The sequence below is a fragment of the Channa argus genome, chromosome 19 (assembly GCF_033026475.1).
Source record: "Channa argus isolate prfri chromosome 19, Channa argus male v1.0, whole genome shotgun sequence".
Lineage (NCBI taxonomy): Eukaryota > Metazoa > Chordata > Actinopteri > Anabantiformes > Channidae > Channa > Channa argus.
Window position 1 is genome coordinate 1,496,451 of NC_090215.1, and position 72,089 is coordinate 1,568,539.

The 72,089-nt window shown below is 40.4% G+C and overlaps 1 protein-coding gene across 15 annotated transcripts; it reads right to left on the reverse strand.

The window, feature by feature from the left end:
• Positions 1 to 18,408: 18,408 nt before the first annotated feature.
• On the reverse strand, positions 18,409 to 42,749 carry pfkpa (phosphofructokinase, platelet a). Of its 15 annotated transcripts, none has more exons than XM_067486239.1 (23): positions 42,481 to 42,749; positions 37,529 to 37,602; positions 35,087 to 35,164; positions 34,505 to 34,694; positions 33,859 to 34,024; positions 33,314 to 33,358; positions 33,112 to 33,220; positions 32,794 to 32,889; positions 32,309 to 32,404; positions 31,559 to 31,651; positions 29,714 to 29,839; positions 29,037 to 29,101; positions 28,682 to 28,751; positions 27,465 to 27,611; positions 26,618 to 26,688; positions 26,326 to 26,413; positions 25,556 to 25,708; positions 22,559 to 22,723; positions 22,283 to 22,344; positions 21,862 to 21,973; positions 20,811 to 20,910; positions 19,811 to 19,916; positions 18,409 to 19,219 (listed from the first exon to the last, which is right to left on the reverse strand). In XM_067486239.1, the coding sequence occupies exons 1-23, from the start codon at positions 42,572 to 42,574 to the stop codon at positions 19,063 to 19,065; spliced, it is 2,463 nt and encodes an 820-aa protein (XP_067342340.1). In that variant the 5' UTR covers positions 42,575 to 42,749; the 3' UTR covers positions 18,409 to 19,062. The 15 variants fall into 15 exon arrangements, 14 of the variants coding, with proteins under 14 accessions (XP_067342340.1, XP_067342338.1, XP_067342351.1 ...); XM_067486237.1 differs by having other exon boundaries at positions 20,805 to 20,910; XM_067486250.1 differs by lacking the exon at positions 32,794 to 32,889 and adding an exon at positions 24,249 to 24,401 and having other exon boundaries at positions 42,481 to 42,748.
• Positions 42,750 to 72,089: the final 29,340 nt, after the last annotated feature.

A 72,089-nucleotide genomic window follows, 5' to 3' on the forward strand; every position in this document is an offset into this window, starting at 1 on the left:
CATTACTGTTACCTGCCCCAGGGTTGAAAGTTGAAGCTGGAGACAAACAGCGAGCCGTGTGCAGGAAAATGCACCCAGGAGATTAGCGTGTCGAGGAAATCAGGGCGTGTAAGAGAGGGGTGAACTTGAGGTTGAGTCAACCTGAGGCCACAATGGGCTGTTGTGGTGGTGAGACAATTTCAAGACGAGCTTTTAGCGTGGAGGGCAGGGGACAGAAAGAAGGGGAGCTCAAGCCAAAGAGATGGAACACTTGGTGTAATAATTCAGAAAAACCGAAAAACGGATTATTAAAAAATAATGTTATATTAACCCCTGAGAACGGAAAAATTAATTATTAGTTAGGGTAATCACAGTTCTTCACATGAGGGGGTTTCCATCTAACACACACAAAATAAGAGTACAATCATCTCAACAGAGGAAAATATTTTAAACATTGCTCCCTGACTGCAAAAGCAATATCATGCATTTTATATCACAGGTCTATAAATTCCCTGCAGAACAAGAACATACCACATTTATTTATCCCAAACAGCCAATGTAAGAGAAGTGTGTGTGTGTGTGTGTGTGTGTGTGTTTATGTGAAACCTAAACTAGATCTTAAACAGCAGCAACAGAAGCAACAAGTCCAGTCATAACTGTTGTTACTTTCCACTTAGTCTTTTTTTATTTCGTCCTCAACATGTCTGCCGAGGTGTGACATCACCCACCGCTTTGCATCAGAGCTGAATTTTAAGCTCCAAGATGCATTTTATGACTGAAGCCAGTATGTTTCAGTGATAAAAGTATTCTCAGTGAAAAGCCTGAAATTATTAAATGGCATTTCACACACAAATTAGTGATGTTGTGTGTTTACATATCACATCATTTTAAAAAGTTAATAAGTGAAATAACACAGTTAGATTTAGCTTTCGCAACAATAGATTATTTAATATATCATTTATACAAAAATCCACATCGTGGCTGGTCGAATGTATTTTGAAGAAATCAGATTTTTGCCATTATTCGGATGTTTGTTACACTTTAGGCTTTATTTAAGTGACACAATGACTTTTGATGATGATTTAATATGAAAGCCCCAACAGTCAGGAACAGGTACTTTGGTGTGTTTGTCCTCCCCTGTTGTTGCTGAGTGTGATTCTCTTTTTGCACAACTGTCATAAATACCGGTGAAGGTTTGACTTCTCCAGTTGAACAGCAGTGCCAGTGTATTTCTTTACAAACTGAACATGTTAATGCACAACTTTCGCACCCATGTATCCGAACTATGCTTTCTGACGTTCAGCCCATTATGCGCAGTCCAGTCTGCGTCCTATAAGACTTTCCTGCCGTGTGATTATGAAAAGGCTAGTCTGCCTGTCTTGCGTGACTCAACTCACGCTACGTCTGTGTTGTGCCAGTTGCAATTTAGCAGGTGTTGGTGGGGACGGCTCACACTGATACTGTCACTCACCATGTTTTCCAATTACCATAGCCTGCACACCAACATGATTGCCTGATTGGCAGTGTTATTTCCGTGGCAATTATTATAATTCTGATTATGTCAATCATTTCACTTTCGGCTCCACGTGGCATCAAATAGCAGTAGCTTGAGCCTCTCGCTTTTTATTTTCCCTCGTGTGTCTGATGGCTGTTTGAGGTATATATTCTCTTTTTACAGTAGAAAAACTTTTAAAAAATTCATGCTCTGCTCGCCTCCAGCGCTATTACCTTTGAGCTCGGTAGCTCATTCTAAATTACTAACGGCCTGTATATGGTCCCCATAATGATCATTTTCGCTCTGTGTCAGTAATAATTGCGAGGTTAGTTCTATTTTAGTGCAAGCTCAGGGCTTCTGGCTTTATCTTGCTACTTCTTGTATTATTCATGTCATCCTCGTGTCTTTGACTTTTGCTACAGCGCCCTCCATTTAAACCACAATTACTACTATTACCTCTTCCACACTCCTCCGGTAAAATAAAGGATTAAAAAAAAGAAAAAGCAATTTTCTTCATTATCATCGTCATCTCCACCACCACCACCATCATCATCTATTTACTACATGATTTAATTAGTGAGCCATCAGATAAAAGGTCACAGCAGTAATCACTCCTTTGAGAACATGTTTTCTCTCTCTCTCTCTCTTACTTTGCACCTCTTTACCTGGCTTTACATCCAAGGCTGACTAATGACCTTGCTCTCCTATTTGTGACAACAATGCCTGCACTTACTGGCGTATCCACAGCAACAAATATGTTTGGCAGTGAAAACCTTTAAGTGATCAGTTCATATGTAATAAGTGGAAAAGCAGAGATGTGCGAGTCTTCGTTGAAACACTCTTCAGGTAAGAGGAAGCATGCTCCTTTTTTTTTACTGCTAAGTTGTTCTTCAGTCATGAAAGGTGGCGGTGGTTCAGTTGGTAGATTGGCCCTCTACCAACCATGGCGTTGGAAGTTTGCGCGCCACTCTTCCCGATAGCATGTCGAAGTGTCTCACTTAACCCCCAACAAGCCCATCCCCATCCCCAGCCATACAGTGCCCAAGCCTGGCAGAATTCGGGGAGGGTTGCATCAGAAAGTCCGTAAATACTGTGCCAAATCAACATGCAGACGAATGATCCGCTGTGGACACTAAACTCACAGGATAAGGACAAGAAAAAAAAAGTTGCTTCTCAGTCACACAGTACAGATATAGTAGACTGGATAAATGATGTGCAGTATTCAAGCTTATGCCAGCATTCCAGGCTCCAATCAGTGTGCTCAGCACTGGCAGTTTTATCTTGTGTACTCTATCTGCTGAATCACATTGCCCTTTAAACAGACTGAAACATCAACAATGCTACCTGTAGCTGTTTGCTGTGCTCAGGTTTGGTCACATTACATTAGCACTCAAATGTGGGCACACACGTCGCATTCATATAAGACAGCACACCTGCTGATGATCCGCCTGTCCCTGGCGAGGTTTAGTTGAACTGAAACCAGAACACGCATGACTAGCAAGAGGCGAACTGAATCAGAAAGACTCCTTTCAAAAGAAGACATGGCTTGCTATTACTTTTAACACTACTTTAATGTGACAGTCATTGTTTTAAGATGGCATTGACTGAGGTTACCAGTTCTTTAAATTAAGAAAGCGGCTATTTTGCTTGATATAGGATTTTAGCCACTGAACAGTTTGTGGCCTCCTTTGTCACATTATCTGCTTTATAGTTCTCCAAAATGTTTTCAGTGAGTGACAGGTCTGGACTGCAGGCAGACCAGTTTAGCACCCAGACTCTTTTCCTACAGAGCCATGTGATGTGATACAGGCTTTGTGTTTCTGAAAGACCTTCCCTAACAAAGATGTTGTCTGGATGGCAGCATATGTTGCCCCAAAACCTGTAGTTATCATCGATTGATAACGGAGCCCTCACAAATGTTCACGTTCCGCATGTCATGTAAATGAACGCACCTCACACCATTAAAGATGCTGGCTGTGCTCTGACAACACACAAATGCATACGTAGTCTTTCAAACAGTGATGAACTTAACTCTATTCTTATTTCTGAAAGACTCAACCTCTTTGGGATGTTCTTTTTTTTTTTTCATTACACAACTTATCAAGTCTTTCAAACAAAACAAAATCCAATAGCGAGATTCATTTTTTAAAAAAACTATATGATTTCTCTGTCTTAACATTTAATATGTTGTTTCTGCACTACTTACAATCAAAAAAAGGTCTTAAAGGATTTGGAAAACTTTTTATTTACATTTTACACAGTGGCCCAACTTTTGTAGAAATGGGATTTGTATCATATAATAGCAACAAATCTTTGTGCAAGTGACTGAAGCGTCCATCTCACTCCAAATTGGACATGTATTTAACAAAGGATTACACAAAAATTACATTGTAACATAAGATAATTATGTGTTCTTCTGGATTTAGGGAGGTCACATTATTTGCCAGTGAAATTCTATAAAGATTTACAAGGTTGTAGTGGCAGAGTTCTGTTCGTTAGCTATAGGCTTAACTGTTAACAAATCATTACTTTAATGTGATAGAATAGGGGTTTGACATGAATTTGAAATCAACCTTGTAAAATCGCAACAGAATATAACTTTTGCTAAAACACTTAAGTGACAGTTTAGCTGCATTTCCCTCACATCGATATCCTCACCTGTTTCATTCTGCTGGACCTGCTCTGACCTTCTCTCTCCCTCTCACAGAGAGAAGCATTTTCAAATCAGACACTACAGATACACACTGATTGAAAACCGTGACACGAATTGTGTGTAAAGCTATTTTCTTGGTTAATCCAACCCTCAGGCCTGTCAAGGCAGCCACTCCTTGATCACAGACATCTCAGTTAGTTCTGCAAGTCAAACTGGCAACTGATGAGGTAACATACAAAAAGTGCTTCAAATGAGCTATTAATATTTCCTACATCGGCTATAAGTGACAGAAGCTCCAAGGGTTTTATATTATTATGTCATTGGGTTGAATCTGACACACTCAGTAACATCTGAATGGAAGATGTAACCTCGGGCTGCTCCATCTCATACACCCGCATGAACACACACATTTGCAATCACCCTAAACACATCTTATCCTTCCTGCTTACATGCTGTACGCCTGCCTGATCAAAGACGAAAACAGCAACCTTCAGTCCATTTGACTGCCCATCGCAGCAGCTGCTTTGTCAGCATACAGCATACTCCCAGTCTGTGGGGGTGGGGGGCACACAGCATGGCTAAAGAACTCATCAACAAACACACACACACCCACCCACACACACACACACACATCATCATCATCGTCGCCACGGACCTAACTGTAAATATATTAACATGCTTACTGTCTGCATTCATCCAGCAAATACGCTTGTTGCCCATGAGGACAGCTACTTTTTAATGGGGGTTAAGATTCCGGAGTGCGGGAGCTTGTTATGAGAAAACTCCAATTTGATTTGTTATGAATGCAGAGCACACAGCTGAAAAAGCTCTGGGGGCATTTATTCTCTGGCTATAGGCTTAATGAGTTTGTGTGTGCATGCATTAATGTGTGTGATGCATGTGTGTGTGTCAGCCTCTGTGCACGTGTGCTTATATTGTACTTGTCAAAGAGGAGAGCTCTCCGATGAAGTGTAATGCGCTCGTGCAATGGCTAGTGGCCGAAAGCATTTGGTGTAATTCACTCTCAGAGGCTAATTCCATGCTAACAAGTCAGCGATGCCACATACTCGTCCTTGCCCACAGCCGAGTGGGCCAGTTTCAGAGCAAACCAATTAGCCAGGCTCACTCAGGGTCTGTCAACTTCCCCTGAAAAGGCATTTTAAACTTTTTTTTCTTCGCCTCCCTTGTAGGCGTTTGAATGAAGGACTGGACATTAATAAGTCTGTATTGCTGACACGAAAGACAGCAAGAAACATCAAATACACAAGGCTAAGCTGCTTCCCAATTAGGAAAAAACTGCTGTTTAGTGCCAAATCTGCTAACCCACAAACGAAGCCACGTCCAGTGTACAAGTGAGGAGATTAATGCCGTTTTAATATACGTTACAGAATCTTCATTGCTGTGAGTGTGAAGCAAGCAGCAAAACTGAAGGTGTCAGGCCTCACTAAGTGAACCGACTCGACACTGCAGTGTTGCAGCACTTCCACTGTGGGAGTAGCTAATTGGATGGTAATTAATCAAATGGAGGCCGATAAATACCTTTGTGAGCTGGCTTGTCAAGGACACGGAGGTGATGGGAGGAACTTTGAAAGCCAGAGAAAGACAGAAAGAGTGAGACGGAGAAAAAGCTCCGGGACAGACAGCTTTTCTTCATTGTGACAGCTAATCCTCATCCCTTCATCCCGCTCCTCAATTCCTAAATGAAAGTACCCCTCCCTCATCAGTCCTCCTTTTACACTCCTCTCTCTTCCTCCCTGTTATCAGGCCCCCTGCCTATACTCCCGTGCCCCAACTTCACTTGTTTCCATGGAAACACAGGATAAAAAGAGTTACTTCTAGATTAAATCAAAGATTTTGAAGTGCCGAAAATATTACAAGTTCTTTTGAATCGTGTTCCTCGAGTTCAGGATGATACTCTATTTTCTACTTCCAGATAGCGTGTGTGTTCTACTTCTTTACAGGGAAAAAAAAAAAAGAGCAGCACAGCCTGCTCACTTCAACTATAAGATCTGTCTCTATGGAAGCAATGAATGCTTCATGATTTGACAGATTTTATTTCTTTGTCTGTTTATTTTTTTCTTCTGTATTTCAAGGCTTTGTTAATTTCCCACAAATCTGCTTAACACGTCTGTCAACTGCCATCACGGTGGTCCAGAGGATCGTTTTGTGCATAATTGAATACTGAGGCTAGAAAAACAACAGTAAGCTGTGTTACAGTAAAGTCTGCTGTCTTTAGCTGCCGTCACTTTGTCTGTGTAGCAGGAAACAGTGGGTTTGTGCTTTGTAGCTGAGCTTACTAGCCAGCAGACAAATGACAAAAGTCACTTGTCACTAACTATGGATGGTTTAGTAAATTGCTCTTGGGCCCACCAGGCAAAGACAAGAACTTATGAATGTTGATAGCTCTTGGTTGAGTTGCTGAGAAAACACACACCATGGCCATAAAGGAATTCAACCTGATGTCAAAGACACAGAAAATAAACAGATGTCCCCCTGCTGCTAACACAGAGTGTTTCCTAGAAAGCAAATGACAAAGACAATAAGCATTACATAATCATACACTACATGCAAAGTATGTAGCCATAACAACATGCGCGTCTTTATATTTTGTGACTTTGTACTTTAAACCACTAGCAGCAACAGTATGGTGGTGGTCTTCACTATTAGCTACCAGTGTTATTAGTTATGGCACCTTTGTACCTGTTGAATGGCAGGAGGAAAAATAGTAAGCGTGATCGGCTCTTGGTTATTCGGCTACAGACTTATTCTCTTTTCACGCGTTTCACGCTGAAACCCCTGATCTTCACCGTGCTTTACCCAGTGTAAGACTGCTGTCACACTTCCAGAGTGCAGTGTAGTTGTTAGGGGGACCTAAAAACTTAGGTGGCAGTCGAGGTGGTAAAAGGCAGTTTATTAATAAGCACTGCAAAGGAGTATGCAAAGGAGAGAGGGAAGCACAGGACTGGGGAGCTGTCTGCGGGGGAAGACAGGTGAGCGGCCAGAGGAGCTTGGAGTCCTGGTGCAGGAGCAGTTGTGGAGCATCGAGTAGCCAGGCAATGGGTGGCTGAGGCCAGGGAGAAGTGAGTCGTGGGGGATGAAGAGCTGGAGAGTTGAGCGGAGTGGAGCAGGGCGGCCGGTGATTCTGCAAAGGAAGACAAACAGTGAGAAAAAAGGTTTGTTCCAGGAGCTCAGGTACAAGGGCACGAGTTCTCTGATACCATGAGGTTACTGAGACAATCTGACGACTTGTGGAGTGCAAGGGACCAGTATATGAGCAGCTGCCATTAAGGTGGGTGATTGAGTACAGGTGTGGACTGCGCTGGAGCTTCCAAGTGTGCTAAAACACACATGCTCCATCAGGTACACACATGCATGCACGCGTACACGGGAACACAAGGGAACGGGGGGAAAGGAGGGAGAAAGGAAGTTGGGGGTGCGGTTGCTGTGACAACTGCTGAGTTTATAGTTTTTTTTAGCAACCTTTAAGGTCATAACTTTTTTATGTAAAGTGCCTTTGTTAGATTATGTTGTGAATTGGCTCCGTGTAAATAAAGTTCAATGAAATTGAATTTATCGAATTGAATTCTTACAAACGTCGCAAACCTGCACTTCGAGTCACCTTCATCATACTACTGATGCATCAAGCCTTCTACAGACTATGTTCACAATATGCACAAGTTCCACCAACACCTAAAAGCTGCGTGAAAAATATCACAGCATTTCTTTCTGTATTATCTAAGGAATATTTTCTGTAGTTTACCGCCACAAGCAGTCAGTTTCTCCAACTTAGTGTTTGGCCAAATGAACAAACCCCAGCCATTTATACATATCCGTGCTAGTTCATGAGCATAGTGGCTAAACGTTTGGTGTTCTGTCATCGATTCAGCGCCACACTTTGAATTCTCATCTTTCTGGTACGGTAATGTATTATTCTGTGAGTCGTGGAAGGGTTGGATCCGATCCCAGCTGTCACTGGGTGAGGGAGGGAGTACATCCTGTACAGAATGCCTGGCTATCACATAGACACAGACAAACCATTTTATAATCTGCAGGTTTTCTGGCTGGCAGAGGAAGCCACAGTAGCTGGAGGATGCCCACATTGGCATCAGGACAACGTGCGAACTTTCACACAGAAATGCCCTGGCTAGCTTGACTGTACATTTGGGGCATATCATATCACAGAATTTGGCAGCATTGTTGCCATCTCTTACATATTAAAGACACAAAATAATGTCACAGGAAATTACCAATGAGACTACGAGTAATAATGTCAGTGTCATTGGAACTATAATACAATGAACCTGTCAATTTATCTGAACACAGTCTTTTCCCATTGGTCAGTTTAAACCAATGGGGATCACGGATGCAGGTGGTGATAACTCAGGACGCTCGGAATTTACATAAAGCAATGGTTTAGGTTCTGGCAAGAAAAGCACTTTGGCTGCAGTTAAAGAAAGTTCCGAATTTAGTTGATTTAAATTTTGATGAATTCTAACCCTGGAATTCTAATTTTAATTCAGTTGATTTAAAATTAAAGGTAACATTTTCTCTATGAATCCAGACAATGGTCTTTCTCTAACCTTAACCAACTGCTGGAAGCAGTAAACACAAGCATGAAATGGCAAGATCAGGTATTTTAATTCATAAAAATACATTGTCTGGGAAAGTTCAACATACAACAAATGTTAACATACTGTAATCTCGTGATGTTATTAGACAATGTTGTTCTATTACAGTTATATTTCTGACAAAACATGTTTGCGGTTGCAGTTTAGTTGTATCCAAAAGTAATTTTCAATTGAATAATGCTTTTACAGCAGAAAATAAAACCCTTCATTATTACAATCTTACCCAAATAACATCAGACACCAAGGACGTCCTGTCTATACTGATTTCATAGCGCAAATTTGAGTTGAGCTGCTGAATATGACTCAGAAAGTCTGAAGTCAGAAAGACCTCTGTTCTTTAAATTGCATAGATACAGCAGATCTGTACATTTAGATGATCAACTGTTAGCAGCCACTGCTACCCGTAGCTGAGTCCACCGTTGCTACAACGTCCCCAAGCTTTCAGTAAAAATGACTGTCAGTTGTCCACTTTGCTGACTGCAGGCGAGTGACAGTGGATCCATAGTGACACTGGTAAGCACGCAAGGCTTTTACCAGCAGCAGGCAGACTGTGTCCTTCCTTCACACATGGATCACTCTTGAAGGAGATGAAAGTGTGAGTTACCTGAGTGTAAGCATGTCTGAATGAATGAGACACACACACACACACACACACACACACACACACACACACACACACACTGTGGGAGAAAAAAGAAAATGCTTAATCCTGGGGGAGAAGTTGGAGTCTGGACATTCATCTATACAGAATATACGCTTCATCAGTCCAGAAAGAGACCATTTAAGTAGAAGCAGTCTACCTTACTCTCTGTCAAACTTGTCAGACTGCTCGGGTGAAATTTCTCCTGAACAATAAGTTTAATAAGACGACGTAAATTTTTTTTTTTCTTCTTCTTTAAGACTGTATACCCTCGGAGTGAAACCCACGTGAAAAATCTTCAATAAGGTTGTGATTAAATGCTGCAGGACGTCTACATCTTTTAACACATACTTTCTTATGCACGTTTACAGGGTTGTATAATGTGTTTCCTCCTTCTCTGTGTCGCTGTTGTACTCCAGTCTCAGAGCAATAGCATGCTCGAGGGAGGAAGGAGTTTGCAGATTGGGTTTCAGAACATTATTGTGCACAGCCCAACCCATACTGTACAGTGGTGCAGTGTTATCACCACAGCAGACGATGATTTATTAGGTCCACGCTCACCAAATTACACCTAATGAATTGTGTTGCTACAGACTGAGTTTACCACCCCCTCGACTTACTGGCTTCGTTAACCATGGGTTAACTACTCTGCGAGTCCCAGTCCAAATGCCGACATGGTTAATGAATGAACAGAATGTGAAGGAAGGATTTACTCGTAGGCTAAGTGGGATTTATAGTGTTAGCTACCACATTACATTCAGAAAGATTAAGTGGCTACTACATTTGTGGATCTCTAGGTCTATGTATGTTCAGCCACTTGCCCAGAAGGGTGGTGCATAAGCACATCTCACACATCTGACTGCATGTCTCACACCACCCTTTCCACTACTGATAAGCAGGAATAAATTGCAGTTTTAACACACCTACATCCAATGGCTCAAATAGCGACACTGGGTGTTGGCGTTGCATAAATATCCTTTTGCTCTTGTTAACGCGTCATGGCTTTTAAACATGTCGACAAACAGCCCACCTGGGAGTCGTGGGGGAGATTGAAAGGGACCAAAAAAAAAAAAATAAGGCAAACACGGCCTGTTTGCTCCCATCGTTATTTTTTACTAAAGTCTTTACGACTCAATGGGAAATAAAACAAGCAGGGCATCGGGAGCTCGAAGGGGGCCGAGATGAGTTAGAGTGGCTCCCTGAGCTGTCAAAGAGCTCAGCCAAGGCAGCGTGGGGGCTGGGGGATCACAGGGAGGAAAGTTTATTCAGATCAATGTCAGTCTTTAGCTTCGCTTCACATCCCAGCAACTTGACGACTGGACTGGTGAGCCGAGGAAATGGTGAAACGACTGGTCTCAGAGAAGCAGAGGCCTCACTTCTCTCGGTTCAGCTCATAAATTTACTGCATGTGTTGGCTTTTGCACCTAAATTCCTTTTTTTGCACACTTTTCATTTTACTCCAGAATAAAACAGGGCTCATAAAGAAAAGTGATTGGCATATTTCTTTCTCCCTTTTGTCATTACTTTCAGGTGGCTTAGTTGTTCCACATGCTGTTAATACGTCGCTCCGATATTGGCTTTTCCAGGCTCTGATAGCGCCGTGTGTTAATGGCACTGTCTAACCCTCAGAAAGGCCTTCTTCTCTTTCCTTGCATATCTCTTCTCCTTTTTTTTTTTTTTTTTTTTTTTTTTGCTGCTGTTATTTCAGACCAATTGGGAGCACACACGCCAGGAAAGGAGGAGAGGCCTGGTAATTAAAATTCTGTTCAGCATGACAACACTGTTTCACGGCTCATTTTTTTTCCACACGTGGGATGAATACGGGATAAGTGCGGAGACTTCTAACAGGTGAACAGACACTGCTGGTATGTGCTTCAGGTGCACACTGCACAGCTATGAGCACACAGGTGGAAAACAGACACAAACCTTTGCAAGCTTATCAGCAGCACCAGTGCTTATGTTATGTTCAATAATGGCAGAGGCTTTTATGTATAATGTGGACGGGAGCTTTGTATTCATCCTGCTCCTCGCATTTGTGTGTGAAAGTACGTTTTCGAGGATTTGTATGTGTGTGTGTGTCTGTGTGTGTGTGTGTGTGTGTGTGTGTGTGTGTGTGTGTGTGTGCAGGGCTGCATACATGCATACACACTTTCAATGTATGCTTGCATGTGCTGATTCTGTGATGTGTTTGCTCATTGGAAGGGGGGGGGGCAACAAGGAGCCTCCTGGGAGCCATCCACAGGGTTGTCAACTACTGTCACTCAGTCATCAGCCCCCCCCCTTTACCATCCTCACGTCCCGTACTCCCCTGCAAAACAAAAACAGCCACAGCAGTTGCATCCAAAGGGACGATCACTCCGCCAGTATCTGACCTCTGCTACAGCATCTTTCTGTCTCTCTCTCTCTGCCTCCTCCTCCTCCTCAACTCTCCTTCATCAAAGCATTTCTGGCTATTTTGTTTCGCAGCTCTACAGAGAGTTATTGCTCATGACAACGATCACGGTCGTTTATTTTCTCTCTGCAGCCAAGCCTCTGTATGCACGCCAGGCTAGTATTACCCTATGATATTCAAGCGCTCTCTATTAAATATGCATGAACCCTGGAGATGAAAATTAATTTTGGGAATGTACTCTCCCTCCCTTTCCCCCTCGCTCTCTCTTTGAATGTTCAAATATGCCTTCATCTGCCTTTGTGTCAAAATGTGAATTCATTATTTCATTTGCCAGTGAGTGTGTAACATAACACAGTATGTGGGGGTACAGTCATGTCGTAATATTGATCTTGTTAAAGTAACGGGCGACGAAGAAAACACCGGACAAAACACATGTTCCGGGATGCGAGTTTTCACAAAGTTTTGAGGAAGTTTGCCCTGAGCTTTTATCATTCATGAATATTTAGAGCCATAAAATGGGGAAATATTAAATTGAATTATGCATGTATGAAGCGAGAAATATCTGCACCAGGACACTGCAGTTTTTCTCCTGTCTTTTTCTGCAACATGATGTTCTCAAAAGGCTATTCCTCATTTTGCTTATGATTCGTGCCCCGTTCAACCTCCAGACTTAAGTGTAAGCGCGTGTGTGGGGGCTGCTACGCTGCTGTCTCTTCTGCTGCACAGTAAATTACAGTTTTCCTCGCTAAGAAGAGTGAAACCATCAAAAAGCTTGCAGACACAAACAGCCTGGTTGAGCAGGTTGTGTAGGTGGTGTAACCAACATGAACTGAAGGATAAAGCATGAGCCATGTTAAGAGATAGTACAGAGTGAGTTGAGTGAGTTTCTTCGAAGACGTCGATTTACAGACGGTTTGCCACCGCGATTCAATTAAAAACTTACTTATCTAAACTATACTACCAATGCTCATTTAGATGCTTTAGATTTGGTCATAGTATTGAGAATAAGTGTGTGAGTAACCTAAGAAACCCATGATAATATAGATAACAGAGTTTAGATATTTACAAAAACTGTGTTGAACATTTGAGTCTGTGTTTAGTTCGTACCAAGAGCAACTAGGAAGCATCTATGGGTTAAAATTCATCAAGATAAATACTGGACAGACAGAAATTAGAATTTGGCTGCAGGATGACAGGTTTGTTCATGAAAAGATTTAAAGATTGACTTAACTTTCATGTCTGTAATGCGTTTAGCTTGTATTAGCACAGTAACCTGGGTCTGATCAAAAACTAGATTGTGTCCAACATAACAAAACCAAAATCTATTTCGTACCTTAACCAAATTGCTTTATTGATACTTGAACCTAACCACACGGGACTCTGGAGTCAAACTATACAAGTATTTAGTGTAAATGCTCTGCACAATATAGATTTAACATCCTTGTGACTCATTTTTGTCAAATGTGGCATTTTAATCAGCATAGCATAATCCGTACAGTAACAATGTTCAAAAAAAGGAAGTTTGCAGCCAACAGCTTTAAGCTAATGGAACTGTGGATTCAGGTGATGGTAATCATCAGGATTGGGTTGGTCATCAGGAGCCCTTTAATAAAAAAGTAGTCATATGAGCCATTATTAATGCAGAAATATTAATTATTGCAGCTTTAAAGACTTTTTGGAGCTTTTTTGTCAACAAAATCCCACAGAGAATTCGTTACTGTCATTTTCATCTTTTAACTATCTTCCTCATAGAAAAAAAGGCTGACTATCCAGTTAAAGTATGTTTCACCAACGAAATGAACAGTAAGCTACTATACTGTGTGATTGATTGTTAAACCAGAAGGTCTGTGTCACCTGGAAGAGCTGCCTGTTCAGCAGACGGCTTGGAGCTGCTCCACACCTGCCCCCATGGCCTGCATTCACTCACACTGAGTCCATCTGCATAACTGCATCTTTCATGAGGTTTGGTCAATGCCCAATCCATACTGTATAAGCCTGTGTGTGTGTGTGTGTGTGTGTGTGTGTGTGTGAGTGTGTGTGAGTGTGAGTGTGTGTGTGTGTGTGTGTGTGTGTGTGTGTGTGTGTGTGTGTGTGTGAGTGTGTGTGAGTGTGAGTGTGTGTGTGTGTGAGTGTGTGTGTGTGTGTGTGTGAGTGTGTGAGTGTGTGTGTGAGTGTGTGTGAGTGTGTGTGTGTGTGAGTGAGTGTGTGTGTGTGTGTGTGTGTGAGTGTGTGTGTGTGTATGTGAGTGTGTGAGTGTGTGTGTGTGAGTGTGTGTGTGTGTGTGTGTGTGAGTGTGTGTGTGTGTATACGTGTGTGTGTATACGTGTGTGTGAGTGTGTGTGTGAGTGTGAGTGTGTGTGTGTGTGTGTATACGTGTGTGTGTATACGTGTGTGTGAGTGTGTGTGTGAGTGTGAGTGTGTGTGTGTGTGAGTGTGTGTGTGAGTGTGTGTATGTGAGTGTGTATGTGAGTGTGTGTGTGAGTGTGTGTGTGTGTGTGTGTGCGCGTGCGTATGTATAAACTTTATTTTCTGCTCCAACACTACATATTGTGTCTCACTGTGTTGTGTAGTAATGTTTTTGTGTCCGTCCATGTGGGACGTCCTTCGACAGCAGTTTCTGTTGTGTTCGTTTATGGATCACAATCTTTGCAATCTGTCCTACACTAATCGTCCAGGTCAGCCACTGAATGCTCGCTCTTCCCCTCTGCTACGAATTAGCCCTCTCACCCGTATCTCTTCATCACCTTCATTGTTCCCACTAGTGGCACCTTGTTTAAGCTGGGTCAGTATGAGCAATAAGGGATGTTGGTGCGTGGTGGTTGGTAGACGACCCTTGCAGTTCTTATCAGGTAAAGTGGTTTTTGATTAGTGTTAATGGCTGGGACTAAATGGCCTTCAGCTTTTCCGCTGGCTACACCTGTTATATATATGTGTTTGTGTGCTGCTCTGCTCGAGGTCGTGTGAGCCGTTCATCAAGTAGAAAAGGCTAATCCACTGGTTTTCTGTCTAAACCTGTTCCCTAAACTACAGCTTTCATGCCGTCTGCTTCCTTTTAGCTATTTTGAGAATGCTGCCGATGACGGCTGTGCTGCACAGTGTCTCCATGCAGCCACAGCGGTGGAGTTTCTCTCTGTCAGCACCAGCTCCAACATACAGACAGTAAAAATGAGGCTTTTCTTGTTCCACACTCTAACTGTGATCCACTCGTGGGCCCATGAAGACAGGCTGCAGCAGCCACTCTCCACCATACCTGGCATCTGGTGCAACAGACAGCCTTGCATGTTAATGCCGAGTTAATATTATTCTTATGAACTGCGAGTGACTTCGCATGTTAGTGGGTGTTCTGTCAAATTAATGTCACTTGCATTAATGCTGCCGTCTATTTTATGTCACAAGACCACTCACGCCGGACTCCAGGTCGCTCAGGGGTGCAGTGGCTAGCTGTGCAAACACACAAAGGAGCACATCCAAGCTCAAAGATTTACACCCCCCGCATCCCAACACTAGATATATATTTACACACCTACATGCACTCATTCACAGCTTTTCTCCACAGAAGCAAAGGCGAGGGGAGGAAAATGAATGTCCTGCCTCATTTATTACACAGCCCCAAAAGTACAGATGAATCCAGTGATGAAAATCTGTCCTGAGAAATGTCAGGGAGATATTAACTTCAATACATCAAAGTGGAGCTGCAGTCTCCGAGCTGACTGCCAGCCTATGCTCCCAGCCGTCGGTTAAATAGAGGGAGCACGCCAGCGCAGATGTAATTTTAGCCAACTCTGATTATTTGTCACAGAGAAACGAGTAAATAAAGACACAAGTCACTTCCATCCAAAGATTAACATCTGAGATGATGCAGAGCGAATTTCATTAGTGCGCAAATGCCATTCTTTAGATCTGTCTGATCTCAATGGAGTGTGAGAGAGTGAAGGGAAAGAAAAGAAGGGGGAAATTGCCTTTCCATGTAGATTTCACTAATCGCATCCCTAACAAAATACAGCAGACTCGTACTAATAAGTAAGTTAAGGCTCACTGGACAGATAGAGGGGAAACCGCACAGAGGCTAATGGAATTGAGAGCTTTCCATGCCTCTATGGGCGTCTTAATTGTCAAAAGCAGATTGTCAGATGAGTATTCCAGCACTCGCCTGCTGGATTGTGGAAGCCTTATTTGGAGTGCGACACACTGGACTTGTTTTAAGCCAGAGCTTCTCTCGTGTGTGAGGTGGATCAAATCCATAATCCCAATGTCTGGAAATGGGTCCTGCCACTCACAGTTTATTTGGCATTCAGCAGAGTATATGTTGTCAATGCGACCAATAGGGTGGCCACATAGCACACACATCGAAAATCTATAACCTGTGCTGTTATGTGCTTTTCATCCTCCTGAAATGTATTAGGGACTCGTTTATATTTTGCATGGATTTATTTGTTAATAAAGATGAATTCAGAATGTCGGAACCGTTATTGATTTATGACAGAAATGCACGAGTTTTCCACGTCAGCCTGCTCTCATTGCTTTTGTTGCCACATTACCTTTCAAGGCATCTTCACTACAAAATTCCCTCCGCTGTTGTTTATTTGAGGGGGAAAAGGGACAGTATGGGCCTCCATGAGAAATAGAGAAGGTGCGTTTAATCTAAAAAGGTCAATGTGCACAGGCTATTTTGGAGATTCACTGCAAGTTTATAATTGGAGCCTTGTCTGAAGACAATGTGGAATTGAATGAAGACAAAGTTACTGAGCGTGGGGTTGGCCTTTGATGAGAATCAGGGAGTGAGGACCCTTCATTTGCAACCTTTAATCAGGCAAATGAGATCAGATTCGTGTGCGGTTCCAAAAGAAAAGAAAGTGGGGGGGGGGGAGAAATGAAATGGTAATTAGTATTGATTACCTATGTGCATATGACCCCGTGGTCTTCCCTTGCATTCTTAAATCAACCCAAATGATTAGATTTACTAATTTCATGCCCACAGAGAAGTAGCTAGCAATGTGAAAATGTCTCCACTGTGAACCTTGCTCCAGTTGAGGTCTGAAGAAAGTATAGCAAAAAAGAAATGAGGCATCTTTTTGTGCCGGATGCGAAGTTGGATTAACCACAGTGGTTTAAGTTAAATATGATAATTAATGTAGGAGTGTCTCTGGGGAGCAAAGGTGATTTGGGCAGCTTTTTCTTCACATTACGCAGAGTGATGGCCTCACACCAGCCGTACAGTATATGCATGTAATTACTGACACTAAGGACAGAAACGAGGTCTGCTTAGGCAGGAAAAAAAGCAATTCCAATTACATATATACACAATTAACACATTGAAATTGAAATTTTCTGTCAAATGATAAAACTAATTCCTCATTATGGCCACATACACATTCACGTAAAGCCTCACACAGTTAATGTACTTTAGTAATAAGCCATAATACACTGAAGCTGTGAAGAGCAGAAGTGGACACCGAGTGATGGAGGGAATCCATGTCATAGTGGACCCGATGAACCCAGTGACAGTGGAGATGTGACAACACTCTGCTGCCATCTGCTGGCTCTTTGCTTAGACTCAGAGTCTGGCAACATTTGTAGTTGGACATTGGTAGCAGATGTGTGATTAGTTCTTTTCTCAATTAAGATGACTTTCAGCATATTCTTCCACAATAGAAATGGCCTTTTAGTATTTAGGTCCATATAGTTTCAAGCAAATTTAAATTGTTGCCTTTGCAGTAATTTGTAAAACCCCTAACATTAGAGCGTATCACAGTTTAACTAACCTTATACACACAGTAGCAGCAAGATAGAAAATGTTGCTATCAATCTGTGGCTTTAGTGATCATTTTGAATCCCCAGCACTATTTTTGTCTGTTTTCGTCAACAAGGTTAGTTTATTTGTCACGTTGCTCATCTCTGTTGTTGCTGTTCTGCAGATCTGTGTAGTATTGTTTAATCTCTGTAGGGTTGTTATGTCATTTTGTAGTTGTTTTTTGTTTTCAGAATTCTTTCTGTTCCCGTTGTGGCCCTTTGTAGTAGGTTTGCATTCTTATGTTGTCATGAGTCTCTTTGTAGTTCTCTTTTGTTGTAGTGTGTTTCCTTTGTAGTCGTTCTGAGAGTGTTTTTTATTGTTGCTTTTTTGTCTCTTTGTAGCAAATTTGTTTTCCTTTGTAGTCATTTTGACTCTTTTTGTTATTATAGTCATTGTGGTTTGTTTAGGGTTCATATCTCTTTGAAGTTTTTCGAACACATGGTTGGGTCCTGTGCTCAGGAGACCAGTAGTATTTGCTTCTCAGTTCTTAGGTAAAATCACACATTAATGTACAATTCATTCATTTCTAGCTCACATTTCAAACATACCACACTATATATTTTGAACTGCCGCGAACAAAATGACAAACAAAACATTTTCTGTAGAATATGAGCCAAAACAACACAAAATACATCAATTATAATAATAATACTGTGTCCAAACAATTTAGTCTCGAGATTGAATTTTTCAGTCATAGTTTCAGTAAATCTAAAAAACTGTGTCAAAGATTATTCTTAGTTTAAATCAACTGAAAGGCAAATAAGGTTTTGGTCAAGGTGTTAAGTCTTTATATAAGTAAAGAAAGAAATAAAGGGCAGTGACACAAATCATCAGGTTACACTTCTCGAGCGATTTTTTTATTCTATGGGAAACATACTCAGTCTCTTACACATCCAACTCTGTGCAATACAGTTACTCAGTACAGCATTGCCTACAGTTAATATATCAACGTTTGAAGCAAAAAAATGAACAATGATAAAAACATAAATATTAGTTTTGGTCTAAAGCACAGCACAACGTTCTCTTGACTTGCAGCTGTAGAACTATATCGCATCAGTCTCACATAAGTATGCTGGACCTCGGACTGGTTCTAGGCAGGTAAACACACAGTTTTTTAACCACAGACACAGTGTCTATTCTGTCCTCAGCTCTGGGCTCGGGTCCTGCCTAAGAAACTGGACACATAGAAAGTGCAATTTTAAAACGATGGTGACACTAAATATCCCGGGCAACAAGAACACACAGATGCACGGTAGGACAGCTGTGTGTTTGAAAGGGACTATCTACGTGTTTGATGTTGCGGATGCTGTAGAGGGTTAAAGTTCATGGATTTTTGAGACACAACATTGAGGAGTAACACTAAGGGAAATGACACAGACAGGAAATGTGGCCAAACAGAGTTGTCTGATGGTTGTTACTGAAGCCTCAGTGGTTCACCCTTACACACAGACTGGACTTTGAAGGAAGTTGTACGGTGTGGGCTTTCACATGGCTACTGAGGCATCAGACTCTTTAGGGCGGTTGCGTTCAACATGCTCCAGCTGTCCAGAATCTGACACGTCATAGCTTGTCTTGTACTTAGCCAGAATCTTCATGAGGGGACGCAGCTTCAACCACCACTGCTCCTTGGGGATCCTGTGACTGCAGGGAGAAAAGGACGTGTCAGTACTTTCTTTACACTCGCAAAAATGGACCTAATCCTGATGTTCATGTTTGATGCACATATGCACAGATCTAAAATTTCTAATGACAGAGAAGCTATGACTAGATCATTCAGACCACCTCTGAATGATCAAACTGGAATAAAAATTACAGCTGCAAAATACTATTTGAAAATAGTAAACAATTGTTTAAGAGGCAAGAACTAGGGACAGTAATATTTCTTTAAAAATTACTTCAGCTAATGAAGACATGCTAATTGCAGATTATTTTTTGTTGATTGACTAATCAATAGAATGACTTGTTTTGTACTTAAATAAAAATAATTTTAATTCTTATTTATTTTAGTTAATTATGAGTTATTTTCACTCAGCCCACTTGGTTTTGGCTCTACAGTAATGTTAGAGTTAAGAATCATATTGTTGATAAGTCATCTTTAACTGGGGGCCATTAATATTATCCAGTCAAATATTAGATTGTGTTTGCTGCTAAGCCTGTTTTACTTATAGAGATATATCATGGAAGCAAAAGATACTCTCACACTCGTTTAAGTTCGGCAAGCGTCATACATACACGAAGTCAGTCTCATCCTTGAGTTGTACAACAGGCTGAAAGACCAAAGCTCTGCGGCGCATCCCCAGCAGACAGCAGGAGTCCTCGCTGTTAGCGAACACTCTGCCTACAGAGAAAAACAGCAGTAGTAAGAGATGGAAACACAGGAATGTACTTAAGTTGCCTCTTTTTTTTTTTTTTTTGTTGCTTGCAAACATATAGTGCACAGACATAACAGTGCAGTGTGTGAGGGGTTATACAGTGTGACGACTCTTCCTTTTAGCTAGTGGCGCCCCTGAATATTTTAGATGTTTTGTATGGATTTGCAAAGGACTACAACTGCGTGGTACAGCACATAAATTAAATTCAAAGGGTTGATGAAGTGGAAACTGCACCTAACTAAAAGCAACTAAAAGATCACAAAGCACCATTGACAAACAGAAAACACGGGGCAAAGCAGGAACAAAAAAAATGTGTGTTACGCGTTGCACTCATGCTTCTCGGTTCCAAATGGCTTTTGAGCCGGTTCCCCACATGTGTCTGAAGATGCTGTGTGCTTTTATGGCATGGTAGACTAAGGGCATTGACAGACAGGGAAATGGAGCTAAATACAAAGATGGAGATGATCATGGAGGCAGCATGAAAAAATAGGATTTACCTTCATCTTAAGTCATCCATGTGTTTAGGAAATAGACAAAAAAACAAAGGAGTTTTACCTTTACTTATCATCTTTATACACATGCAGTCTGGTTACAAACTGTTACGAGTATCAAAAATCAATCAGTTGTTAGTGTTACCTGTCAAAAAAGAAAGTATGCAGGTCCCTTCAATGAGATTTCAAACTAATCTGTTACATTGATGTGTGTATCTGATCAATCATTCCTTTTCTGTATGAGGACAAATACAAACCAAAAGTGACTCCATGACAGACCTGGGTAAAGGTCTGTATCACAATGACCACGTCTCTGTAGGGAGCGAGGATCAATGATCGAAAATCACCACGCTGCTAGCGAACCATTACCTTGTCTGAATGTCTCAACCAGCTTTTTGGAAATCCACTGCATGGCCTTGGCAGAGATTTTGGTGCCAAAGTTTCGGTCAAACGGAGATGGTGCTCCTCCCTTTAAGAAAAGATTTTTTTACATTTATTTAGACAATGCCTATTATTTTGACCTATATGATGTGTAATAAACTCAGAATGTCCAACATGATATTTCTTTGATATCTAAATCTTGTATATTAGTGCGTTTATTGCAATCATATTTTTGTTCAAAATTTTCATTTATTTATTCATGGTCCACCTTTAATATTTGCATGTGGTACAATTATGTGACAATGTGCCCTCAGTAACTAGTAGGAATCGATTTTGCCGCAATAACTTGGACTAAATGTTCTACAGTCCTGCACATCAGCTTGGAGGCTTTTTAGCCCATCTTTTTAAAGAACGGCTTCAAATCAGGGATGAACTCAAGGATGAACTGCCTTAATCAGGATCTACCTGTAGAATTAGTTTGCACAACTCAGAATTCAGAGCTCCATCACTAATAGCAACAGAAAAGGGGTCTAAAGTGTTCACAGATTTTCCACTGCAAAAGCGTCTCTTCTCACACTCTGTAGGTAATGTTTTTTTACCCTTTTCACTTTAATATATGAGACTGGCATTTCCTACTTACTGAGAAGAAGCAGGAAAATGCATAAAGACTTATAATACAGATGCTGGAAAAGTACTAACAAAATGTCCTTTGTTCATGTTTGAAAGGTGCATGCAATATTAGCCAAATTCATTACTTGTGCTATGTTTAAATTTCCTAATAAATGCAAATCCAAACTCTTTTTTGTCTTTCTGGTTTCCCATTTGTTGCTGCAGACACAATCCAATTTCCCCTCAGGAATACGTTTGTTTGATCCTGAGCTATGACGATGAATGAAGAATAGGCCCAACCAATTATGTAAATGTGATTCCAAATACAAATATGTAAAGCTGTTCATTAAATCAGCCCTAGTCTGGAGGTAATGTTCTGACCATGTTTCATAGGGGTATTATCCCACTGGTAACCAGAGCGATGATCTACCTGCTGCATATGTCCCAGGACATTCTTCCTGCAGTCAAATACTCCTTTCCCTTCTTCGGAGTACAGCTGGTAGATAAAGTCCGTAGTGTAGTTTTCATTAGAGTTCTCATTCCTACAAACACAATATGATATGATATTTTTTTTTACCTTGAGTTTATATTATTCTGATATCGAAACATTTATCATGTAAGATACTAACAATACTGAGGGATGGGATTGGCTACATATTTGGTGTGTAAAGTCTATTGTATTATATTGTTTTTTTATTAGCATATGCATACGACTCTGTTCATTCTGATAAAATGCTGATAGTCCACGTATTTTTTGCATGAATTCATGATACATGAAATTATGGATTGTTGACAAAAATATACACACAGGAAAAATTTTCCGCCTGACCCTTAATCAGTCATGTTCTTACCTAAGAACCAGTCCTCTTTGAATGCTTGTCTTCATTTTTTCTGTCAGATGTTCAACATTGGCCTGTTGGAAAAAACACAGCATGTTAGAACAATGTATAATAACTCATACAACTCATAATAAAGCCTGACTGCCCTCTAGTGGAAAACACAAAACATGGCTTGTTAGGGACTGAGCTTGCCATTTGAAACCACCCAAAAATTAATAAATGAATGAAATTGCACTACTTTCGATATAAAAGTTCATGTGTGTATGCTACTAAGACAGAGTGTGTCACCTGCAGGTCTTTGATGTCAAAGGGCTCCTCATAGATGTAAGCAGCATCAGCTCCGGCAGCCAGGCCTCCTACAGTGGCCAGGTAACCACAGTAACCTCCCATGGTCTCAATGATAAACACACGTCTCTTGGTGCCGCTGGCTGACTGCTTGATCCGGTCACAGGTCTGACACATGCATGCGAGCTCACAATGTTAGTACATGGTAGCTAATACAAGCTAAGTCTATAAGAGTCTGTGAGAGTCTGTTAGAGCTCCATCCAATTAAATGTGTCAACTTCAAATTGAGCAAGATCAGAGGTAATATACTGTTTAAATAATATGTTCCACATAGACAAAAAGAAGAGTAGAACACTTATTTCAACATGCTGATTTATCCCAAAAGTCACCAGTTTAGAGACCGGAGCCTGTGTAACGGTGAGAGAGCACATCAAACTGGTGAACTGGTAAAATAAACAACACTTAATATTAAACTTAGAGAAGAAATCTACAAAGTTAATTTCCATAAAGATTGGGACACTGTGTAAGATAAAAAGAAAATACAATGAGATAAAAATCATTTGATTTAATTGATTATAAATAGTACAAAGACAACATATCGAATATTGAAACTGAGAAATTTGATCGTTTTTCGAAGTTCAAAGTTGGTAAAAGTTGGGACAGGGGCACATTTACCACTATGTTGCATCTGTGTTGAATCACCTCTTCTTTAAACAACTCTAAGCTAACTGAGAAGACAGAAAATGTTTTAATTTTGAAAGTACATCTTCCTCATTTTTGGAGCCTCCTTTGTCATATTTTTTCGTTTAATATTTGAAGAATATGGTTTGACATTGTGTTGCTAAAACGAGCAAGACCTTCCCAGAAAAAAACCTGTAACAATTATTCAGCCTTAAGTTGACATTTAAAACTTAGACCATTTACAATTGAAAATAGGTTTAAAATATTTGCAAATAATTGTATTTTCTTTATATTTTACATAACATCCCAACGGTTATGAAAATGTAATTTGTATATGTTTACTTCATCTAGTGGTAAAACTTTATTTTGATAGTCCAGTGCAGATAATCAATCTCAGATCAGGTGACAGTAAACTATCTGAGCTTCAGAAGTACAACACTCTTAAAGGGAGCACTCCAACTATGTTTTACTGCAATTCATTAAGGCTGGTCTTACAAGATACATTTATAAAGAGCAGCAGAGACTAAGATATCCTGACCTTTAGAACTTAGTTTGACTCAAGCTCTTAAAACAATGATTCAACATTTCCCATAATGCAACTCAATGAAACTCAACAATACTAGACTCTACTTGCCTTGTTATTAGCCGTATCCATAAAAAACCAACATTATGGCTTTGCTTTCTGTTAAAAAAAAACAAGACTCAACACTACTACCATCAGAGAGGAACCCATTTAAATTTAAAATTAAATAATTTAATAATTAGATTCAGGTATACGTCTGTTAAAGGGTAAAGCTTCAAATTGAGATTAAAATTGACTTGGGTTTCTGTTAATGGCTAACAAATGTTACAGAGCTGCAGCAAGTATTCCTGCAACACTGCTTTTGTGACCTGACCAGTGTGATTGTCAACACTGGACCTTTAGCTCCACCGATCCACCTTAACATCACATTTTTACTCTCGTTGCATGACCATCTTAAACAAAGTGCTAGTGGCGGTTTGACTGCCTTACCTCTACGATGGCATTGAGGGCTGTGTCTGCCCCGATACTTAGGTCTGTGCCCGGTACATTGTTACTTATGGTGGCAGGCAGCATACACATCGGGATGCAAAACTCCTCATAAGTAGCTCGAGCTTCATAGAGCTGCAGCAGACATTCAAGCGCCTGAAGCAGCAGTATACAAAAATGCATTAGAGCCTCTCAGAGGGCCAGCCACTGAGAGAGAGCCGAAGCTCTCTCATTTTGCTTGAGTGTATCCTGCCATTCCGGCTCTTTCCGTGTGATAGCAGCTATTGCTTCCCTTTGGCAGAAATGAGGGGAGGACAGAAGTGGGAATACAGAGACAGAGATAAAACGTGGAAAATGAGAAGGACGATGGAAAGAAAGACAGAGGAAAGAGTGAGCAAAATAACTATGCGAAAACTAAATGTACAGGGGAAGTGGTGAGACAGGAGAGGACAAGAATGGAAGACGACGAGAAAGGTGTCAAAGAAGAAACGATGGGACAGAGATCTTTGTGTTCTGGAGCCTCAGCAGCTAAATGCAGTGACTCTACACAGGGCAACAGCATGACACCATATCCACTGTGAAAAGTTACATGCAGGCAGGACAAGACCTGACTGAGACTGTGTACATAAGAGGAAGAGGAGGAAATGAAGAACATGGTGGCCAGGCCAAGATTCAGGCTCCAACATGTTCTATTTTTATTTATGCTACTTCATTAGTGTGAAGCAAAGATTTCTTGAATATATTCTTGGCACAAACCTCACGTTATGTGATGTTAATTGATAAAGTTGATGTAGGGGGAAATACAGCGCATGTTGACTGTACAGTACAGTACAACAAACCTGCATGATGTTAACCTCCCATGTTGCTATGATGAATGGAATGACACAGACACAGAGTCAGAAGGGCAGGAGGGCAGGCAGAGCAAACATGGCGGTCACCACACTTGTGCAGCTTGCAGCTAACAGCATGCCTCCATGTTGTCACTCACTTACTTACCTGTTTGGAAAGGGAGGGACGCGACTCAGCAAGTTGACTTTATCTTTACCGGTCAAGCCTCACAGGACAGACACAGTGACTCAGTTTGTCTATGTGGCTCAAATTACATTTGTTTTTGGTGGAATTTTATTCCAGATGAATTCACAACATTTCCGTCGAATGAATCCACTGATATCCTGGTAAATATCCGGAGTGACTAGCCGGCTATATAAGCATGTTTGTGGATTCCGTGTTTCTCCACTTTTGTGTTTGTTGTATGTGTCTGCGTGTGTCTGTGTGTTCAACTAATTCTTGCTGCCAACCCCACCACTTACAGTAGTGATGGCATTCAGAGCCGTGTCAGCACCAATGCTGAGGTCTGAGCCCGGCACATTGTTGGAGACAGTGGCTGGGACCATGACCATGGGCACACAGAATTCCTCATATTTCCCACGCGCCGTTAACAATTCCAGCAGTGACAGGAAGGCCTGCAGGGCAGAGCCAAGGACTTTAGTGTGGGCAGGGGTGGAACTCTGGCAGGTGATTCGGTTAAGAGGTGCTATTTGCCACAGGGAAGGGGAAAGACAAAAGTGGAGGATGCCAAAGGAAGGAGCCAGTTCTATCACAACGGACAGCAGCGAAACAGACAGGTACCACTCTACACACAAACAAACACAAGAAACTTATCTACTTCCATACATTACAGAAAAATAAAGCTGGTGGGCATCTAACAGGAGTGCGTGAAATGGATGGAGAGAAGCAGGTATTCTGTCTTCAAGTGAAATGAATTTAATTATTTTTATTTCAGTTACAGGGCTGGTTAACTTTTCAATTAACTTAAATACCTCAGATATATTTAAAGTACTGAAATCAACAATGAACCAACATTATGTTGCAGTTACTCTTATTAGCTATTGCAGTTTTGGCAGAAAAAATGACTTGGAAGCATGATCGTGTACATGGCTATGCACTGAGACATAGGATGTGTGCTGACATTAAAAGGGATAAGACTGATGGAAACAATCAACATTTTACTATTCACTGCAATATATCCATAAGCAAAATTCCAATGGGTAAAAAAAAAAAAAAAGATTATGAAACATACCTCAAATCCACCAATAACTAGCAGTGCATTTATGTTGTGCTTTCGCATCTGCTCAGCAATTTTTTCAGCATGCTTTGCAGGAAGTGTTCTGAGAAGGGAAGCAGCAACATTATGAGTTGTGGCCAAATGTCATTTACGTATCAATCATATTTAAATGGCCACAATAGTGTTGGTCCTTAAAAGTGAAATCTGTCCATTATTGACTATATCTGTATAAAGTGGCTTACTTTATTTATAATAATGGTTTAAATATTAATGGTTTATCAATCAAAAACAAACATTACATTTATACCTTTTGGTTCCCAGTAAAGATCCACCTTGTCCTGTCCATCCTCCAACATCACCCCATTTAATCTCCTTGATCTGAAGGTAAAACAACAACACATTAGATCACTTAGATCACTCTCAATATGTCACAAACACGCATAATCAAAAAATAAGTACTGTTACCTGACCTTTGGCATATTTATGTCTGGTTGTTGCAGGTGGCAATCAACTAGTATTCACAAAAATCCTAGGCCATAATTGTTTCTGCACAGTGGTCAGTCCATTTACCACAAACATGAGTAGTTACAGTTAAAGGATGGACCACTAAAATCCGCACATTCTGATCACAGTGCATGGCCAGATTTCTTTTCAGAGCAAGTGCTGTTCTCCTGAACGAACTAAATCTGGCCTGAGGAGATTCTCACTAGTAGAAAGGTTGAAAAAGAGTAAGGGAAAAGAAACCTGTTCTACCACCCACATAGAGGACAGCGTTCTCAAATTACAGGTTGCACTGACCTGTTTTACACAGAATAAGTTTCCTCTTAAAGCTCAAACACGCACTTACTAATTTTTTTCTTTTCATTCAGAACAAGAACTCTTCAATATTTTAGTGCTAGTTAATATAAGAACCATCCCTCTTATTACTGAAAACTGAGTATTTGTGAGCGTATTCTACTGCCCACTTTTCTTGTGCTGTACTGCACAAGCATTGCAGTCAGTGTGGGAAAATGGTCTACGTGTACAAATGGTGTCTCCCCCTGATTATTGATCAGAGAGTTAAGAGTGATTACTTTTTTTATTAGGGACTTATAAAAATTTTACAATTAAGACATTCCGACACCGGTATAGAATATCAGTGCTTAGGTACCCACCTGTCCTTTGTAGAATCCCTCAAACCCGTCATTGACAGCCAACATCTTGTGGCCTTCAGAGATGCCTACCCTGATGGCTGAGCGGACGGCAGCATTCATGCCTGCTGCAGGGGCCCCAACATTCAGAACAGCCACATTAAAGTTGCTCTGAGGGAAGTACACAAAAAACACAGATGTGTTCAAATGTGTTGTCAGCAGTTTTATCTTAACCATACATACTAAGCTTATGTTTTAGTTGTCATTGGACAGTTGTTCAAGCTATGCATAGAGAATCAATAAGTGGCTCCTGGTCCCTTCTGCTGCATGCTGGGTCATTATGGTAGATCCAGCGAGACCCAAGCAAGCTCCAGAACAGTGAGTCTGCCATGCTGACTCTACACCCCAACAATGTTCACTGTGAGCTGCATCCTTTGGAGCCACAGCAGAAACTGTCATCCCTCAGTAGGGGAGCCAGGAGTCATCTGATATCATGACACACAGCCAGCTGGATTTCCTGGTTTCATGTGAAGAGGTCAATGGCTACAATTATTGGCTTACAATTCATTAATTTATTTATTTATTTATTTATTTCCGTCCTTTCAGCTTTTCCCGTGAGTTCAGTGTCGCCACAGCGGATCATTGTCCACACGTTGATTTGGCACAGTTTTTACGCCGGATGCCCTTCCTGACGCAACCCTCCCAAATTTCTACCGAGCTTGGATCGGCACTGCACAGCTGGGGTTGGGAACGGGCTGTTGGGGGTTCGGTGTCTTGCCCAGGGACACTTCAACATCTAGCCGGGACTGGGGATCGAACCACTGAGAACCCTGTGGTCCGTGAACGACTGCCTTCATCAAATGAGCTACAGCCGCCCGCACACCATAATTTTGGCCAAATCACATTTACAGGAAGACTTGACTCAGTAAGTGAGGTTTGTTTTACCATCTCTGAAATTAGCAGCACTATAGTGCATCATGGCTGGAACTGCTGAGTCATTTGTCGTAGGCAGCTCCTTAGGATAGTGTAATAAAAAATTAAATACCTCAGTGTCTTTGGGAGACTTATTTGACTATCTAAAAACAACCTGCACTTCAGGCATGGGGGGACTACTACTGTGTGTGTGTGTGTGTGTGCGTGTGTGTGTGTGTGTTTGTATCCGTGGTGTGTAGTAGGAATGCTGACAACGATGTCTGTCGAAAGTCCCAAAGGAAATGTCAAGATGTCATGAGGTGACTTACAGTTGGCAGTTCGGATTCTGGTTTACGATGAGCCAGCAGTTTGTAAGTCTTCAGGTTGTTTTCAAAACTCCTAAGTAAAAAACAGTTCAGCAAGTTCAAACAAAAACATGGCAGATTTTTTTGACTAAATATACAGGTAAACGCACAATATAGAAACAGAACATTGGGATAAATTTTGAATGAACAGAATTACTGATGACTCGCTACTGACAATACAATTGTATCTAGCATAAAAACATCAAAGACAAGAGATGGATGGACTGTGCTTCACTTTCCTACCACACCTGCCTACTCTACTGCAAGAATCTCGATCTGAAGTGAAGTTATGGCTTTGGAGTATGTGATTGTAACATACCTGCCCCGAACCTTCACTGCCTCCTCAAAACGTTTCTCATCCATGGCCTTTTGAACCTCTTGAGTCTGAGGAAATTAAAAGTTTTACAGTTTGAATAAAGTATTATTTTATACATATTGTACTTCCTCTACATAAAAATACAGAGGCAGCTTATTTCATTTATATGCGTTAATAAAAAATATTTGTATTAAAGACTAAATGAAACAAAGGAAGTGTGAACATGTCATTGTCCGTTCCACAAATATGTAGCCTTATTTTGATCTGTAACACATTTCCTGTCATCTTTAAGCCTCAAAATCTGAAAACATGCAAAACAGATTCCCCTGAGTTCAAAATCCAGCAATGACATGCGAATACATGCGAAAGCTTCTTTGTGCATTTCTGTGGACACGAATTACATCACCATCATGTCAGCAGTCATCGCCGACCCTGCGAAATGCTTTGCTTGTCATTAATTAGACAGATTGCCTCCCAAACAATACGGCTCTCATCGACATTAGTGCCACTCCCGGCCCAACAGGCCATGCTGATTGTTATCGTTACTAAAGCTCCTCCAGTCTGTCCCCGACTGGAGTCTTTTCTGAGCGCTTGTGTCTGATGTGCTTTGCAGTTCCCCACTCTGCTCACCTTCTGTGTAGAGCAGCTTTGGCCTGTTTCCAGCCCAGACCAGTACTTACCATCTGTACACACTCCATCAGAGGCAGGCGCACTGATTGGTTCCCGCACAGAGAAACCACACAGGCTGGTGTGTTGGCCGTGGTCTCTAGAAGGGCAAGGACGGCCTCTACACCCATACGACTGGCCTGTGTAAGACAGCACACAAATGTGCATCATCCTCACTATCAAAATCTGGTTTGTGACTCTCAAATCGTAGCAAATTTTGCATTGTATGCATCTTTTCTCTGCTGCAGATTTAAGCTGATTTGTGGAAAACACGAAGGTCCGTGACTGTCTCTGGATGCCGTGCTTAATGCGCTGAGCCACAAATCTGTTAATATGCTTAATCTAAAACCTGCAGACCTTTCCCTCACACTTGACATAGGATTAAGCCGGAAATGGTCTAGAAACTGTGAATCTCCTACTGAACACTTTAAATGAAGAGCTTATAGAGCTTATAGTCTCTATTAGCTTATATTACCTTAAATGTATATTTCTAATTATACTGCATATTGTATAGAATTTCATAAACCCGACAAAATGTGAAAGGCCAAACGTGTATAGTTTAGACTTTTTTTTCCACCTATATTGTAAATTTAAAAAAAAAACATATATAAACAATTATCTGGTTATATTATCTATAAAAACTGCAAGGTTTTACTTTTTTTTTGCCAGCCAGCATTAACTAGCAACACAGCTACAGAGCTTATAGTCTCTATTAGCTTATATTACCTTAAATGTATATTTCTAATTATACTGCATATTGTATAGAATTTCATAAACCCGACAAAATGTGAAAGGCCAAACGTGTATATTTTAGACTTTTTTTTCACCTATATTGTAAATAAAAAAAAAAACATATATAAACAATTATCTGGTTATATTATCTATAAAAACTGCAAGTTTTTACTTTTTTTTTGCCAGCCAGCATTAACTAGCAACACAGCTACAGATGCTGAAAGGCTACCAGCATAGCAATAATCAGCACACCTCAAAGTGTAATGATACAGCATTCCATTTCTTTTTGGTTTTGTCTTCTTGCTTGGCATAGGGTTTACAGAAACATTAATTTTTAAACAAAATACATATGAATTACAATCAAAACATTTTCTTAACCTGAATAAAAAAATGGCACAGCTGTGCTCACAACAGACCCACTTAATTACCACGTAAGAAGAATAGTGTCACAAAGTACACTGTAACATGATAATTCCTGGGATGAGAGCAAGAAAGTAAATTGCGCATTCTGTTACTTGCATAATAGAAAATGTATACAAAGTGTTTGAGTAAAAGAAAAAAATTACAAGTAGTCTCTAACCTTTTTTTCATACTGTAAGAGGTAATTTCCAGGTGGAAACGTCATTAAATTTAGACTAAATATATATCAATTTGAATCGATTACTGAATTTGAATATTTCATCAGATTCCTCTCAATCTCCTTTATGTTTGCTATTCAAATTCTAATGAAAACTCAAACATTTGTAGGTTAAGAAGACATACAGGTTTGAGTGGCAGCCTGATGTTCACAGCCTGCAGCCAAAGCCTGGCAATAATATCAGACTGGAATGAATAAATCCTCAAATGTCTATGGCAAAAAAATGCTCAATAAACACAGTAAAAACAAATCGACTGTAAACTGTACAGCAGCAGAAGACATCAAATCTTGTTTAGATATTTTTTTACACATGGACCCATTAACAACCCAAGGACATTAGAGCTGCTCAAGCACAATACTAGGCAACCGTTTTTGAAAATAAATGCCCGCTCAGCGTAGATAACAACTCATTTTACTCAGTATCTGCTTCAGGGTAGTTTGTCATCATATAAAAGAAAAGCCCTGAATCATGTTATTTGAAAGCACATACCAGGATGCGGTCGAATGCAGATGGGGTCCCTCCTCTCTGTACATGGCCCAGGATTGTCACCCGTGTGTCAAAGCCTAAGCATTTGACAACAAGCTAGGAAGATGCAATACACAGGTCAGAGCAGTGACCATGGAAATGTATTTTGTTATTTCTCTAATGGGAACTACATCTAAGAAGGTATCAGTTTATTTCATGCTTATTAGTAATATGGCTAAATGTAACTACAGTGTGAATTAAAATGAAAAAATATGCAAAATATGTATCAAAACATGAATGGACACGTCACAATAGAAAAGCTATAAAGAAGGGGAAACGGCAAACCACAAGCAAGCCATTCTAATTTTTCAGTCATGTTAGCAAGGAGCCCTGTACTGTATATTAGAGAAGATCCCAGGCAGGAAGTGTTGTGAACAGAAATAGTCAGCTACTGGAAGAGAAAACAAAAGTCCTTCGAAATAAAAGTGGAGGTCATACAATACTGTTATTGTCCCTTTTAGCAAATTTACAGGTAATGTGTCAAAATATGCACCATGACGAGTGTGTGACGTGAGGGCCGTACAGCAGCAGCAGTGGTACTCTGGAAGCGATCTTACCAAACTAGCGGGTGAGTCTGATAGAGCATTCCAGAAACACAGCAACAGATTCACAGCCACACCAGGGCAGCAGTACAGGAGTGGAGGTCATACATAAGAGGGGAAAGGCAGTTGAAGCTGGAACTTGACACACTCTTAAACAAAGCTCTGTACTTACATTCTTAACATAGTCAGTGGTAATAGGCTTGGTGTTACGATCAATCGCCCCTTCGGCTACAATTATGATATTCAGCCTTTTCATCCCTGCTCGGTTCTACAAGGAGGGGTGGTGACAAAAAAAACATGACAGAAAAACTGAGACTGTGACTGTGACTTGGACTTTCAGAAGCATAGGGGCCAGATGACAGTGGCAGCCTAGGAGCTGAGAGCAGATTCAAGCCAGCCTGTGTTTCTGGTTTGTAATCAGCAATTCCCTGCCAACCTCACCACCAGTCATCACAGCATTATCACAGGGTTTGAGTGCAGCCAGCTTTTTCCTGCTCACACTGATGTTCTATTTAATATACTTATTCCAATGACTGTGGCAAAACAAGCGTTACACTGAAGAGTTATGTTATTTGTTGGTCTAGCTCAAAAGACTGGTTTGCATCAGTCGGGTCTCCATGCTTCTGGCTTCCCCTTTCTTCACACTCAGGTACTCACATCCTTTACAATACTAGAGGTTATAGGCTTTCCGTGCCTGTCAATGGCTCCTTCTGCAACTATAATTATGTTCAGCCTTGAGCCTCTGGAGCGGGTCTAAATCATAGAACAACAGCATGTTTCCAAAGCAGAGAGAACATAATAAGATACCGGGCACCACAGCCTGAACACTTTTCTATATACTGTATCTTTTCACATAAGTCAAGATTCACTGCTTAGAGAAATACAGCTGTAGAGTTAAACAAGAACTGATAAATGACACACAGACTGATAACGGTTAATACAGTTTAGTATGGAGAACAACTACAATAATGTTACCGCAGATAGTTTTTGACACATCTTCTCCTCCCAGCCGTCTTCTGGTGGCATCTCAGGAATCAAAACCCAATCAGCCCCACAAGCCAGAGCGCTCACCAACGCCAGGTAGCTGAGTTCAAACACACGGAAACAACACAGGTGATAACGGTCTCTGTTCCTTTGTTATATTCAGGGATCTAAAGTTCATCACGCACAGTCTTACCCACAGTGTCTGCCCATCACCTCCAATACAAATGTCCTCTGGTGGCTGTAAGATGAGAACATTAGACATGACTTAGCAGAGCAGGTTAGTGATAGAACACATGACTGATGGAGTTTTAAACATGGTAAAGATGAAATGGCGCAATGTGCCTTGTGTGTGATGTTAAGTAAATATATTCCGCTGGTAGTAACTTCAATTAACTTTACTCAATACAGTTTTAAGCAGCATAGAAGCCGTTGCTTTAAATTAAAGTTTGGCGATATAGCCATTACCACTATTTTAAATTGAAATAACATGTTCTAATTTACATGACGTTAGGAGTGTTTAAAAAATACATTTAAAATGATATGCTTTTCCACAGTATCTAGGGCCATGTGTGAGATATCAACAAAGGAAAACATTACAAGTAAGCATGTTTGTAACATGTTTACAAGAATAAGACTGGGAGCAACTGTACAACATTACAAAAAGTGGGCCTAACCATAGGAAATGCATAGTGGGCTCCGAATGCTTGCTATAACCCAGCTCCTCTAGCCCAGCCTCACCTCTGTGCAGTTGTCATAATAGCGTCTACGACCTCGATAATTCGGTGCAAAGCAGAGTCAGTGCCGATTGTCATGTCCGTTCCACAGAAGTCGTTATCAATGGAGCCAACCATCCCCACAATGTGAAGGGCCGAATACTTCTGGACAGCATCAGCTTCGATCACACCTGGAGGGATTAGGCGGTTGGGTTGTCCATGTCAGACAGGTTACTCTTACAGCTTGCTGACATAATTATCACAGGATGAGCAGCAAGCTGAGTTCAGGAAGAAACATTAACTTTTTTGAGCTGTAAGAAACTTAACCAATTTCCAATTTACAGTATGCTTTGTGTTTTGTACTATCATTTGAAGTTCTTCTGTGTTTGCACGCTGGAATTGATTTCCAATGTTTCACTATACGATCACTTTATAAATATTATATTTAACAAAAAAAAAAAAATGCATTGATTGATGCAAAATGCAATGCAAAGAGTCACAGTATATAAGAGTTATACCTCCAAACAGTACTGCAGCTACTCCATATGCAGGCAAAAACCTAATTCATTTGGGTTTTAAAAGCAACCCGTGTTCTTTGTGCAGGGTTTACAAAAAAATGGACAAAGTAGCAACAAGATAAGCCAAAGATTGAATGAATTTATCCTCAGCACCTTGCTCCACGAGCTCTGTCAGCAGTCCACTCCACTCCTCCCTGAAAAGGTTGGCTCCTGTCAAACTACCGTCTCCACCAATGACGCACAGGTTGGTGATGCCATGCTGCACCAAGTTGTGAGCAGCCTTCAGACGACCCTCGTGCGTGCGGAACTCCTTACAACGGGCACTGCCAATAACTGTTCCCCCCTGATAACAACAGTGAACATTTCTACAGCGTAAATCCCTTTTAACTTTTAGATTTGACAGCTTTCTTATAACAGAGTCTTAACTTCAGTGTGGGGTTCAAGTAACACAGCTCATGAACACACACTGACTCCTGGGATGTTGCTGCTGCAATGACCTCTCTAACTACAAAAGCACCTTATCTTTTAGCTACACCCCCTCTTTATTGTAAATCTAATGGTTTGCTAATACCATCTTTAGTATTAACTGTTTCATCCAATACAATAAGCAGATTTGTGTTTCTATTTTATCATGTTTAATCGTTAAACACAAATCTAGACATGAGGGACTTGTTTGCAGAACGCCTGCAGTAATAGCATTAGATCTGAGGAATGCTGCCTATGATAATTACTTACCACTTGTAGCATGCTGGAGACACCTTCCCATGTGGCCTCCCTTATGTTTTCTCCACCATCCACCATACCCTGATATCCCTGATTGAATACAGAATAAGCGCATTAAAATAGAAAATATTTGAAAACAAACAAACACGCAAGGCAACATTTGGCCAAAAGCTGGACTCTAAACTGATCACTGTAAATGTGTAAATGGGAAACTCAACGACTTTTGAGTTCAGCATTGATGGGTTCTAGTTTGTCCTCACACTGTGTCATGCAGAAGCAGAATTTGTGGATCGGGAGTGGGAGGGCGAACTTAATATTTGGCAACTGCAAAAATCAGTTATGTAACATCATGCTACGCACACAGATGTCCTGAGTTTATAAGGGCAAGATTATAAGATCCAAGCTTAATCCAAAGCTTCTCTAACATCATTCATACATGCAGACTGGAGCTCTGCTATTACAGGGTTTCAGCAGGTTTCAACAAGTAAAATTTAAGACTCATTAGAACCTCTTTAGGCCACTTTGAATGCCCTTTAAGAACTAGTTTATATCCACAAAGGAGAGAACATAAGGTTAAGTGTTGAACATGAATACGTTCACAAGTAGATGTGTTGATTCAGATCAGGCTGGAAACCAAACCACCCTGAAGACATTTAGGGGATTTCCCACCAACTTTCCTCACGCTAAAGAAGCTACTTGGATTAGTAATGAAACTTTTCAAGCTAACAACAAGGAAGTGCAGTGGCCATGACTCAACTTTAAGAAAACCTCAACTTTATGGGTAAGAGTCTTCACATATACTTTTTGGTCTTTTTTTATTTTATTATTTCTTTTAAAGCTACAATGTGCAAAATCCGCAGCATAGCACTGCAGTGCATTTAGTTCAGGTGTCGTTACATGTGCACTTTCAAATGATGAGTGAATAAAAGTAACAAAAAAACACTTTTGGAAGACTGAAGTATGAAGCTTATTTACGTTACTAACACGTTACTAACACTTCTCATCTTTAGATGAGAGGTCAGCCCAAATTACTGAAAGGCATTTCTACATGCGGCACTACTGTGTCAAGTCCACATTTTCCCCAAAACATATAAAAGTTATTTTAGGTTACTGTAAAATATTCATTTGTGTTCAGGAGTCTCTGTCATGTGCCTCTGTCTGTTTTTCAACTCTGCATCAGTCTGATTAGCTTCTAACAGCTCTGGTAAGAAAAATTAACAAACTGGGAAAGACATGAAAACATAAATGTGAGTGACCTGAGAATACTGGTTTTAATGGATTTCGTACGTACACCAAAGTTTATGAAAATTATTCACAACCCAAGCTTTTCCACCTTGGAATCACAATGTCACTGTATTTCACTTTTAATACATTACACATTAAAATGTTTCAGTAATCCGTGTTGTTATAATAGTTCAACGTATGTAACTGATCACTAACTAACCACCACATATATGTGTTGTAATAAAGTTTGAGCAAATGCGAGATTTCTTATAATGCAAGTAACTTTATTAAAACATTATTTGGCTGCTATTAACATGCTACCACCTAGTAAGAAGAATCTAGGGGACGTTAAGTCAAAAATAATAATGTTTTTCTCTATATCTCTGGAGACAAATGAAGATGATGGGGAGAGGTCGGTAGAAGGAGGAGAAGATATGAAAGGGGTTGAAGAGGAGGGAGAATTCGATGTTACTGTAACGCAGGAATAAATGTTATGGGTCAAACGCAAGTTGCAGGTGAACCAGTCGATAAAAGCAAACCTAGAACAACCGGCTGGAAACCCGGGGAGTTAAAAAACACCATACAGAGCTCGTGGTTCTATCACACTACCCATCGTAGACTAAGTTCCAATTTGTTGACATCACAGGTTTAAAACAAAGCTTTAAAGAATTTACTAAACAAAATCTTAGATTTCTGTGAAACGTGTGTGAAAACAGACCTCGGGAACATAGGATGCAAAGGAGAGCACTTGGGACCCTATAGTAGAAAATCCTATAGGAGTGACAAACATCTTGTTGCAGGAGAAAAAAAAATCAAAGAATATTTTTGTGCAAAAGTAATTGTTACATGTCATGAAAATGGAAGAGATGAAGAAAGTGGACCCTGCCTGACATCATTAAATGGCATTAATAAGCAACAATATTTGGAAAAGCTAATAACTAGCAAGACTATGCAATTTCTGGTGATTCGAGTCGTACTCACAAAGTGAGGTGCTGCTCCTCTACTGATCTACTATGGCAGCAGGTCTGACCTACAGTGGTGACACTTTTCGGAACTCACCAACAGAAAGGTAGAGGAAATCTCTAACCACTTTACCAGGTATGGGTAAACTGACTACAGATCACAAGGTGGCACCCGGGTCCCCCAACAGTTACCGCTGTGTGGGGTCAACTTCACATTCTCTTTAGACTGTCTGATGTGACTTGTGGCCAGTATAAAATTTGTGCTCACCTCATGAATGAAGTAAACTTTTGCTCCCACATATAACCCCATTCGGACCACAGCACGTACAGCAGCATTCATTCCTGAAAGAGAAAGAATTTTAAAACCAAATGAATATTAACCTGGAAGCACACTCTGTGCAACCCAACAGTGCTGTGATGAGCAGGCTACAGTAAATAGTTCAGTTTTAGACAGAGAAAAAAACACATGGCTTTCCACTGTGGCAAATTGTAAAACCCTGAATTTCATGGCTGTTCCACGGTATAAGCTGCATGAATATGAATGAATTTCTTCTCTGTCAAAAAGAACTGCAGCTTTAATATCAATTACATTATAATTCCCTGTCTTTAGGTTCTGAGTATGCGTAAGTGTGTCTAAGACTTCACGGAAACTCACGGGATAAAAAAAAACCCTCTATTGGTCACATTTTCTTCTTGTAACAACACACGGCCTTTTTTGGGCACAAGCTTTCCGAGCTCCTCCTGCAGCCTCTCACTCACACTGAACTGGCCAACCAGTCGAACACTGCTCTGTGACTTGAATGTCAATGGCAGCTTAGCGTCAAACACTAACAGATGCTTTACCAAGACAGGATGTTGACTGACTAGAAGAAGAAGAAGTTTACTTTCTCTGCACCAACTAGAGAATGCTCAGACTCTAAAGGCTGCTATTCAGTACTGGTACTGAGCAACACAAACGTTTGGGCCACTCAGGCAGCAGGAGATTCCCAATTAACTATAACAGGAAGAAGTCAGAAATCTGTCCACGTCTACGGAAAGTCACAGAGGCTTCAAAGTACCCATAAAAGGATCAGCTATATATTATGTTGTCCAGAGTAACAGCCCATGTTCCCTTGTGTTGTTATATGTTCAAATGAACAGCCTGATTTTATTACAGTCAGGGATGACAGAGAAAAAGACAGCAACAGAATTTAGTGAAAACATATCTTTAAATATTCTCTTTGAGCTTTACAAATCTTTATCAAAGCAGACAATCGCATTCTGCATGACTGATGCTTTCTCATGCAGAGGGAGCAAAAGGACAGAGCCAAGGGTACATACACTTCTGTTGTGCACACAGCCTCACTGGTTTGCTTGAGGAAAACCTCCACGTGTTTTTCTTTTCTTTTTCTGCTTGGGTCTATGTCCATCATTATCTGTGGCTACTAAGATGACAAAGACACACTAATGACATTTTTCTGCCATATTAGGACCTGACACTGCTTGTCATTCCTGCACTTACTGGGAGCAACTAACTAAGGGTTTAGTGTCTTGCTCAAGGACAAGTGCTCTAACTCCTGAGCCACAGGCACAACCAAGACAAAATGTTGATGCGTAGCAAGGTATGAAAAGAATAGCTGTTTACAGCAATCATGGGGGCTGGTTAACATCTGTGTTTATAATTATATCATATATTAATCATGCAAGCACTGTGGTGTCCATGGTTGAACACCATGCAAGAAACAAAACAAACAGAAAAGTTACACCTGAAGTTTTCCAACAACCACCTTGACAAGCCACAACACTACAGTAACAATGTTTTGTACTGGTTCTTTGCCCTTGTGCCCTTAACATTATTAGAAAACACTCCATAAATTTCCACTGTTATGCTGATGATACCCAGCTATATTTATCTATGGAACCAGATGAAAATAATCAGTTAATAAAGCTTCAAGCATGCCTACGAGACATAAAGGCCTGGATGTCCCACAATTTTTTACTTTTAAACTCACACAAAACTGAAGTCATAGCATTTGGGCCCAAAAATCTCAGAGATATGATGTCCAACCATATTGTTACACTAGATGGCATAAGTCTGGCCTCCAGTACTACTGCAAGGAACCTTGGAGTTATGTTTGAACAGGATCTGTCCTTTAACTCACATATAAAACAAATCTCTAGAACAGCCTTCTTCCACCCACGGAACATTGCCAAAATTAGGAGCATACTGTCTCAAAGTGATGCCGAAAAACTGGTCCATGCATTTGTTACTTCTAGGTTGGACTACTGTAATTCCCTACTTTCAGGATGCCCCAGTAACTCCCTAAAGAGCCTGCAATTAATCCAAAATGCTGCAGCAAGAGTGCTGACTGGAACTAGCAAGAGAGATCATATTTCACCTTCACTAGCTTCTCTCCATTGGCTTCCCATTAAATCTAGAATAGAATTTAAAACCCTGCTTCTTACATATAAAGCTCTGAATGGTCAGGCTCCATCATATTTAGAAGACCTCATAGCACCATATCATCCCAGTAGACCAGTTCGCTCTCAGAATGCAGGCCTACTTGTGGTTCCCAGAATTTCCAAAAGTAGAATGGGAGGTAGAGCCTTTAGCTATCAAGCTCCTCTCTTGTGGAACCAGCTCCCAGTTCAGATTCGGGAAGCAGACACCCTCTCTACTTTTAAGTCTAGGCTTAAAACCTTCCTTTTTAATAAAGCATATAGTTAGTTATAGTTATGCTGCCATAGGCTTAGACTGCTGGGGGACCCACCCCCCAATGCACTGAGCTCCTTTCCTCCTCTTGAGCATCTCTCCTCTCCTCTCATCCCGCAATTGTCACCACTGTATGTCATTAACTCTGTGTGTTCTCTCCCGTAGTTGTGTGTTCTCTCCCGTAGTTGTCTTTGTCCTCCTCTGTCCCCTTCTCTCTGTCCCTTTCTGCAGGTGTCCCCCGGCTTTGAAGCTGTGTGTCTTCCAGCGTGAAGCTACTGGTCCTACCAACCTGCCCGATGTTTTGTTGTTGCTTTTTGTTGCTCTGTTCTTTTCTCTCTCCCCTTTCCACTCACCCCAACCGGTCGAGGCAGATGGCCGTCCACCCTGAGCCTGGTTCTGCTGGAGGTTTCTTCCGTTAAAGGGAGTTTTTCCTCTCCACTGTTGCCTATGGCTTGCTCCAGGGGGAATTGTTGGGTTCTCTTTATACATCTTTATAATCTTGACTTTATTCTGTAAAGTGCCCTGAGATGACTTTGTTGTGAATTGGCGCTATATATATCCGTGTTCTTAACATTACAGTGCTCTTAGTTAGGCTGGTTCAGTCAGTATGTGATGTGACAATACGAGTAGTTTAGAAATGAAACTTCAGATCATAAAGCAAAACACAGCTTCAACCTATCATTTATGTCTATTACCATTAATACGTTAATGTCCCCTTTCCCCAAACTTAAAGCAGCACTGGTCCACAGAAAAGGACAGCGAGAAAAACAATTGTCAAGTACTGTTACTTTTAATATTTTAAGTAAAAATCATGTATAAGTCACGTGCTTACTTTTACTTAATTTGAAACATACAAATTTTTGTTTGTGTATTTTTACTTTTACATCAGTACAGTTTCTGAGTACTTCATCCTTTCCGGAATGTACAATGAACGGAGCATCATGATTTAGGGCTTTGCTAACGCTATACTACTACAGCTACAGCTTGAGGGGAATGTGAATTCCTACATTTATCAGGTTTAATCTGTCGCTATATAGTTTTTGCTGTATGTCTCGCACCATTATCACTAGACTCCTGTCAGTGGCTTTTTAGTCCACTTTATTTGCTTGTTCAGTTTACCAAATCCCTTCATTAACCCAAGGGCTGACAATCCCTGTAGTGCCATTTACAAATTCTTATTAGACCTATTCTCCATTACAATTAGCTGTAAACATCTGTGGTTAGTGAGAGTGGTGTGTAAATTAGATAGAGCCCGGTAGAGATGGTGTGAGGGGAGCTCAGAAACTCTATCCCACCACACATCATATTTGAAAACCATCATATATGAGCTGAAGCAGTTTTGAGAAAACATGGGGTGAAATTCCTCCTCAGCCTTTTACCAGTACCAGAGGTACTTGTTTATGAGGTTATTGTCAGTCATTAGATTGCACTTATTTTTCCAACAACACTATGAAAACCCAATGTGTGATGAACAAATAGACAATATATTACAATTGTGTTTTATTATCATAAGCCCAATGTGTTTCTCTATATAGCTGAGTTAGTAAATGATGATCAGATCACATTTTAGATGCATAATACAGAGAAGTGACAATCAGAAAAGGGTTCACGTTTTCTTTCAGTCTTGCAACTCTGATTTTATAAAATAAATTGAATCTAATTATATTTGATAATCATGAACAGAGTTACAATATAGTATATGTTTAGTAATACATAGAGTTACAATAAAAACCAAATGCTCCACCGCTACTGGAACAGTCACGCTCTTTCTCCTCCATTATAGAACGATGTGGTGATCGCGTGTATAACTTAACACTTTGCGGGCAAATGAAAAGTGGAGCCGGCTGACACGTGACCAGCAGGGTTTCCTCAGTGACGCAGAGCCGACACAGAAAGCCGAAGCGGAGATGTATGCAGCTCCTCACGTACGCAGGATACAGGCATCCCCTCCACTGGCCCGCACTCTGTCTGCTAACCTCACGCGCACACAGCTATCTGACTGCTTCTACCTTCATTTTCTGCTTCTTCCTGTTAGTAGCTGGGCTTCGACTTTTCACAAATACCAACAGGCTGCAGTGTAGAGGCCTATACTCGTTCCAGCTTTCTGTAATTTAATTAGAGGGTAAAGATACGTAAATGCTAACAACAACTGCCCAGTCATGATAATAATATTAAATACAGGCGCGTGAGCTGAAGCACTCAGCACAGCTCGACCTTGACCGCTCTCTTAAGTTGTTGTCATAGTACGCAGCAACAAATGCCATCAAATCGATGACAGATGGGGATGCTGCTAGCAAGTTACTTCATGCGTTAGCATGCTAGCTGGCGGTGAGCTTCCTGAATGAACGTTCATTAAATTCCTGCTTTGACATTGTTGGGGTGTCTGTCTACTGCGAAGCGCGAGGCGCGTTATTACAGATGAAAGTCACGCCACTTCAGTGTCACTGAGTGGAAGACGCGTGTTTTCGCCATCTACGGGCCTGCTCACGATGAGACATTTCTGTGGAACTGTCACTTCACACTTTTACCTTGAGCATCCCCTCCGCTCGTCAGCACTGCGATGGCTTTCCCAGCTCCTGACAGGTTCTCAAAGAAGATCTTCTTTCCGTCTGGCTGCGCCATTTTCACGGGGAGTCTCTTTATGTCCTGGTCCAATAAAGTGCTATAACGTACGGCTTTCAGGATACCACAGTGCTGAAAAGATGAAGGGCGACAGTCGTCTGCACCTCTTCTTATGTATGCCCGCAATGTTTTCCCTGTTCCGCATCTGGGTCTCGATCTATGATTTGCACATACTGACTATGTGCAGATGAGTGGCATCGCCGCAGCCAATCAGATTTAGTGTTAACTGACCCTGGTTTGATTTTAAACCTATAGGAATTTTTGAGACGTAGTGGCACATTTGTTAAGATGTTAGAGCTGGTTTCATATCTATCTATATATCGATAGATATATTGATATATAGAGATATCTATACATATATAAGGATGTATGTATATAGATGATATATACATAGATATATTTTTGATAAAATTGTGAGAGCCAGGATATTTATATGTTTTATGATCTATGCATTGATTTTTTTATTTTTTAGATATTTTTCACTCTTGGCAGATAGGATGACCACACACCTGTAACCACCATGAAGCCTGTCAGTTACACTGGTAGTTAGGATACATATTAAATTATTAATTGTATTTTTTTATTCTTATTGTTAACATTGTGACCTGACAAAGATCCAAGTTGAAAACACTGTCCCATATAAATTCATTTGTAGGTGAACATTTGCTAGTGTGTACCTGTGACTTTTCATTGATGATTTAGGCTACATAATATTACTTATTTGTGGAAGTCTACAAGGCCTACATTATATAATGTACTTGGAAGCTGTGTCGCTGTCTCCATCCAGTGGCACGAAGAACAAATTACAAACACTGATAAAATGTAGATTTTTTTGCTCCAGTAACAAAAGGCAAAACACATATGTGTATAGTAATAATGAAAAGGCATAATCAGAGAGACTTTTATTCATAAAGAAAATGAGTTAGTGGTGGCTGGTGAGGGGAACTGAATCATCATTGTCTTCCTTTTCAGAAACAGCTTCACAAGTTCTCACCCAATACTTTATCAAATATTTATTCACATTCAGGCTATGTGGCTGGAATATAAATATTTTTTTTTTTATTCTGACGAGGTAAATGTTTCAATTCCAGTCTTCTTTGCAATGATAATGTTGTCTGCTTAATCTGAATCACAGTTCCCACTTTGAAGTGGCTGATACATTCAAAAAAGTTTCAATACTGCTCAAAGTTATAACTTTGGTTTAATTAACAGTGCAATCATTCACTTAACAAGGTTTTTTTTCTTAAACTCTAGGCCCAGGGTCTAATCAGAATTTGAAAATCAAGACATTTTAAAGCCATCCTTCTGTTTGAATACTGTAATTTTAGTGGCTTGTCCTTGTCTGATGAGATGGGAGCAGTTTGATTTAAATGTAAAGTTGAGAAACAATTGTCCAGCAAGTTCTCAGAGGTAAAAATCAGACAGACGACTGTTTTAGATGTAGGAGTCTGGATTATATTTAGATGCTGTATGTGTTTTATGCATCTGTGCTCAAAGTACAATTACAAATCATTTTAGGTTTGTTGACTAATTGTGTTTTAGGGTAGAAATGGTTTTGTACAGTATCCAGTATGTCAGCTAAAAATGATTTGTTTAATTGCTGTGACATTTTGCAGAAAATATTCAGTGTTAGTCAACACATGTTCAATTTACTTAACTGAACATTTTGTCTAAGGGGAAAAGCACAAAGTGAAGCCCAAAGGAAAGTTACACATAAATTCAAAGCACTGTTTGAAAAAACAAAAAGAAATTGTGTATTGTTAATTAATAAATCATTAATATACATCTGTATTTGATCAGTGTGAGTGACTGTAGCTCAGTTCGTAAGGGAGTCGTCCATGGACAACAGGGTCAGTGGTTCATTTCCCGATCTCCTTTCTGGCTATGTGTTCAAGTGTCCTTTAGCAAGACACTGAACCCCAAGTTGCTCCTGGTGGGTCAGGTGAGCACCTTGCATCAGTGCATCGCCATCAGAGTGTGACTGTGTGTGTGAATGGGTGAATGAGACGCAACATTGTAAAGCACTTTGGACTCTTCTTCTTCTTTTTCTTTTGGCTGCTCCCTTTCAGGGGTCGCCACAGCGAATCATGTGCCTCCATCTAACTCTGTCCTCTGCATCCTCTTCACTCACACCAACTAACTTCATGTCCTCCCTCACTACATCCATAAATCTCCTCTTTGGTCTTCCTCTAGACCTCCTGCCTGGCAGCTCCAACCTCAGCATCCTTCTACCGATATATTCACAGTTTCTCCTCTGAACATGTCCAAACCACCTCTCTGACTTTATCTCCAACACATCTAACATGAGCTGTCCCTCTGATGTACTCATTCCTGATCCTGTCCATCCTCGTCACTCCCAAAGAGAACCTCAACATCTTAAGCTCTGCTACCTCCAGCTCTGCCTCCTGTGTTTTCTTCAGTGCCACTGTCTCTAAGCCGAACAACATCGCTGGTCTCACCACCGTCTTGAACACCTTTCCTTTCATTCTCGCTGATACTCTTTTATCACACAACACACCTGACACTTTTCGCCACCCGTTCCAACCTGCCTGCACTCGCCTCTTCACCTCTTTTCCACACTCACCGTTGCTCTGAACCGTTGACCCTAAGTACTTAAAGTCCTGCACCTTCTTCACCTCTGCTCCCTGTAACCTCACCGTTCCACCTGGGTCCCTCTCATTGACACACATGTATTCTGTCTTGCTGCGGCTAAGCTTCATTCCTCTGTTTTCCAGAGCAGACCTCCACCTCTCTAGATTTTCCTCCACCTGCTCCCTGCTCTCACTACAAATAACAATGTCATCTGCAAACATCATAGTCCAGGGAGATTCTTGTCTAACCTCATCTGTCAGTCTGTCCATCACCAGAGCAAACAAGAAGGGGCTCAAAGCTGATCCTTGATGCAGACCCACCTCCACCTTGAACTCCTCTGTCTAACCTACAGCACCTCACCACTGTCTTACAGCTCTCATACATGTCCTGCACCACTCTAACATACTTCTCTGCCACTCCAGACGTCCTCATACAATACCACAGCTCCTCTCTCGGCACCCTGTCATACGCTTTTTCTAAATCTACGAAGACACAATGCAACTCCCTCTGACCCTCTCTGTACTTCTCCATCAGCATCCTCAAAGCAAATACTGCATCTGTTGTACTCTTTCTAGGCATGAAACCATATTGCTGCTCACAAATACACACCTCTGCCCTTAGCCGAGCTTCCACTACTCTTTCCCACAACTTCATTGTGTGACTCATCAGCTTTATTCCTCTGTAGTTGCCACAGCTCTGCACATCTCCCTTGTTCTTAAAAATTGGTACCAGTACACTTTTCCTCCAGTCCTCTGGCATCCTCTCACTCTCCAAGATCTTGTTAAACAAACTAGTCAAAAACTCTACTGCCACCTCTCCTAGACACTTCCATACCTCCACAGGTATGTCATCAGGACCATCTGCCTTTCCACTCTTCATCCTCTTCAACACCATCCTCAATTCACTCTTCACTCTTTAATCTTTGCTACTTCCTGCTCTACACCAGTCACCTCTTCTACTCTTCGTTCCCTTTCATTTTCCTTGTTCATCAACTCTTCAAAGTTCTCCTTCCATCTTCCCATCACACTCCTGACACCTGTCAATACATTTCCATCCTTATCTTTAATCACACTAACCTGCTGTACATCCTTTCCATCTCTATCTCTTTGTCTGGCCAACCTGTACAAATCCACCTCTCCCTCTTTAGTGTCCAACCTAGCATACAAGTCCTCATATGCACTTTGTTTGGCCTTTGCCACCTCTACCTTCACCTTACGCTGTATCTCCCTGTACTCCTGTCTACTCTCTTCAGTCCTCTCAGTGTCCCACTTCTTCTTAGCTAACCTCTTTCTCTGTATACAGTCCTGAACTTCCTCGTTCCACCACCAAGTCTCCTTGTCCCCTTTCCTCTTTCCAGATGACACTCCGAGTCCCCTCCTACCTGTCTCTCTGATCACATTAGCTGTAGAGGTCCAGTCATCTGGAAGAACCTCCAAACCACCCAGAGTCTGTCTCAGCTCCTCCCTGAAAACTAAACGACATTCTTCCTTTTTCAACTTCCACCACTTCGTCCTCTGCTCTGCCTTAGTCCTCCTTATCTTCCTCACCACCAGCATCATTTTACACACCACCATCCTGTGTTGTCTGGCTACACTCTCCCCTACCAATGCTTTACAGTCACTGATCTCTTTCAGATTACAACGTCTACATAAGATGTAGTCTACCTGAGTGCTTCTCCCTCCGCTCTTGTACGTCACCCTATGTTCCTGCCTCTTCTGAAAGAAAGTGTTTACTACAGCCATTTCCATCCTCTTTGCAAAGTCAACCACCATCTGACCTTCTGCGTTCCTGTCCTGAACACCAAACCTGCCCATAACAGTCTCATCACCTCTGTTCCCTTCACCTACATGCCCATTGAAATCTGCACCAATGACAACTCTCTCACCTCTGTGGATGCTCTGCATCACTTCATCTAACTCACTCCAGAATTTCTCCTTCTCTTCTAACTCACATCCTACCTGTGGGGCATAACCACTCACAACATTGAACATCACCCATTCAACTTCCAGCTTCAGACTCATCAACCTGTCTGATACTCTTTTCACCTCTAGAACATTCCTCACAAAATCCTCTTTCAGTATAACTCCTATTCCATGTCTCTTCCTATCTGACCCATGGTAAAACAACTTAAACCCTGCTCCTAAGCTTCTAGCCTTGCTACCTTTCCACCTGGTCTCCTGGACACACAGTATGTCCACCTTCCTTCTCTGCATCATGTCGATCAATTCCCTAGCCTTCCCTGTCATAGTACCAAGTCCCTACTGTCAGTCCTACATTCTTAGCTTTCCTCTTCTCTCTCTGCCTACGAACACACCTTCCTCCTCTTCTTCTTCGTCTTCGACCAACAGTAGTCCAATTTCCACCGGTACCCTGTAGGTCAACAGCACCGGTGGCGGTCGTTGTTAACCCGGGCCCCGACCGATCCGGTATGGAAGTCTTTGTCACGATTCGCATGTTTGATTTGGCATGTGTTTTACGTCGGATGCCCTTCCTGCCACAACCCTCTGCATTTATCCAGACTTGGGACTGGCACAAGAAGACACTGGCTTGTGCCCCCTTGCGGTTGCATTATTGTAAAGCACTTTGGACAAAAGCGCTGTATGAGCGACCATTTACCAAGAATCGCTAAACACACAACTTTATGTCTTGTAATATGAAATATTGAATATTTGTAATTCCCAACTCATAAAAACTAAAGAAGAGTACTAAAGTTGTTTTCAACTTATGTCTTTCCCTCGAATATATTAATTTATTTATTAAATTAACACTTTCCTTATCCATCCATAAAAGATGTTCCTCTATGTTGATGTTTGCAATCTGGATCAAAAATGAGGGAAAACAGTCAGCATGATGTCGTTGATGAGAACCATAGCGTAAACAGGGCATATGATATAAATGGTATGTCATATTAACTGTCTGAATTAATCCAGCCTAGATGCTCACAGTAGGCCCTGCATAGTTGGATGCAAAACAAAAACCTGCAAAAAGGGAATAAAGAAAACTTTCTTAGCAATTTTACAGAATCCAACAGGCCATTTCAAAGAAGTGCAGGGGCAGAGTGCTTTGTTATCTTTAGTAAAATTTACAATGGGAAATTGGGATATTGATAGATTTATTTTGTAGTTTGTTGTCCATTGTATACTGAATGTAAAGGTTTTGTAAGTGTAAGAGCCGTTTGCAAACAAAATGTCTTTTTGAACAGGGATGAAATAGTGAAGAAATAGTAAATATGCAAAGGCAAAATAAAAAAAGGTAGTATATTTTAACAAACATATTTTATAATTACAATACAATGAATACAAAACATGAATGATAATGCATGCTATAATTTATTTGTGTTAAAACCATTTGTGCATAGGTTTTGTAAATTATTTCAAAAGAAAAGTTTTCAAAAGAAAAGTTATTTCACAATAACTTTTGGGAAAGAACATTCACTGGTTGCCTGTAGAATATATGGTATTTACCTGGCAAAAAAGCAAAGTCTAGTAAAGCTGTTAATAATTCACAAAACAATATGTTGGTTTGTGAATTATTATTTTATATGTAACCAAAAATCATCACTGCAAAGTAAAAAAATCTACTTTATTAAAAGTAGATTTTTTTTGTAGATCTGGGGGCCCGGCTGGAGGCTGGCCTCTGAGGCGGGGACCTCCCCGGCGACGACTAGGGGGGGGTCTAAACAGACTAAACACAGGCAAGCAGAGATACCCCATAGACCTAAATGAACCCTCCGACTAGGAACAGAATATTAAACACACTAAACCTAGACTACAAACAAAGATACCACTAACCTTAAATGAACACTGAAGAAAACAAATGAAACATAATGAAAGACACACCAAACTTTCGACCAAAGTTGTAGGGAAACAGAGTATAAATCACAGGAGACAGGGATACACAGATAATGACAATCACGAGCAGGGCGTGAAACAAGGATCTGGCAGGGAGCTGTGAGGAAAGCTGGACCTAAATAGTGAGGGGAACAGGTATAAACAATAATGACTGATAATGAAAGGTAAAGCTGGTGAAAAGGCCTGAGACAGAAAGGTGGAGAAACGGTTACAAAATAAAGGTCCAAGGAAGGAAGTGGAACTGAGGGCCAGATAGTGTCAGTACGTACAATTAGTCTGTTATCAGCTAACTTGAGAAACAAATACAATAGATGTTTAGTGTTCGTTCTCCAATTATCTCCAGAGTGAAGTACTTGTTGGACCATCGGATACCAGTAAGATCGCTCCTACAATTACAAACAGCATTAGTGTAACTAGTGCTTTTTCCGATGCTCTTTGCCCTTTTACTGTCAAACCAGGAGCTTCCCTCTGCAGGTAACAGCTTAGTTAAAATAATGGGAATTTACACTTACTCTTCCGAATAAGACATTCGTTCTCAACAAAGAAATTACTGCTGCTCTTCTGCTTCACTCAGCAAACTGCTTTTGTTCCTCTTTCTTGAATTTGAACGAGGAACAAGAAAATCAATAGTATTTGGCCGTAAGGTGCATCACAGTCAAGATATAACTTGCCTGTAATTGAACAATATGTTGTGGAAAAATTGTTAGCAACTGTAATTGTTTTTTACCCATGATGCATTGCAATATACAGGTAAACTTTGTTAAATGACAAAATGAGAACGAGATGTTATTGTAAAATTGTACTGTAGAAATTACAGCAATTTGTTGGTGCTGTTTACTTGACATTACTGAGCCTCCTTCCCCTCAGACATTTACAGCAATCATATGGTTTCTCTCCATGAGGTTGCTGAGTAGATGGCTTTGCTGGAAACCACAAACATGCTGGAAACTCAAGTAGAACATCTTCATTTCATGTATCTTTACTCACCAATTTCTGCCTTCAGCTTTTTACTTCACATAGCACAAAAAGCTCTGTATCGGTTAAATTATGGCATTTGATACAGTGCCATAGGTCGTCTGGGTACAGGAACAAGCAGCGTACAGATGAAAAAGAAAATTGAATAAATGTGATGATAGAATGTAACTTAAACAGCAAATCAACCATGATTTAGTTTTTATTTACTGTATGCAGCAGTAACATATTTCATACATATTTCAGTCTCAAAGTTTCCATTAAGTGAGTGAAATTCTAAGGCTCTACAAACACAAGAAACACCGTTATTATGGCTCATGTAGAGCTATTGGCACATTAGTTGTTTTCTCATGGTACATGTTCAGCACACAAAGGGTTCACACATTGTAAACTGAGCCTTTGTCTCTGCCTCTTATCTTAGTTTTTTTATGCCCATGCGCATAGATGATGGTGCTGCTATGCAGGCATCAGTGTCTATCAGTGACACTTTAACATGTAGCCAGGTGGAACTAGAAGCTGAACTACTACCCCTGCGGGTTTATGGACACCTGCTCTGAGCTACAGCTCCTGCATTAAAGGAAAATGAACACCTTCATGTCTCGGTTTGGTGTTTGGAAGATTTAATGGTGTGTTCAGAGACTCAGGAACAAAGGCTTTGTCACATCTGTAGTTCCCATGCTGTACTAACCTTAGAGCAAAGGCAGATTTTAAAAACACACACACAACACACAGGTAGTATCATTTGTGTGGAGGTTGTTATTTTTTGTGTTTGGTGCTGATTGTCGTGCATTGTAAAGAGAGGTGTTACTGTTTTTCAGGCTAGTCTCCCTGACATAAATCCATATAATGCAGTACAATTCAACACACTGTTAAACATAAACACATTTTGTGAAATCAACTAAGCTCTTCTCAATAACCTAATGTAAAAATCCCAGTTCATTCAACTCAAAATATTTTAATATTCAGAGCACTTTACAACTTATAAACTTGAATAGCTGTGAGGCAAGGTCTTATAAAGCTATGAATGAGTTGAATAAATTGAATGATGAGAAACAAAAACTAAACTACAAGACCTTCCAACATGCATTCTTTGAGAGTTAAAAGGCAAGAGACAACTTTACTTTGAAGTGAACATTCATGATGGAAACTTTGACTTATTACATTTTGTTTTTCTTAAAAAAAAAAAGAAGAAAACAAGCATGATGAAAATTATTGTTGAATGTCAAATAGAATGTACTAATGTCACTTGCAGAAACCTCTTTGTACTGGTTTTGGTACAAAACTGCCAATAGCTGCCATTTCTTCTCCAGGTAAAAAAAAATAAAGACTCAAACTTTCTGTGAAATTATTTACATTTCTAAAATTCAGAGACTGCTCAGATAATGCCTTTAGAAGGCAGCATGCAAAGTTGATGAAATGTAAAGTGATATAAAGTCCCTCTTACACAGTGATGTTCTTCAAATGTTTTCTATGGTGTTATAACAGATGTGATTAGTTTCTGCCCACCTCCAAAATAAGTTAATTCAGTTGTTTTTGCTGTACATCGGAAACATTTGGGTTTTATGTCAAAAGATAAATATGAGGAGAAAGTTCCAATTTACACATCAATTTGTTTCACAGCATAGAATATGGCTTTTTTTAAAAGTTGCATCAGAGGGAAAGGAATGAATGGAAGTCAACAAAAGTAGTGAAGTGTGACTGACAGATGTATCTTGTTACTTTGAGGTTTCTTATTGAAAAAATAAAAATCTCTAAATTTTGCTTCCGACATAATGAACCATGGCACCAGTGATTCAGAGTATTAAAGACTAAAGGGAGAAATTATATATGCAAGAGAAGTCAGTCAATAAAACTTAAGCAAATTTCCTCACATACAGAGAGCAGAGGACCCTCCATTATATAAAAGTAAATCAAAGCCAAACAGATTATTGTAACATTTGGCCAATATCCACATCTGAAATATAAATACACCGTTACAATTTAACGTACGTCTTAAAACCTACACTGTATATTGGGCTGATTGTAACCGTTCACTACCAGCAGATGTCCCTCATATCACCATTTCATGTCCTTGTAGTCACCTGTCCATAAAGGAGCAACTCACTCTGTCAAATTACATTCCCTGCTTGTAATTTGATACCACAAACCTTGTCCCTTATTTCATTGCTCAGTTGCTACTTGTATCCCAGGGGAAATTATGTCCCAGTTTGAGCAGCTTTGTGTAATCTGGTCCACATTGATTGTTTGTTTATTGGCTGGGGGTTGTCATTCCGATTGGCTCTTTTTGTTGGAATAAGGTTTGAGCAGATGTTGTTTCCTAAAGGGACAGAGGTCATTTTTTTATCCATCCCAGGAGATAAATGGATGTAGATGTAATGCACAGAGTAAGTTCCTGTCAAGCACACAACAGTGAAGCACGTTAATTATTAGGAGGGCTGCGATGAACTGACATAAAGTAACATGCTTGGATAAATACTTACATAGGCCTAATGAGCAATAAGGAAACTGACTGATCCATGTGTTTTGGAGGCTTTTTAATTTGAGCACTGGGTTCAAATTGCACCATTTAATATCGAATGACTTGATTTTGGGCCCTCAGGGAGCACTGTATACAAAACAGACATGATGACATGAACCATTTATCATTTTCCTTTCACTTCACAATCATCTACCACTTTGTGGTGGTCTATCGCATAAAATCCCAATAAAATACATTTATGTTTGTGTTTGTAATGTGACAAAATGTGGAACATTTCAAGGGGGTATGAATAGTTTTGCAAGGCACTGTATGCACATCTGTGAAGGCTCCATTAATCCTGAATAATATCCACAGGCTTTAGAGCAACATATGCTGCCATCCAGACAGCGTCTTTTTCAGGGAAGGCTTTGCTTATTTCAGCAACACAAAGATCATTTCTGCACATTCTGCACATACAACAACAGCATGGCTCAGTAGTGAAACAGCCTGGGTGCGAAACTGGCCTGCTTGCCGTCTAGATCTGTCACCCACTGAAAACATTTGGATCATTATGAGGCTAAAGAATGTGACAGGGACCCATACTGTTAAGCAGCTGAAATCAAACAAAAGCGAGGAAAAAATTCGCTTTCAAATGTAAAATAACAAATCTCCTCAGGTCCCAAACACAAAAGGTTATTAAAAGTGATTAACACAATATTCGATTTAAAATGAACTGAAACAAATGTGCACAAAGACCATAGGCTCGAAGCAGCTGTTGCTGATAGATAAAGCAGTCACCAGCAACTCAAGGTCCACACAAACCAAACTGAATACAACGAAATAGGAATCCCTATGGCTCAGTGCAACACACATGGCTTGTCAAAAGGACACCAAGGACCCTCCTCAGGAAAAAAACTCAGCCAAAATTCGGCTAAAATTACAAATCCCACTGTGTGTACAAGTTGACTCCAATCCAGCTTGGACAAGACTTAAAAACGCCTCTCAGCCAGATAAAGACATAATAAGTACAAATAGAAGTTTCAGAGTGTATCTATCATCAGTCACCATATTAACCATACTGTAGATGACATTAAGTTTAATGTCTTCAGTGGTTTTTGTTTTTTCCCAAACAATAGAGCACATTTATTGATCTTGTTTTGATTTGTGGATCACAAAACACACCATCAATGATTACACCTAAAGTTTATATACTTTCATATGTGTCCTATCAGGTACATATAGTAGCAACTCTTTTAATACTACAAATTCACCAGCAATTTGCAGGCTGGTAATCATACAGACTTAATAAATTATACTTACTCTTCTGTAAAACTTTTTCTTGCATCAGTGTCTTCTGTACTTACAGTAGGATCATGTAAAGTACACAGTGGAAACTGCAAGGTGCTGTGCGATAAGCTGACGGATCGATATTGTATATCAACAGAGAATTATTGGGCTAGAGATGTTGTGCTTCTGATACAGAAGGCTCAAAGACTTTTTTACGGCCGATTTTAAATGTTGTGTGTTCAACAATGCTGGTTATCAATAAGCATTACTTATGTTTTATTTCTCTTCACTTTAAACCACTAGAATAAATTGAGAGCCATTTTTACAAGCAGGTAGAAAAAAACCCCTTGTGTTGGGGTTAATAGAGGTCACATTTGGCTATCAGGAACATATACTTTCAGCAACAGCAGAAAAGAAAAAAAAAAGAAACAGATGAGAGAAGTAAGAAAAACCAACACAAAGAGATGGTTTATAATGTCAGGTAATAGCAAAGAGGTTGTGAACTGATTTCTTTTCCTCTCTCTGATTGCCACATGGGAACAAATGAGCAAGCTGCCAATCTGCTGAACTGATTTTGGGGGGCCTCAGGTTGCTGATTAATGAAATGTGGGAGGACAAAAAGACGGCTATGAGCGGTGCCACAGCCTACCTCCAATCCCTCGCTGCTTTTTCTGATTGGGCTAATCACCCCATTGTCCCTCGGCACTTTGAGTCTGGGATTTTGTAACGACAAGAAGAAAAGACTGACAGAAGGGATTGCACAGAAAACTGCTTTCCTTTTTTTTCCCGTTCTCTATCCTCTAACCATCTTCGTCTTTCTCCCATATTAAATCTTGCACCATTACCTCAATTTTTTTTTTTTCTTCCCCATGTTGCCTCATGTGTCATCTATCTAGCTCTCTTTAATGGCAGCCTCATAATTATTTAGATGATTATGTGTTGCAAGCCATTTAGCATGCTCAATGACACATGTTTAATTTATTTGCCGCTGCTGCTTCTTCTCATAGAAGAACAGGGAGCAGGACGGAAAATGGGTGATGTGGTATCACTGCTGCTGCTGCTGTTGTGCTGCTACTGAAGCAAATCAGTGCCAAAATTGTTTGATAAATTGCCGCTGTTGATGTAATATGCTATGCCACATCAAAGAGCTAATGTGATACAAATAAGGTATGCTTTGTGTAGCATTGCAGGGCAACGTTTGCTTGGGCTAATGGCGTGTGTCTTGGTTGACCGGTGAAGCCGCACAAGACGCTGCACCATTGAGCAAGCTATTAGAACATGATAATGGGCCGAGCTGCCCGATGCTGGATGTAGCCTTGTTTCGTTCAAGGTTTTAGAATGGGACACTGGGAAAAACAGGCACATCACTGATGAGTTTCCCATTTTTATTGAGAGGAAATCGGAATAGGTGTCAATCAACAGCCAAGAAAATAGATCAAAGAGCTCAACGGTGAAAAAAATCACCGTTTGAATACAGAAATGTAGAACTCTAAGAATAAAGATAAAGTATGCAGTTTATTTCGTGTTTCCATTTGTTTATTGCTGCAATAGTGTGATGTAACCACTAGAGAGTAGTACAGCCTCAGTGAAAGGGAAAACACTGATTTCTCATAATACCAGGGGGAGGTTGTAGTATCAGAACACTCCTGGGAGCTGTTTTTAGTGTATTTCCTATGTTAAATGTGAAAATTTGATTACAACTATATTTCATGAAATATTTGACTATATTTCCCACTTGCCAAACAACTTTAGATTATTTCATTTAAAGCCCTGTTGCTCAAACAAATACATTTAAATTGTTGGAAGCTCGTTTGCAGGATTTGGTTATCGTGAGGCCAGTGGTGATTTAGAATTTAACGTATGCAAGTGTGATGTTGAAACATGAAACTCCCAGTTAATTTTCAGTAAAGTACGAAACATCTTCAGTCAACTTTTGATGTGAATAGAATATTTACAGATTCCCCTCCTTTAATCAAGGGGAAGTTTTTTTTTTAATTATAACAATGTATAACAAGATAATTAATTTGTCGGAAATTCATATCAGACGCACACATCAGACGGGGATCTGAAAGTACCGTAAGTTCCCTCTGAAGACTCTGCTGCTGGGCCGATCAGTACAGATTTGTGCTCCTGTGGTGCTGAACAGCACAGCTTGCAGGCATGACGTCGGGTGCAGCACGCTGCAGCTGGGTCTTGACATGTGCTGAAGTCTGTCACTGCGCTCCAGGACTGCTCTGTCATCTCCAACATCTGCCATGACTTCTTGCTGGAGAAGCTTCTGGAACAATCACAGTTCTCTGGTTGTCTGCACCTGGTGTTCCTGTCTGCTTCCCTGCAACATGTCACTCTGCGCACACATTTAACCACTGATGTTCCACAGACAAACAAGTCAGCATGTGGCTGTCAGTCATTTTCAAGATGTTTCACAGCTCCAAGTCATCACTGGGAGAGTCTGCAACTGCTGCTGCTTATATGTAGGCTTTATTCAAAACTGGCTTTATTCAAAACTGGATTCACAGTTCAAAACTCCCATCAGCTTGGTTCATTTCATTCCAGAAATACAGTGTCTTAAATATTCCTGAACAACCAATTCAGCTATCTGTTAAATAGAACATTTGTCAGTGATGCACTTATCGTTTTGTGTTTGATTATTTCCTTTATATAGATTATAGGCTCAAAGAAAAAAATGTTTTTTGTCTTCGTATTTTTTTGTTGTGTGCATGATGGGGGATGGTAGTGGCTCAGAGTGACTGCAGACTGCAGAGTGACCCCCAAAGTGCCCAACCCCAGCTGCTAGCGCATATCTCAGCACTGGTCTCAAGCCTGCTAATGTTGATGAGCGTTGTGTCTGGAAGGGCATGATCTGCTTTTGCGACCCTGAGCTTATGAGATAGGAGATAAGACAAGGAGAAAAAAGGATTGTAGTGTGCATGAAATTACAAGCAAAAGATTATGGGGAACTAAATAGTAAAGTAATGTAGCTTTCAAACAGCCATTTAAAGTCTCTGTGGACATGGACGGACAGGAAGCAGGAAATGGTAATGTCTTTTTGAGTATGATGCTACTAGCTTGGCAGTTTCTCCCGTTCTTCTTTGCAGTACCTCTACGGTGCACAGCTATTTTCAGATCTCTCCAGAGATGTTCAATCAGGTTGTAGTCTCGGTACTGAGTAGGTCACTCAAGGACATTCACAGAATTATATGCATTTCCAAATCCTGTCCAATCATCTGAATTTCCCACAGGTGGACTCCGGTCAAGTTGTAGAAACATCTCAAGGATGATCAGTGGAAACAGGATGCACCCATAATAAATTTAATTAAAGATTTATTTATTCGAGTTCCTTGCTTAAGTACAGTTTTGACTTACATAGACTTACATCTTGACTTGACTTTTATTCCAGTACTTCAGAGATAAAACTTACACTACATTTATTTTAGAGACTTGGTTACTTTACACACAAAGATTATTAAGACAAAATATATTCTAATAACTAATAAAATTATATATTATTATAAATGAACCTCCTGGCAGAACAAGCAGTTTATAGTTTACAGAGCAGAGGTGAAATGAGTTTACACCAAATACTTTCTCTTTTAAAATGTTATTATTACTAACTGAAAGCTTAAAATGCTTTTCAATGTAAAACAACTGTACTTTTACACTTAAAGTACATTTTGTACTTGAAAAAAATAATTTAAAATGGCACTCGGAATGTACTTTTACTGGTACAAATATAAAATTTTTGTACTTTTGCTAACTAATAATCTACTAATATACAGTAACGTAGCAGATTGTATCAGAGACTTCATCATTTATATGTAGTTAAAGTTTTTCCAGTTGTGTCTGTTTGAGGTGGCACTAGTTTTAATTACAAGGGTCACAAAATAAATCTGGAAGCTGTAAGATGAAGCTTTTCCCGTATCATTATTTTATGTGGCATACCACATTATTTAATATTAACCCATGCATCAAAATATGTGATGCATAGAGGTCTATTATAATCGCTAAGATATAATATATGAAAAACCTGCACCTGCTTCAGGCTTTGAGTCGTAACACCATCAGACCACTCGTCGGTTACTTCACCTCCTAAAAACTATCCTTCCCTTTAGTCCTTCCAGGGTAGTGTGAAACACTGACGGAGAAGAAAAAACAATTAAAAGGAGACGAGGGGACATGCTGTAGGTCTGGTACTCAGATTCCCACACGGTGATTTATTCTGTGCAGGGCTGCTCCAGGCTCCTAAAACCTGTCAAAGTGAATTTACACTGTTAAGCAAATATGCCTTCTCTTCTGTGCAATGTTGGCCCAAGTTTGGTCCAGCAGCTGGAAGACATCTTCACCTTAAACAGGAAAAGAAAGGGGAAGAAGAACAACTTTTTTCACTTCGGCTTCTCTAAATAACTGATTCCAAACTCTGGCAATACTTTTACCTCTTTAGAATTCTTCCAAATTGGAGTCAGTGGAGTTGCATATTTTCCTCAGCTCTATTAATTACTGATTAAATGATGATTGAAAGTTCCCTCACCTGACTGCTTATGGCAGTGTATTTTGTTTGCTGATTGAATACTCTCAATCAGCAGCTAGGTCTGTAATCAACATCTGATTATGACATCCAAACGTACAGTGGTCCTCTCCCCCTCCTCACCCTAAATTCATCTCTTCATTTAGTTCAATTAATCAGGTGCTACTCCTCACATTGTCCTTTGGGTTAGACTCACCTCTTTTCTCTACAACCTTTTCTCTACAACCCAGCATCTATCCATTTATCAATACTTTAAAACTAGTTGGAAACTGGTGATCTTGGGATTCATGTGTTTCCTTGATTGATTGTCCGGTCATACATGGAGGAGGCTGCTCAGGTCCCAGATACACTGACACATCAGCCAGGATTGTGTCCCACTTTCTTTCTCACATTTGACACTGATCTGATGGTTAAAAATGCCAAAAATATGTTGAGTTATGTATTTCTATCTCACAAGACACATGAGGCTAAATCTGTTTCTGGGACAAGCAAATGAGCAACATCACATTGGTGTTTAATCTCAAAGAAACGAAACCGGTAAATTCAGTCAGATTTAGTCTGTCAGGGAGCAGAGAGGTGACTGAAAAGTCTTCAGTGAGTTGGGGAAGCTTGCATATAAACCCAAATGTGACACCTTTTGTTATCTTTTGTCTGTGTCGGTTCATCTTAGTTACAAAGTATGTGTCATGTCTCATAATAGATGTGAGCCGTGTGAAAACAGTCCCAGTTACATCCCATTGAATACAACTTCAAGGTATAAAAATACACTTTCACTTGCTCACTTTAACACAGCACCTAACAATTCCTCTAAATATTTATCAGTTCACATGTCTCGTTCTATAAATCAGAAAAAAACATGTACAACCACAAAATTCCTCTTTTAAGTTTTTAGGAACAATGAGTGCAAATGAATTCTGGGGGAAAATGCTCTCAAGCTTGTATCAGGTGATAAAAGTCACATGTAAAGCAAAGTTAGTAACAATAGGGCAGAAATTCCATGTTTTCTAAGTTCTTTAATTCTTTTTTATTTTTCCAGCTGTTTATTCTAGAATTTCTAATATTTGCATAATTATTTGTAAATGTATGATTTCACATTTTTATACAGATTTTATCAAATTCTCAAACAATTTGAGCTACATTTGGCTATCAAATCCCTTTGTATGGCAAGAATTAGCGTAATAACTGGGGGCACAGAGAAACAACTAGCTTTGGTCCAAGACTATTGCACAGTTTGATCTCGGTGAGATCCTGTAATATGAGCAGTCAGTGAAAGTGGTGTTGAGTGTTCTTCATGTGTACATTTTTCTGCCTGGCAGTTGACTGGTAGAGTCTAATTTTTTTAGTAATTATTAATTACAAAAATCATCAGAGCATCAACAACTCTCACAATCCAAAAACATGCATGTGAGGTTGACCGGTGACTCGAAATTGCCCACAGATGTGAATGTGAGAGTTCAGGTTTGGTCATCAGAAGATTAAATCACGTCAACTGGACTTCTTTCTTCTTGGTTAGAAACATTTCGCTACTTATCCAAGCAGCTTCTTCAGTCGGAATAATTAACTCCAGAGGAGGCTTTGTTCCACCCTGATTACGAACTTTTATAGCTCAGCTAGAAGAAGAGATATTTTAATATAGGAAAATCATAGGGAAGTTTTATGGCATTCAGTTACATGTCCTACTCAAACTAAAACCAAAATAAGTAAGTTCAGTATCAGTGAAGGTGTCCTTCAACCAATTTTTATTTTTATTGTGGTCCTGCACCACTGTAACATACTTCTCTGCCGCTCCAGACGTCCTCATACAATACCACAGCTCCTCTCTCTGCACCCTGTCATACGCTTTCTCTAAATCTACGAAGACACAATGCAACTCCCTATGACCTTCTCTGTACTTCTCCATCAGCATCCTCAAAGCAAATACTGCATCTGTTTGACTCTTTCTAGGGATGAAACCATATTGCTGCTCACAAATGTTCACCTCTGCCCTTAGCCGAGCTTCCACTACTCTTTCCCACAACTTCATTGTTTGGCTCATCAGCTTTATTCATCTGTAGTTGCCACAGCTTCCATCATCTCCCTTGTTCTGAAAAATTGGTACCAGTACACTTCTCCTCCAGTCCTCAGCATCATTTCACTCTCCAAGATCTTGTTAAAGAAACTAGTCAGAAACTCTACTGCCACCTCTCCTAGAAACTTCCATACCTCCACAGGTTTGTCATCAGGACCAGCTGCCTTTCCACTCTTCATCCTCTTCAACATCCTCCTCACTTCACTCTTACTAATCTTTGCTGCTTCCTGCTCCACACCAGTCACCTCTTCTACTCTTCGTTCCCTTTCATTTTCCTCATTCATCAACTCTTCAAAGTTCTCCTTCCATCTTCCCATCAAACTCCTGGCACTGCATCTCCCTGTACTCGTGTCTGTTGTTCCTTCACCTTGGGGGGATGCTCTGCATCACTTCATCATCAATTTCTCCTTCTCTTTTAACTCACATCCTACCTGTGGAGCATAACCACATGCAACATTGAACATCAGGCCTTGAATTTCCACCTTCACACTCATGACCCTGTCTGATACTCTTTTCATGTTCAGAACATTCCTCACAAACTCCTCTTTCAGGATAACTCCTACTCCATGTCTCTTCGTAAACAACTTGAACCCTGCTCCTATCTACAATGAAGTAGATAGGCAACAATGGACTTCACCGGAGCATTCGGGCCTTTTACAAGGTAACTTTTCCCTGCACAGAGGAGAGTCATTATACAGGGTGACTGCTGTTGGCAAGAAGGATCCGTATCCTTTATGGTGATAATTGGCTCACTGGAGGGCACCCTGACCCAGCCATTTCCTTCTCGTCCTGCTTTCAACATAAAATAAGATTTTCGTGAAGACCGAAACCAATATAAAATTAAGTAGAACTTAGAAGTTTTCATAGCAAAACCATCTGGCCATTCAAGTGGGTGAATACTTTTTTCTGCTCAGGTGAGTATGAACACATTGATTGTTGCAGACAGTCCATGCTGTTCAGCAGAGGAACTCGCTCACAAGCCTCCACTGGCAACATGTATTAGCACATATCCTATTTTGTTATAAAAAGACTGTCATTGACTTTCTATCTGTACATCAGCATTAATTCAATTTAACTTTATTTATATTGCATCAATTCACAACAAAGTCATCTCATGGCAGTTTACATAATAAAGTCAGGACTACTGTATAAAGATATGTAGAGACCCAGTAAATGCCCCTTGACCAAGCCCTAGGCACCAATATTGGAGATTTGTTTTAAAAGCTTGTAGGTGGACTGTTATTCCCCAAACCCCCTATCCTGACTCAGGAAGCAGGTACAGGTCATTGTAATTTTACTCCTGAAAAGAATTATAGTGAAATACTGATTACCTGACAGAGGGAAATGAAACTGTGGCCGATGTTAGAGCTTTTTTCCCAAATCTGAATTGACAGGATGAAGGTGGGTGGTTAAGTTCCATCCATTATTGCTGATGAGCAGGCTGATTTCTATTAACCTGCAGCCTGCAGATCAAACAGGCTGCTCACGCTGCTTCTAAGAGAGGGAGAGAGGGAGCTAAGGAGAGAGAGTCAAACTTTTATGACACAGAAATTCTGCTTAATGGGCTGGAAGATTCTTCCCATTTAGCCCTGTGCGGAAATAAAAGGAAGCTGGTCGGTGCTCAGGAAAAATGGCTACTTCCAGTTCAGTCCCCCAGTGGATTGGAAATTAGGAAATTATAAGCAGAGTGATCAATCATGGGGGAGTATGTGCTAAGGAGTGAAAAACACCAGTATTCTCTGAAATGTGAGAATGCAGAGTGACGTAAAACTTCTGAGCAATTATCGTAGGTGCATCACTGCCTGTCCCATTAGTTCAGCCACGCCTGACAGAGCACGTTCCTGACTTAGTCACCATTTTCTTTTGGGGATTTACAGGCAGACACAATACAAACAACTTACACAAGCTGCCACTGTAGTTAATTTTTAGCCAGTGACACCAGCAAGTAACGAACTGTCATATACCAACATACGCTCAGTGATGTCCATCGCATGTTGTCTCTAATGTCCCCAAAAAGCATCATTCGTGTTGATTCTTTTTTACACCACATCCTGTCGGCGACAAACAAATAAACAAGCTGACATCCAATGATAAAAAAGATTGGCGTTTGTCTTCCAGTGTCCCCTTATTTGACAGCTGGAGCCCCCACACATGAGTAGACAGAGCCAAGAGGGTGGCAGTGCAAGATCTGGAAGGCGCCAAAAGGATGAGCAGAACTGTGGCTAGTGGGGGAAGTATGTCAGCTATGGTGCCCTGGAATGGTTGGAGGGGAGAAGATTGATGCAAAGCCATTGTGACAAACAAGATGCAAATTGTCATCGTAAACAATCACACATTTCTCACAGCTGACAGTTGGAGAGGTTTGATTGATAGTGATAGAAGCACTGAAATCATTAAAGTTTAAAGCAGCAATGGAAAACTTTTTTGATTGACACAAATGCAGAGAAAGGGAAACTAAGAAATGAGGCTAATCAGTGGAGCGACGAAGATCACTGGTGCACTGAACATTTAGTTTTTGTGTTTTTAGCCATGTTCATGTTTACTTTGTTTTAAGTTAACCTGGGGGTCATTTCAAGTAGGTCAGAGTAAAAGAATGTAGATTTCACATGTTATGCTACATTCACATAACATGATAAAATCGTCCAAATCTGATCTTATTGTCGTCAGATCCAATTCTTTCAAAAATTTTCACATAGTTGTGGACAAACCGAATCAGTTTTTTTTTTTTATCAGGGCTCGGCCACATTGTCACATGCTCTTAGAGTTGATTCACATTCGATCTTTGTCTGCTGTCATGGTCAGATCAGAATTCATGTGATATTGTCATCTCACCTCACACTTTGCCTGTTGTCACCAGTTAGTGGCAGCATCTCACAGTAACTCATCCATCTTTAAGCCCTAAGATCCTCTTAACTGAAAATTTCTATAACTTCCAAAACCCACATGAAGTCACATGTTAAAAGAGCTAAAATGAATTATTTGCTTAAAAAAGTGCCCATATGACAATTGTAAGAGCTCTTACCTGTACTGGTTCCTCTTGTTCCCACTGCTCATTAAGTTATAGCAAATTTTATCCTTTAAAAATGCTGCAATTTTGGAGAAATCCACTTGAAGACATCCAATGTCTTCAAAAAAACATTAAGTGCATTTTTGAACAACACACACACACATACAAACACATAAAATCACTAAATTTGGAAGTATTTCTTAAGGGCCTGTATTAACTGTCAGACTAATTCCTGTAAATAAAATCTCTGCCAGTATTCACACTGGCATCATAAATTTCCACTGCTATGCTGATGATACCCAGCTAAATTTATCTATGGAACCAGATGAAAATAATCAGTTAATAAAGCTTCAAGCCTAGAAGACATAAAGGCCTGGATGTCCCACAGTGTTTTACTTCTAAACTCAGACAAACCTGAAGTCATAGAGATATGATGTCCAACCATATTGTTACTATGGCATAAGTCTGGCCTCCAGTGCTACTGCAAGGAACCTTGGAGTTATTTTTGACCAGGATTTGTCCTTTACCTCACATATAAAACAAATCTCCAGATCAGCCGTCTTCCACCTACGGAACATTGCCAAAATTAGGAGCATCCTGTCTCAAAGTGATGCCGAAAAACTGGTCCATGCATTTGTTACCTCTAGGTTGGACTACTGTAATTCCCTACTTTCAGGATCCCCATTAACTTCCTAAATAGCGTGCAACTAATCCAAAATGCTGCAGCAAGAGTGCAGACTGGAACTAGCAAGAGAGATCATATTTCACCTTCACTAGCTTCTCTCCATTGGCTTCTCATTAAATCTAGAATAGAATTTAAAGCCCTGCTTCTTACATATAAAGCTCTGAATTATCATTATCATATATAGAAGACCTCATAGCACCATATCATCTTAGTAGACCACTTCACTCTGAGAATGCAAGCCTACTTCCCAGAATTTCCAAAGCTAGAATGGGAGGTAGAGCCTTTAGGTATCAAGCTCCTCTCCTGTGGAACCAGCTTCCAGTTCAGATTCGGGAAGCAGACACCCTCTCTACTTTTAAGTCTAGGCTTAAAACCTTCTTCTTTGATAAAGCTTATAGTTAGTTATAGTTGTGCTGCTATAGGCTTAGACTGCTGGGGGACCCACCCCCCAATGCACTGAGCTCCTTTCCTCCTCTTGACCATCTCTCCTTTCCTCTCACCCCACAATTGTCACCACTGTATGTCCTTAACTCTGTGTGTTTTCTCCCGTAGTTGTCTTTGTCCTTCTCTGTCCCCCTCTCTCTGTCCCTTTCTGCAGGTGTCTCCGGCTTTGAAGCTGTGTGTCTTCCAGCGTGCAGCTACTGGTCCTACCAACCTGCCCGATGTTTTGTTGTTGCTTTTTGTTGCTCTGTTCTTTTCTCTCTCCCCTTTCCACTCACCCCAACCGGTCGAGGCAGATGGCCGTCCACCCTGAGCCTGGTTCTGCTGGAGGTTTCTTCCGTTAAAGGGAGTTTTTCCTCTCCACTGTTGCCTATGGCTTGCTCCTGGGGGAATTGTTGGCTTCTCTCTATACATCTTTATAATCTTTACTTTATTCTGTAAAGTGCCCTGAGATGACTTTGTTGTGAATTGGCGCTATATAAATAAAGTTGAATTGAAATAAAGTTGAATTGAAATGGAACTAGATAGGTTTTATTATGTTAAAATTTAAAAAAATAATTAACAAAGTTTAAAATTTTGGTTGGTTTGACTAGATTCTTTTATTACATTTTTCAGTATTGTTGTTACCATTTTTTTCCATATGGCCAATATATGATGCTTGTTGGAGATTATTTTTTTTTTTGGCCACTTGGCCTTAGTACTCATCTACAGGGAAGCTACTAGCTACATTCTGACTACATTTAAAAATAAAATGTGTGCAGGACAGAAACTTTATAGCTTAACAAAATGCAGTAAACAGTGTATACAATCTATTTATAAGACCTATAGGACAAAATTAGTAACAACAGTATAACTATAAGATGGTGAAGCTGCTGACACACAAGTTTTGTTATTAATGTTGTCATCACCACAGTAGTGTGAGATGTTTTTAACTTTTTATCTTCTTTTATATAGTCTTGTCTAAGGACATGTGGCCCGAAAGAATCAGGAATCGAACCACCAACAGCCACCCCCATATCTGCCTCTGCTGAGACTCCTGGCCCTCCTTCCTTCCCACCCATGCAAGTCTGAAGATAAAAAAAAAAAATGTATAAAATAAATAAATACATTTCCTCGCAGACCTTTTCACTCACACAGTATTTAAACCTTGTGGGTTCTTAGATTTTCCCTCATGACTTTAATTCTTCTGACTAAATAATTGTCACTCAGCAAGTGCTGAGGAACTTGGCAGCTTAGGTCAGTTTAATATAGCAGCCACCATCATGTCAGTATGTTTGCACAAAATCCTCTGTCAAGACCTGATAGATCACACCCCAGAAATAGTTTATGAATTAATGTTTTGATGGTTTTGGTAAAGGAGAGAGCATTAATGTTGTGAAATAGGCCCTGTGATGAGACTCAGCGCTGTGATGAAAGGTGTGGGCAGAAAAATCTTTCATATAAATTGTCTATATAGGGTGGAGATGAGAGGTGAGGAAGACACAGAGGGAGTAATGGCCGGAGAGCCGAGACATGTCTGGGATGGCTGCGGGATCAGAAGGTGTGTGCTTGTGTGTGCTGCTGGCAGCGCGGGGAGCTGCAGTGGCGGCTGTGTGCTGATCATTCATAATGGCACCTTAGAGGCCATCCTGTAAGGAAGAAAAATGAAAACTATTAAAGGCTCGCTGGGCTATGTTGGCTTTGGTGTGTCAGCAATTATTAGCCAGGGACAGCAGTCTTTAGGTCCTCAGATATAGAAGAGGGGGAAATAGTGGCAGAGGCAGGAAGGACACCGTGGTTCTGTTCCCCACTCTGATCTATGTTGCAGAACTTTGTGAACTGTGTGGTGCAGAGGGTTTTCTTTCTGTCAGTGGATTTGAGTGGTAATGTAACAGTAAAGTAGGAGAAATCCACATTTTGGGAGGTCTAATTTATTTTTTTATTTTGGGGGGGTTTTTGGCTCTATCTTTGGGAGGATAGCAGCCAAACATGCTGTGCTGTTTCCACACTGAACTTGCCAGAGATGGGCTGTAAGTCAAACAGTGTGGGTGGCACTGTGACCTCTTTTCACTGGATTTCCTGTTGATAAAACCAGGGTTTCTGGAAACTGGCACTCTGTCTCTCTCTATTTATCAGCTCATCCATGGTGTTTTCGCTACAAACACTAGCTGCATTTCTCACCCATTTTTCCAACAGCGTTTCCAAGTCTCCTATGAATCCCACATATCACAAGCCAGTGAAGCAGTGTAAATCGTACGTGATCATATGCAATATATTTATAGTCTAATGTCGCTCTGGTGAACTTGGAACAGGTACAGATAGGATCACCTGTTCTCCACAGCAAAGTCTCTGCTAAAGTTGAATGCTGTGATATGTAATCAGTGATAAAGAGACTGTAGTGATGAAATCACTTTAATAACCACTGGAATTATTTTGTGTCACGTGTTATTTTTATGTATGTTTTTTCTCTGCTCAGGCTACAAAGAATTGCACACAATAATGTGATTATTGCAAAATATACCCTGAAGTGTTTTTTTTTTTCTGTGGGATGATTTATATCAAGGATTTTTTAAAGAGGGTGACTCAACACTTTGCATGCGAATAACTGAAGACTGGCCAATGGTGGTATAAGATTTGTGCTTTTGCATTATTTACTATCAAACCCCCAGAAAAGTTGCCACACTTTAAAAAGAGAATGGTAGAATTTACGAATCCTCCAAAACCTATCGTTGTCACTAATACTGTTTGGGGAACTGATTGATATTTTGGAGCAAATGTTGCTCCAAACCTGTATATATCATTCAATGAAGCTTTCACAAATGTGCTAGTTACCCATATTATGCCCACCCTGAGCCGAGGTTTAAAGGGAGTTTTTCCTCTCCAGCATCATCTGGAGCTTCCTCAAGAGGGATCTTTCAGGTTTTCTATACATATCTGTATAGGCTTGACTTTATTATGTAAAGTGTCTACCATATCTTTAAAGTCGAAGGTTGAATTGTGCACATGCCCTCCCACACTATTACACATGATGCCTTTTGAACTGTGAGCTGATAACAAGTCAGATGCCCCCTTGCCTCTATAGCCTCAGTGGCTTCCAAAAAGAAATTCAGATTTTGCGTCGTCAGGACAAAGTTCCACTTCACCTCAGTCCATTTTTAAAAAGCTCAGGCTCAGAAAAAGGCAGCAGTGTTTCCGGATTGTGTTTATATAAATTCAGCAACAACTGTGTGTTCACTGACAATGGTTTGTTCCTAAGCCCACAGAGTGACTTCCACTACACAGAATCATGCGTTTTTAATGAGGGTCCAAATATCTCGGTTTTTGGCCTTGTTGCTTGTATGAAGACATTTTTGAGATAATGAATAATACTGTAATAAATCATATAGTGAAATCCCCAAATTAAAATGTTACTCTCAAGAAACTCACTTTCTCCAGGACGATCTCTTTTTTTTTATAGGCTTTGCTTTTGTTTTTAGCATTATGCAACTTTTCCAGTCATCTGTTGCCTCTCAGTGAAAATGAGCAAAATACGCAAGAAACGTCAAAAATATTTGATATTAATATTTGATATTGTCTACTATTTAGAATCACTGTAGATTTCAAATGATTTGCAGATTCGTACATTTTCTACTTATTTCCATGTTACACAACATCATAATTTTTAATAATTTTAATAATTTTAATAATTTAAATAGGGTTTGTAAATTTCACTACAACACATTCTGTTATGTTCTAAAACAAGAATTACTGTAAACGGAAGAAGGAATAAAAATATGCACTTTTTAAAAAATAAGCAGTTATGCAGATCTTTCTGTTGTCAGTACCAAAACATATCCACACACAAGCATTGTCATGATCCGACACTCTTGTTCACTTCCTGCCCCGGACTTTTAATTTGTTGCTCCATTTCTCCACTTCCTGTCCCCAGTTTTGTCTCCAGCTTCACCAGTCATCACCGCTCTCAATTGCTTTCACCTGTTCCCCTGCCCTTTTTAACCCAGCTCTCCCCTTGCTTCAGTGTCGGATCAATGTCTTTGTGCACTGATTGTGTCACCTATGCCACACTGCACTTGAGTTTACCCGTCTCATGTTTGGTTTTTTTGGACTCCCTGACTCTTATTCCTGTGAACTTCTGTACTCAAGTTCTTGGTTTGAGGTTCGTTTTTGGGTTTTCATTCTGTCAGTCCTTCCCTGTGTGTGGGTTTTTGTCAGGTGTATGTATGACTGGTTTTTCAGATACAGGGGTGGTTGCACATGTACATTTGTACATTGAGTATGTACTGTGTGTGTGTGTATGTAAGTATTGTAAAAAGTCTTTGCATCCTGAAAAGTACTATAAAAATTGTATTATTATTGGATGAGTGAGAGACATCTAAAACTCAACCTCTCTTACTCTTGCTAAGTCCTTGTCTTCCCAGCCAGACCTTCGACACAACAAAACATCAGCATCAACATGGGATCTACAGTGATTGTCACCACGAAATCGGTCAAAAATCTGGGGGTCCTCATCGACGACCAACTGAGCTTTAAGGACCACGTCTCCTTAGTCTCTAGGACATGCAGATTTGCTCTCTACAACGTCAGGAAGATCAGACCCTATATCACGGAATATACAACCCAACTCATTGTACGGGCGCTGATCACATCTCGTCTTGATTATCCACAATAAAACCCTTGCGGATGATCCAAAATGCAGCAGCTCGCCTCATTTTTAATTAGCCAAAAAAGACCCATGTCACACCACTTTTTAGATCTCTACACTGGCTTCCTGTTACTGCTCGCATCAGGTTCAAAGCTCTGTCTCTTGCTCACAGGGTGGTTAACTCGACAGCTCCCGCTTACCTCAACTCCCTCATTCAAGTCTACAACCCTTTCCGCCCACTGTGGTCTGCCAACGAGCGACGTCTGGTGGTCCCAGCACCGCACAGAAGACACCAGGCTAAACTATATAGCGCAATGATCCCACGATGGTGGAACGAGCTACCAAACTCTGCACGCTCAGCAGACTCACTCCCAATATTCAAAAAACTGCTGAAAACACAACTTTTCCACATCTTCCTATGCACTTCAATCTCTTAAAAAAAACCAAAAAAATAATAATAATCCTTTCTGCTCTTTCTCGCACCTGCATCTCGTGAACTATGAACACTTTTCTGATAGGACTTTGCTTTGATGGTTTCTCCTTGACTTAGATTTCTGCTGCCTTGTACCTCACTTGTAAGTCGCTTTGGATAAAAGCGTCTGCTAAATGACTAAATGTAAATGTATTATAAAGTGTATCTGCGTGGAAAACAATCAGGGGCAATTAAAGGGCAAGGGCAATTAAAGCAAATGTCCACGAGGTCCTTTTTGCAGATAATCTCGTAACGTATGCGTCTTGTGTGGGGGTGTCTAGCCAATGATTTTACACAATCTTGCACATTTCGTATCTAAATTGTCTTTAGACGTCTGTCCCAAAGAAAGAATTCAAAAGTCACCCATTTGTCATGAGGTTTTTACATGACTAGGTCATCTGAAGAGTCATTAAACAACAACAAAAGTGCTAAGTTAGCAAGGCAAACACCGATTTATATGAAATGCATCAGATAATTACTTTAATATGAATTTTTCATTGCCAATAACACAACTGTAGGGACATGCATTATAAATCACACAAATGAAGGTCACCATGTCCATTAAAGCACAGTCCGCTGGTCCTTTTCCCGTACTGCGTGATCAGGCTCCTACCTGCTGGTGAATTTGGTGTCCTTGCATTTGCAGCTCCTGCTGGAAGACAGAGCCTCGATGGACTAACTCTCATTACTCATTACAATGTTTGAGGACGTGGGGGACCACCTGCGCTTAAAGTTTGCCGTGGGCAGAGCTGTTGCCTGGCCTGACCAGATGGCCTGTGATCGACTCTCATGTGGTACAATACACATGCAGTGTGTCCACTGCCTGAGGGACCAGTTTACTTTGCACATGCATTACAGTGAGAGACACAAAATCCTTCTGCAATATATTTTAAATGTTTCGCTACTAATGGTGTTTTCTAGCAAGCTAAACACTACATGTCTGTCACAGTTTGGATTTGGGAAAACATAATGTAATGCTATTGTAAATCTTAAAGTAAATACGGTTTGTGCCACTTTACAGTTTTAACCATGCAAAATTGCTCCATTAGTTCATTTAATTTTCATTCTGTTTGTTTTTACACTATCCCTAGTTCACATTTTCTCCACAGACAAAGCCGTGGCAAATCTCCCTTCTGAAAAACGTATTTATTCTGGTTGGAAAACAAAGGTAGCGAAGGAACATGAATGGCAATGTTTGTGACAGTAATCCATGTCCGTGTGGGAAGGTGATGCAAGAAGTCCGTGAATGTAATTGCTGCTGTTTTTCAGTTGTTAATCCCTCAGGCATAGTGACTGAGCATGCATCAATCACAGCCGTGTGTGTCCAGAGGTGAGCCAACAGGCATTAACCTTGAACCAGAAGTCAAAGTCTGGCTGCTACACCCTCACTCTCACAAGATGGACCAGCATCATGTCCACTCAAAGAAATGCAGGGTGAGGATAAAGTGAAGACCTGGGCTGGTAAAACAAGACTGTAAAGGTGTTTAACAGCAGTGCTGGTCTTGTCAATAAAAATTCGCCATGCACAGTAAAGCAAAGGCTAAAGGGCTGTTTGTTGTGTCATTATTACCAGTGATTTACAAAAAGACTAATTTTCACCTTTGTCTAAACAACCACTTATATAGTGCTTTAAAATATTGCTCTTATTCACTAATTCACACTCACACACTAATGGCAGTGGATGCAATGCAAGGTGCTCACCTGACCCACCAGGAGCAACTTGGAGTATGGTGTCATGCCCAAGGAGACTTTGACACATAGCGTGGAGGGGCTGGGAATCGAACCCCTTACTCTGTGGTCCATGGACGACTGCCTTACCAACTACAGCCACACCTTTGTCTATTCATTGATGCATTGGTCAGAGATAACACAGTCTACTTTGTACTTAAAAAAAAAAACTTCTATTAAGACGCCTTAAGATTCAATTGTGCCTAAAACATGACTCAGGTGCATGTTGAACAAAGTTTATCATACTATACACATTTCTCCTGTTCACACTGGTTCAAAAATCCTTTCCTAAAGTTTTTTCAGTGAAGGTGATGGTGGCCATCCACAAAATTCCCTCTTTAGGTTTTGTTGTAGAGTTGTAGTGGAGGTGAAATAACAAGAGTGGTACCAATGGGGTCCTCACCTCATTTGATTGGATAACATTTTTAATACATTTTTGGAGAGATGAAGGACTGTTGGCATCTTCTGACATTCAATGTTTGGGGCTATTGTGCCCTGTTAAGATTTTTCCACAAACTGCAGGGTCACTGGTTCAATTCCTGGTTTCATCCTGGCCACATGTTGAAGAGTCCTTAGCCAAGATACTGAACCCCTGACAGGTGTATGTGCAGCTGTGTGACTTCCTCTTGGAGAAAAATACAATATTAAAATAAAAAGGGGGATAGATGGGGAAAATGCAGGAAAAAGTTTAGAAAATGTTTATCATCAAAAGGTGGTACATGTAAAGAGAAATTCAATACAGCGTGATGTCAAATTTACTTTTCTATTTGGAGTTTCTTTTTTGGCAACCAAAACAATGATTATCCAC

What these genes read in the sequence shown, in the direction of transcription:
- pfkpa (XM_067486250.1), bottom strand. Translation starts at nt 42,574, where the DNA reads ATGGCGCAGCCAGACGGAAAGAAGATCTTCTTTGAGAACCTGTCAGGA. An exon ending in GACAGAGCTCGTGGAGCAAG is followed by an intron (nt 34,025 to 34,504) that starts GTGCTGAGGATA and finishes TAATCCCTCCAG; the next exon opens with GTGTGATCGAAGCTGATGCT. An exon ending in TGATGGAGTGTGTACAGATG is followed by an intron (nt 29,102 to 29,713) that starts GTAAGTACTGGT and finishes TAATTTCCTCAG; the next exon opens with ACTCAAGAGGTTCAAAAGGC.